Source organism: Equus asinus, chromosome 2 (genome assembly GCF_041296235.1).
Source record: "Equus asinus isolate D_3611 breed Donkey chromosome 2, EquAss-T2T_v2, whole genome shotgun sequence".
NCBI classification, from domain to species: domain Eukaryota; kingdom Metazoa; phylum Chordata; class Mammalia; order Perissodactyla; family Equidae; genus Equus; species Equus asinus.
The window spans coordinates 47,122,312-47,194,400 of record NC_091791.1 but is presented as its reverse complement, the minus strand read 5'-3'; the positions used below and the strand labels follow the sequence as shown (position 1 = coordinate 47,194,400).

Below are 72,089 nucleotides of genomic sequence, written 5' to 3'. Positions count from 1 at the left end.
CATGGACACACACATCACACACTGAACAAAGAGTTAACACAGTATTTTAATGACTGAAATGAAGCTGCTGTTTGGGCACAGAAAACTTGATCCTTTTGCAAAAAGAAATCCAAATGCCAATTTTACTCCTTCTGTATGTTATCCATGGTTCAATTTGCAATAAAGAATTTATAACTTGAGGAAGAACTCATTGGCAAAGTTGGAAAAATTTAATCTTCGAAAAGGATGATGATTAAAATTTATTGAAATCCATCAAATAGGTTTAAATGCATGAGTTCATAACAATATTTTTTTAAAAAACTAATTTGAAAGATTATTAAGAAACAATTCTTTACCTTGACAAGTGGTAAATAAAAGGAAAGAATCAAACATTTATTTTCCCTTTCTTAGATGGTATCACTGGGTAATCAACTGGTAGATTAGGAGAACTGTCTCTTTACATTCGCTAAGTGAGAAAGAGTTAGAATGTCATCACTGAGCGTGATTATTTCAATATAAGTGACTCTTCAGAAAAGCCAAAAGATTTTTTGGTGATCTAGTGACTAAGTTCTTTGTTTTTAACGATGTGTTTTGATGTCGTTTAAGAACCAGATGATACTACACTCTGGTTAAGAGAATGGTTTCAAAGAATAAACGATACCATGACTTTGCCAAGAATATTTCTATAAGGAAAGAAGATGTTAATTTTGATGAAGGGGGTGATTGCAGACATATAGATTCATTCACGCTCAGTCATTTCAAACAGACCAATCAATAATTATTTTGATTCACTGGGGAAATAATACTACTAGAAATAATTAAATGCATTTGGAACCAGAAGAGGAATTTGTATTATCACTTCCCATACCGGAAATAAGAAGACTGGAAAACATCATGAATCATGCTGTCTCTGAGCACAGAATTTACATTTTAGAGGTGACGATAAACTGCTTTGGTACTAATTGTTTCACTTTGTGTTTGCCAAAATCTCTAACATGTTTATACAATAAATTATTCTTCATTTCTTGCCTTTATGTACTTCTTTGGTCAAAAAAATACAAAATGGGGTGTCTTGTAAAAAAAACAAGATTTTTCACTTTGAACCAAAACTTGTTATTATAACATTTTAAAACCTATTTTCTATAATTTCCAATATTCTATTTTTCTCTATTGTTACTGAATCATCAATATAGCTGGCAATTCATATCATGAAGGGTCTAAAAATAAATATTTTGGTTAAAGTCCAAAGTATCAGACATTCAAAGGAAGATATGTAGTACAAAATAATTAATAAAGTTATCAGAATTAGCTTTTAGCAAGGTTTGACAAGACATTATTAGGTGTTCATCCAACTCCATTACATTTTTTTTTTCTGGGAACACAGCGAGGCTGTATTTCCAGCTTCTTTTATAGTTAAATTTTAAATTTTATCTGGGTTTTCCAGAAAGATATAGGTAGAAGTCTCCCATCTTCTTTCAAGCTTGGCCCTTCAAACATCCCACATGATTCTAAGTTCTTTCTTTAAATTTCTTATCAAAATTTAGAGAGATGTGTCCCTAATGATGGAGCTACTCTAAGATGGAGGAGCCCATTCAGGCTGGTTATGGAATGACTGTATGAAGCAATTTCCCATTTCCTCAAAACCATCAGCTATAAACTATTATCTATCATGAAGAATACATAGACTTTTTATGTGAAGCCGTAACCACTGATAACTAATTTGTTTTCAACCTGAGCCTCATGTGTGCTGACCATTACAGAAGAAATACCTTGGCAATACGCCAAATCTTAGAGACATGCCCCTGAAGATTGATTTAACTAAGTTTGTTGGTTTTACTTATTATGTTATTTCTTTTGAAATCCTGTCTATCTTTAAAAAGATCACAGTTGAGAGCCGTCACTTAGCACATGCTAACTCGGTGGATTGGATTTGCTAAGCTGAGTTCAAACTCAGTGCTTCCAGATTTCTATTCTTTATAGATTTAAGCTTCTTAACATGAGTTGATCTGAATAGGGTTTCTACACAATAAATCATCCCAAACTTAGTTGTGTAAAAACAAACATTGTATTTGTTCATGGGTTCTTTTGGTTGGAAATTTAGAAAGTGCAGAGAGGAAGCACCTTGTTTCTGCTCCAAGATTCCTCTGCTGAGAAGGCTAAGAGCCTGGAGGTGACTCAGTGTCTCTCAGTTGGAGTCATGTAAAGATTGGTTATTCTTACATCTGGCATCAGGACCATGAGAACTCAAAGACCAGGACTGCTAACCACAGAACCCACTACACATGGCCTGTTCATGGTGGATTGACTTTCTCACACTATGATGGCCTTTGGTTAGACAGACTTCTTACATGGCTGCTCAGGGCCTCAAGCACTAGTGTTCTAGCCAAGAAGATGAAAAATGTATCAACTTGTATGAGCTAGCCATGCATTGGCACTCCTGCCACATTCTCTCAGTTACAAGTGAATCACAGCAAACCCAGAATCAAAGAGAAGGAACCTTGATCCCTATCTCTAAAAGGGAGGATATCAGAAACTTGTGACCATTTATTTTAAAAGTGTCATAGTTAGGCACCCCATGTGCCTCTTGAAGCCTATGAATCACCTGAAATTATATGCAAAATGTTTTATGTATATGCATTTTCATTTTTGAGAGGGTCTAAAGTTTTCATCTAAGTTTATATCAGAATAATCAAATCTCAAGTATTTTTTTTTTTTTTAGCTGCTATGTAGTTATGACATTAGTCCATGGAGAAATTTGGCTCACAGTCACTTAGTACATGAAATATTTAAAGTAGTTCCCTGAAAAGACCTGAAATGGTACTGAGATATAAATGCCTACAAATTAAAATGCAAATCAATTTAATGATAAGGGAAAATTCTTGAGAGAATGTATTCATCAGAAAGCTAGCCAAAGATGTTAGCATGTAAACTGTATATAAAATACCTGGATTAACTTACTTTTTCTACTTTGTATCTCATGCTTTAAAGCTGTTGAACATAGAGAAAATTTTTCTTCGGAAGTCAGAAGCCATTCTTGACAAAAACACTTCCACCACACTAAAATACTGGTGCCTTCTACATTTCAACATTTGTCTCTAACATTTTTGAAGACTTGGTAGTAACTCCCTTTTTATATGATTTTTAAAAAAACTAAAACAATACTGATCCATATCTTGTGTGTCTATATATAGATTTTTAACTATGGTTGATTTGCTTTTTTAAAAATACTTTTTGAGTAAGACACAGAGAATATTGATAATGGATACTGCAGAGTTCCCTGCAGTTATCATGTTCATAATCTAGCAGTAATTGATTGGGATAAGAAATGTGACTGTTCAGATAGAAAGAGGACATGGTGTATTTAACAAAATGGCCTGAGTCTGTGCAGCCATTCACCTGCTGCTCGCCTCTCAAGGCCTGATTGGCTTCTCTTTTAAAGCGTACTAACTGACCTAATTTTAAAGTGCAGAGAGGTGCCTACATTTGGGCTTGATGATCAAAATTAGACAATAAACTTCTAATAAAACAGTGACAGCAATAATGGTGTGTCTCCATATCACATTTATAAAATTAGATACATAGATATATTTACTTCTAATTGTTAGTTAGGAGAGGCCTCTTAGAGAACAATGGCACTGAGCTTACAAAGATAGGTAGGATTGCACAGATGAATATGAGATAGGGAAAGAGTGCTTTAGGCAGAGTGCAAGGATGGGTGAAGGCAAGGAAGTAGGTGAGAGGGGCTTGTCCTGGGTATATACAGACAATTGCAAGGAAGTAGTTATAGACTCAACAGATAGGTTGGGATCATATTATTAACGTTCTTGAATGTGGAACCACAGTCTATTTTGGCTTGCCGAACTACACTACTGAAATTGTGTGTTAAGAATATTAGCCTTGAAACAGCTTGCATTAGAATGAAGTGTGGGAAGTACCTGAAGCCCAGTAATGACACTAAAGATTGTGAGAGCTGATTCTTTTCCACTAGATCTTGGTCAGATGCTCTCTGTCCAAATCACTCAAACACTAAAGTAGATTTGAGTTATTTGAGAAAATATGTACAAATAGAGATTTTCTCTCCATTCAACAAAGGAAAAAAACATATCCAGTCCTCCTTTGTTTGGTATTATCTTTTAAAAATTTGGTATCTTTATTATGTATGTATTATATACGTGTGTGTGTGTGTGTGTGTGTGTATTTCACTTCTGTTTAGCTACTCAAATTGCCAAAGGCAAGATTTAGAACTCATCTTTCTAAAGGCAAGCTGCTAGAGTGCAGTGAATTCTTACAAAATTAGAAGGGAAAAGGCAATAAAATATTAATGGAAAATAAAATAATAAAATTGGAAACAGAAAAGAGTACTGATTAAGAATGAGCAAGCCTTAAAATCCAATGTGTTAGAAAGTGAGGCATGGATTCATATGGAAATATTAGGGTTGAGTGGGGAAATATGAGAAAAATACCCTGAAAAGCTTTGAAGGAGGCAAGCAGGATTTGAGACTAAACCTATACTTTGACTTGGGGCCTAGAATCAAAGCTTACCTGAGCCACATTGGACTACTTTTTGTTGCTGATGACTAATTTGAAGACCTTGGCCTTTAACTCATAGTCATTCTTTTATAAATACAATGCTTATTTCCTCACAGTGGGGTTTTCCCACTGTACAAAAGGGATCAGATCAAACAGTGCATAACTTCAGCGTGGCCTAACATTGCATTTTAGGCTAAAAGAATGAACAGAAGAAAATCTCATTGGAGATCTAATGAGCTAGATTGATGATCACAAAAAGAGTCATCATGCAGGGATTAATTTGATCTGCTGAGTACCAATTCTAGTAAGCAAACTTGAATGAGAATTAGAAATAAAAGTGAAAATAGAACACGCATCTTCTCAAAACTTTCATCAGGCTATAGGGACCTGAGCTGTAAAAAGTTTCTAGACTTAGAAACTACCAATAAATAATAAAAATATGAATTTTTAGGAATATTCAAGACATAGGACTGAACATTTTAATTTGTCTTAATTCATCTACTCCAGAACAACCCTACAAGGTAGGTGCTATCATTAATCATTCTCAATTTATAGAAGATCTGAGGCAGATATTGGTTAAGAAACACCCCTGAGGTGTCACAGCTTGTCAGTGTTTGTGGTAGGATTGAAATCCAGACATGATAACCCTTAACTACTCTATTATCATAATTTATTGAAAATTCAAAAACTTGGAATAATAGCCCTTCAGTGTTTCATCCTGGGAGTGCATTCAAGTGTTTGAATCTAACAATTAAATAAATACATTTTAATCATTCAAAAATGCATATTTTAACAAGTCCCAAAGGAATACAGAAAAAAAAAAGAGGTGCTAATTTTATGAGAGAACTGACAGCTACGGTATGGCTGTTTGCCATTTAGTTATACCTGGAATGCAATTTGACATCATATTTGAACATTTACATATTCCATCTTCTTCATTAGACCCTCATTCTCAGAACTGTAAGCATTTTCCAAATTTGAGGCTCAGAGAGATCAAGTTACTTGCTCAAGGTCATACCGCTGATTAATGACAGAACCTGTCAGTCTGCCTACAAAGATCGTGTTCTCTAATATAGCACATTATGTCATTCATGTTAACCCATTCTTCGAGAATATTATTAATAAATGGTGACCCAGGAAACAGACAAATTTTAGTGCACCAAAAGAAAATATGTAAGTCTAAGAAGGTGAACCCGTGTATCATCTTAGTTAATTGTATCAAACCTTGCCTTGTTACTTCAGACGGAAAAACGATTTTGCTTGTGTTCCCCCAGCATTGCACACTGGAGGAGATTGTACTCCAATGCTAGGTGACATGTTCTGTGTAGTCTTAACTATTATATTATCCTTTTTAATTCTTAGATAGCAATATGCCAGATTCAATAATTATCAAATACTTTGTCAAACCAACGTTTTTATTAGAAGCATATGGACTTCTTTTACTGAATGTTTTTACTTACAGTTATCAAAGTGAAAAAAATTTGGACGATTCTTTTCTGAATCTGTAAAAATAGCTAATGATGTTTCACTTAGTTAAGTGAATAAGCACAAGGATTTCTATTACTCCATGAAAGACAGAAGTTATAGAATAATCCAGAAAATTTAGAATAACAAGTTTACAAAATTATGTTTGTTTTCAAGTTTTTATACAAACGTATCATTTATACTTTTTGGTTCTTCTTAGAAAGAGCTTCATGCACATATATAAACAATTCAATACTTAAATGCAGCCTGCCTCCTCAGCCTTCTCTCAACACAAATATCTGGGAAAAATCAATTTTTATATTTCAAATTCAATGAGAGTTCATTTTCACACATGCCCCAGAGCTTCCTCTGAATCTCATCTGAATTCTCTCTCATGGTTTGGGAGGATTAGCAAGCAGTCTTTGCCTAAGCCAAAAACTCTTTTGCAACTTAAAACTTCAAATTTAACACGGTCAGAGAGTTTTCCGAGAAAATTAATCAGTTACTTGGAAAAGAGTGAGACCATAACTGCCCAGTCATACCAAACGGAGGTGAGTGGTTGGCAAAAAAATGGCATCTTTGTGTAGTGACAAGAAATGCTGGGTAATGTGGTATACAATTCTGAGCCCTAGGCCCCACACACAGTATGCTGTATCTTTGTCTTTATAACATTTATTATTTTTCCATTATGAAGAATATCTGATCATTATATCTATATAACTATATTACATAACATTATAATTATAATATATAATGTATTCTATTATATATTTTTATATAATACATGATTATATATATTTTATATAACTACAAAGATAAAAATAAAAATTACTGTATTCTTACTGCTTCCTGGCATTATTTTCTCCAATCTTGTGCATGAATAAAGTTTTCTTAATTATCAGTTTTAAATGCACACATGACATTATATTAGGCTTTTAAAACACGTATTAGTAATTTTAATTTTTCTCATGTGTTTACGCACTCTTGAAAAACATGGTATTTAATATCATCATAATATTCTAGAAGATATTCCATTATTTCTTTATTGTCAGACATTTTTTGTATCCAAGAATTTTACTATAAGAATTGCTGTAACAAATAATCACGTATGTACATATTTGCATGAAATTCTGATTATTCTTTTTTATTTATTTTTTGTGAGGAAAATTGTCCCTGGGCTGACATCTGTGCCAATCTTCCCCTATTTTGTATGTGGGATAACATCACAGCATGGCTTGATGAGCAGTGTGTAGGTCCACACCCAGGATCCGAACCTGAGAACCCCAGGCCGCCAAAGCACAGCCCATGAACTTAACAACTACGCCACCAGGCCAGCACCACCACATGTCCTTTTTGAATCATCTGCTGAAAGAGATTCAGCCAACTAAAAGATGATTAGAAGAACTATAGATAAAGGATTGGGAATGAGCAGTAAATATGTTTGTTGATAGAACTAAGACCAAAAGAAACATGAGAATTATGTTAAAGATATAAACTCTTAATATAGGAAAGATATTGACAACTTACGTTAAAAGGTTGAGAGGGGAAGCTGGAAGATGGTGCGGCAAGGCTGATTTTCTCATCTTTAAAGACTAAGAATCAAAAGATTTCATCCATAACTAATAAACCAAGGTATAGAGTAACAAGTGCAAAGAGCTACTCTTTAAAAATAGAGTATTGAGATAAGGAATTCAAATTATAGTTGTAAACTGCTCAGGGTCTCACCAGGCTGAATCAAGGTGTGGGCTGGGGCTATAATTTTATGTGAGGCTCAAGGTCTTCGTTCAAACTCAATGGTGTTCGCAGAATTCATTTCCTTGTGAAGTATGACCAAGGGGTCCTTTTCTTTCTGGCCGTCAGCTCTCACTTTCTAGAGGCCACACAGAGTTCCTTGTTGTCTCGCGTCGATAAGCAGTTCACAGCATGGCAGTTTACTTCTTCTAGACCAGCAGGGGAGTGAGTGTCTGCTTCTACTTCTTTTCCCTTTTAAGGCTCACATAATTAGGCCAGGCCCACCCAGAATATTCTCCCTTTTAATTGGCTTAAAGTCAAGCTAATCAGGAATCTTAATTACATCTGCAAATCTTTGCCATATAACGTAAAATTATCATAAGAATGTTATTCCATCATATTCACCTGTTCTGCCCACACTCAAGGGGAGGGGAATATATGAGGGCCTGAGTCATTGGAGGTAGTTTTAAAATTCCATGTATCACAGACGTATTTTTTTTTTGAGGTTTTTTTTTTTTTTTTTTTTTAAGGAAGACTAGCCCTGAGTTAACTACTGCCAATCCTCCTCTCCTTGCTGAGGAAGCCTGGCCCTGAGCTAACATCCGTATCCATCTTCCTCTACTTTATACGTGGGACGCCTACCACAGCATGGTGTGCCAAGCGCTGTCATGTCCGCACCCGGGATCCGAACTGGCGAACCCCAGGCTGCCAAAGTGGAACGTGCGAACTTAACCAACGAGCCACCGGGCAAGCCCCTATCACAGACGTATTTTAATTGAAAAAAAATCAAACTGATTTTGTATATTTCTACGCATATACACACCTAAGACGTCTTTCAAAATAATCTAATAACTTTGAAGGAAATTTTGTCACTATACACTCTTTTCCACATGAATGTATATCCTATTAAAATTAAAGAAATGCTGTTACATTGCCTATTAAGTAAATTTGAAATAATGATTTCAATCGTTTCAGTGCTCCCAGAGAAAAATAGCCTATAATTCAAATTATAGTTTGAACAAATCATGTACTTCAGTTTTTGAACTTATTTAATATCATTGATAATCGTGAAAAATGTTCCTTGAGTTAATTCTGAATTTCCTGCCCATTCACATCCCCATCCCAAGCCCCAATTTAATGGAATGATAAACAACAGTAAATACAGCTTTAATAGAAACCATCTGATCCAAATATAAAGTTAAAGCTTTCCATGAGGTGGGAGTTAGAAACATATCAAGTTGATTTTACATATTAAAGTTGGAATACACCTTTAAAATAATTGTTTAATGAAACTATTAATAAGTAACCATTCATTTTGCTGGCTGTGTTCATGTTTCCCTGAGGTGGTTGGTAACATGATTCATCTTTTTATATACATCTTTTCTTTTCCCCATTTACCCCTATAGTTACAAACACATTATACACTCTTCAATTATTTCTACTTAATAGTTCTCTACTGAATCATAGCTAAAAGAATTGTTTCTTTATTACAAATCATGTTACAAGGTTTCTTGGCAATACATTTATAAAAAGCAAAAGGATTTCATTAGGGAGGCTACTTAACTAAATGGCAATTTTTCTATTTACACACATTGTTCAATATCTAATTGTTATTTGTTGAATTGTTTCCTGCTTTCTTCACAATGATTAGTATCAAAGAAGTTAACGCTAAGAGGGACTTCAACATCCTTTGATATAAGCTTGTTCCTAGCAGAAAATTACCCACAAAGCATCCTGATCAAGCACCATTCTGTTTCATCTAATTCCATCTTTGGTGGCTAAAACATAATATTCAGTGCAGCCATTTCTATCACTGAACTCGGACAATTATTCAAAGCTTGTTTCCCATTTTAGTTGAAATCTTTCACATTGTTTTTGGTTCAACCCTATGAAGGAAGGAGAATGAATTTATACTATACACCCAATCCCACATGTTCAAAAACAATTTTCATCCCTAAAGTTCATTTTCTCAGGGCTTAATCCTCTTCATCCTTTCAAACACTCAATTGCCTCGTTCTGCTCCCTGTCAGTGGGTTCCAGCTTGCTTTGTCCCAGCAAGAACCAAGGAAAACTATCAAGCTTTATAGGCTGCCAAGTTGGTATCATCAAAGTCGACTCACAAAAGTCATTAGGAGAATGAGTGCCATTTCGAAATAAGGGATATTTACATGTGCTGATTCCAATGCGTGGGATATGGATTCATGAGCACTTGACTTATTGACACTATTCTTAAATGAGAAACATTTCTGAGGTACCCAAGAAATTATCCACATGAAGGTCCTTCACAGTCCCTTTTATAGACACATCAGTCGTTTCCATTTTGATCCCTTCTTTTCTGCAGTGCAAAAGAGGGTCATAATCATCTCCTAGACTTTTTCCTATGTCGTTGAGTGTTGAAGTGTATTGACTCACTCATCTGTTGGTAAGAATCAGCCTTGTTCTCTGTATTTTGACAGCTTTTCTCAACACCTTTTGGATTATGACAAATATTACTTGATGTGTACATAATATTTTATATTAACTAATTTAAAATACTGCATTAATGTACATAAACATTTTCTTTACAAGATTTTTCACCAAATACAATTTTTACATTTGAAATGTAACCAAACTGTTTCCCTATTTTACTACTATAAATTACTTCTAAATCAGTATTACCCATCTAGACCTCTCGCTATTAGTTTTAGATTCAAATACTGGTTTCACCTCTACGTGCAGGATGGCCACGGAGAAATTAATTCTATACAACGTTGACTAAGAATATGTACCATTTGGGTTAATATGAACATTAAAGATAGCATGTGTAAAAATACCTAAAATAGTTCCTTGATTAAGGTAAGTGCTCAATATGTGATAGTTATTTGCACCTTCTTGTCAACCAAATATTCTCCTCTTTCTCTCTTCCTTCTCCTCCTCCTTCCCTCCTTTTCTTCTCCTTCTCTTCTTCTTTCTACGTGTTAAACCAAATTTTCAGTATCCAATTTTAAATTATTTTATTTTTCTTAAATACAAATGCAGTTCTCTGTTTTGATGTTTGATTTTTGTCTGTTCAAATTGATTTTGTGTTTGACTATTTAAGAACTATGAAGTCATTTCAAGTTCTAATTATATTTAACAAAATTTATCTTTTTCAATTTTGAGTTACTCACATATTTGATATTCATGTCGTTTATGTTTTCATCCAACTCAGTCATAAAGGCATTGACTATTCTAGTATTGTTGACAGAATACTTACCTGATGCTATTAAGATGACACAAAACTGAAGTGCCTGTGTCTTTAGAATGAGTATATTAATCAAATGCCCATAACAAAAACTTACACCCCATCAAAGATTCATGAAGTTACAGAATATTAAGATGGCACTAAATGTCCATCACATACAGTCTCTGAGTATCCTGTTACTATAGCTCTATTTTTATTGATTATTCTGCATTGTACTTCCTTATTTAATTGACTATTTTGTCACATTAGAGGGCATGTCCCTTGAGGTCAAGGAACACATCTTGTTCACAATTCTTTTCCCTTTGTCTAGCTAGTATCAAAATAATTTTTTCTTGTTCCTATTTTCCTTTTTCCAAATTGATGTTGGTCCACTGACCAATTGTCTTTTTTAAATCATAAAGTAGTTTCAGATTTCACCAAAATTATCCAAAGTTTGCACACTCCACTGTCTATATTGCTTTATGATCAACATATCAAAGTGACAAAGGTATTATTTTCCTTTTCCTTTTTGTCATTACTGGATTCCTAGGAATAATTCCACAGCTAACAATGCTGACAACGCTTGCTCCTTGCTTGTCTCATTCTTTTAAGGCAACTAGGTTATAATCCCTATATATTTGACTATCTAGTGTTGCATTCAAAATAAAGACAGAATTCATAGTCTAGAAATGACTAAGTTGAATATACTCTTTAATGAAATCCTTTTGCTTTTTATAAATATGTTGCCAAGGAACCTTGTAACATGATTTATAATAAAGAAACAATTCTTCTTTTTAGCTATGATTGATTTTTGCAATTCTCACGTTTTTATTTTGAGTTTTCCTCTTATCTCTGTTTTTTAATGAAACACACTATTATTGTATTGGACTCTGTGGATTGTTCTTTCATTCATATTGCTCGCTCTGTCTCATGATTTTCAATGGATTGTCAAAATTCTTTTTTATAACATCTAATAAAACACTTTTCAGCTATTTTTTATTTCTTGAGAATTTCTTCCATGTTTTCTGTTATTTTTTCATGACACTCAAATCTTGCTTTATAGATTGAGCGTATATTCAGATATTTCTGTGCATGTAACTTAGTTTAGAGTTTTTTCTACCATGTTTTTCTTCATTTCAAGGGGCAAAAAAAGATCCTTGACAGCTCTGAGTTCAGCATGGGGCTTTTCACTGAGTGGGCTTCACTAAGGATGAGGGAGATCAAATGCCAGAAATGGTAAGCATTTGTACTTCTTACCCACCCAAGCACACAGAAATTCCAGAGTGCAAGCATGTAAATAAATTCTTTTATGTCTTTCATATGTAATTGTTAAATTAATCCCCATACTTGCAGCCCCAAGTTTCATTTCTACTCTACTTATTCTAAACACCAAGGCACTGAGATTTTGCAACCATGACTTGCTCCTTCTTGGTTATACCCTTTTCCTCACGTACTCTAGGCCAAGCATTTCTCTGGTCTACTTTATTGGTTACCTTTATTCTTTCTGCCCATGAGAAATCTATTGTAATCTTGCTGTATTGTTGTTTCCCTTCCATTCTCTTCTTAATTGAAGATTTATACTATTTTTATGTCTTTACTCTCATTTTAGTGTAATCTTGGTAGAGAGGCATAGGTGTTTATTCAATCTTTCAGCTATACTGTGAACTTCAAAGTACTTTTCCACTGAGGATCCAAGATCCCCTGGGAAAAACCAGGAAAAGGACAGTCTCTGGTTCCTGCTTTATAAAATCTGGACAATGGAGGTTCGACAAAGTCCATGAGTTACATGATGGAATATAGGGTTGCGATGTAGAAAGTTTTGAGAAAAGTACAGAGTAGGTTTATTGTAATATCCTTGTCTCTTTCCTAGTAATCAAACTGCATCTCTTTATAGAGGCAGCTTTTTAATGGAAGTATTGACTTACTCCTAATCAACTTTTATAGTTGACATACAATGTAACTTAATAGAGAAGAATTAAGTTTGTACTGGATATATTTTACCTGAATAGTTGTGAATTCATTCTGCTAATGGAATCCATGCATGCAACAGACACTGGACAATAAAGACCTCTGAACTCTTTCAGAGCCTACATGTCCATAATTAAATGATGGCTAAAATGAGGCTGTACATTCACTGTATTATTACTTTACCACCAGAAATATATGACAGAAGGAAAGCATTATATTTTGTCAGCTTGTCACTGAGGAACAGAATAGGGCACTGAGTGTGACAGGGGAGGAACAAATTGAATTGGGCTAGTAAGGAGAGGTGGTTGTAAGAGAAGTTTACCCACTTAATTAGTATGCAGGAAGGTGTGGAATGCAAAAAGGGCTGAGATAAAATTAATGGCTTAAAAAATTCTAAGAGCAGAAAAAACCATTAACCGTTATGCTCCAAACAAAAATACGCACATGCTGCAACCTTTCTTATCTTGGTGTGAGGAAACAAATGACGCACTGGGAATAGCAAAATACAAGAAACCATTTTCTCAACTCACAGAAATGAAATATCTTGATTTACCAAATTCTCCTAGAACTTATCATAAAGAAAATAAATGTATTTTCTTCAGAAATAAGCACTCAAGACCAAATCAATATTATTTCCTATCATTGAATATTTAAACTATGAGGCTTTCCTGAAAGTTGACTTTAATTCTGAATGTATCATTGATTATTAATTCTTGCTAGAATGTGATGTGGGCAACAAAATATGTCTGAGAATATTCCCATGAAATTTCTGCAAATTCTGGTAGCAGAAAGAATACTTATTCACACATAAATACATTTTAAGAAACCAAAGAAGGAGTGACATAAAATAAATGAATACATATAAATGTTGATTTTGGAGGAAAGATAGATTACTTTTGCTGAGAGGATATTATTAGTGAGGACATTTTAGTTGCACACCATAACAAAACAAATAAAACAAAAACCCAAATGACCATAAACTAACATGGAAAGCTTTGATTCTTATAACTGAAGTACATCAAACCACACAATGACAAGAGTTACAGCACACATTCTTGAGTTAAGTTATTTACTAACTATGTGACTTTGAGTAAGTCACCTAGCTACTCTTTAGCTCAGTTTCCTTATATATAAAATTACATAATAATTATATTTATTTCATAGAGTCCATATGAGTATTATACGGAGCAGTCTCATGAAGCATATAGAAGAGTGCCAGCACATAGTATTTGATATATGAATGTTTTTTATTATTAATAGCATTATTATTAAGAATCTAAATTTAGAGCTAGTTTCAGGCTAAACTGAAGGTAGGTTGTAAGAAATTTCTCATTATAACTTTGCTCTCCTTTATATTATGTACGTTTCTTGTAGGTTTTCCCAAAGAAATGTACCCAATATTGCCCAAAGGCAAGATGGCCACCAGCAGCAGCGAGCTGAATCCTGCCAGCTTAGCTACTTCTGCAGAAAAAGAACATTTGTTTACCCAATAATTTCAACAAAATTTCTGCCTAAGTTTCTCATTAGACTAGCTTGGATCAGGAGCACATTACAAAATAAACCACTATGGTTAATGGAGTAGTGTCCTTTTTTGGACAGGCCTGAGAGATACTCTGACCACTACAGGTGGTGATTGGGTCAACCCCTCTGAGATAATGTGAACTAGAAGAGAAAGAAAAAGGTGGATCTCCAAAGGACAGTTGAAATACCACTACAGGAGAAAACAAAAAACATACTGAGTGTTCTATAATCACAGATATCTATAAGAAATCAAGGCAGATAAAAGAACGAGGGAGGGTCATGGATTTACCAATGATGATGGAATTTAGCGATATCTGTCTGCATCAAATTCATTGTGATCTTGTGATGGGGATCAGCAAGCTACATTTCCTAGACTTCGTTGAGTGGAATTCCTATTAGGTTCTGCTATTGGGAAGTACCAGAGAAACACTGGAAGGCAAGAGAAGGGAAGAAGGGACCTCTTTCTTCCTGCTTGCTTGTTTTTACCAATTACTCCATGAGCCATTGTTTGTCCTAGGAACAGTAATTGATTTCAGCTTACTGCTGTCTGCAGCAGCCCCCACATTAGCCTTATAGCCCCTTCTCAGGAGCAGCAGCAGCAGTTGGAGCATTTCCCTTCCTCAAGGTGTGAGCCTCAGCTCAGCAAGGCTACTCCTTTAAATTTATGAATTTTGCTGACCCAAACTTTTCCCTTTGTTCACTTAAGCTTCTGCGGTGGCAGACTTTGGGGTGCAGAGGGCAGATAGCTAAATCTTCCAGTTATTTTCTTTGCTGCTGTGTTACTACTTTTGTCCTCTATGGCCTATGTAATCATTTGCTTATTTTAACAAGTCATCTAATGTTAGTAGTTTATGTGAAATTAAATGTTTTATATGACATAGCCATGGCCCACCAATAACAGAACTTTTCCTATATATTTGGTAATGTATATCTTGCCTCAGTGGAATTATATCCCATTTTTGTTGCTCAAATAAGTCTTTTACCTGTGTAAAATCCAATATTGACTTTGTCCCATCATTTCTCCTGATATCCATGATGCTGCAATGCCTCCTGCGAGGTGAATTCTCTGTCTTTTCCACTTCAGACTGTGAAGTCATATAGGTCTACATAGAATTTCAGTGCCAAAATTTATTCTCTGTGTGAACCTGGGCAATGTATCAATCTGTAAAAATAAATTTCTTTAGATACATTTCAGAGATAATATTTACTTCACAGAGTTGTTTAGAGGATTAAAAGGAATACATACGAACATCTAGCATAGAGATAGTCCCTGGGTGTACATTTAACAATGTCAGTTTCTTTTCTCTCATTCAATGTGAAAACTGACTCTGTAGATAAACTAATAAAGTTGGATAACAAAACAAAAATGTACAGGGGCTGGCCCCATGGTTGAGTGGTTATGTTCTCGCGCTCCCCTTCAGCAGCCCAGGGTTTCGCCAGTTCGGATCCTGGGCATGGACATGGCACCGCTCATCAAGCCATGCTGAGGCGGCGTCCCACATGCCACAACTAGAAGGACCCACAACTAAAAATACACAACTATGTACCGGAGAGCTTTGGGGAGATAAAGGAAAGAATAAAATCTTTTTAAAAAAAAGTATGAAAGAAAGAAAATAATGTTAACAAAATCTTTATAAAATAGTACCACATATTAAAATATCAAGAGTCTTAGATGAAATTTTTTCAATAATAAGAATTATCATTTTTATTTGATTTTGTGGTTAATGCAAGAAGCATCAGTAAGGAGTCTCATGGCTAGAGAAGTGCCGTTAGTGGTGTTTGTGTTTGAATCAGTGTGAACAACTCATCAGAGCAAGTAGTGCTCATCTCTTCCCAACTCTGCATTCAATGATTTCATGCTGGCAACCTGAAATTGGTCATGGTGGAAATAGTCACCACTGAAATTAGCAAGCTGAAAATATGGCATTTTTTTCTTAGTGAACTGGATGTTAAATATTTACCAAAACACTACTAGGTGGTTTAGACTCTCACAAATTACAAAATAAAAATGAGAATGCTCAATTTCTATGTTGTCACTCTCTTAATTATTGAAGAGAAATGATCTCAAATTTGAGTAGCAGAAAAAAATATATATTTATGAGAGACTCAGACTCCCGAATTCATGAGGCAATTTTAAGGAAAGATACAGCTGTTCTAAATTTATCCTGGCCAAGAAAATACTGCTGGGTTGGCTGTGGATTAAGATCAATAATATTCTCCCATGGGATTATTGATCACTAAACCAGAGGTCAGCATTTTTCTTTTTTGTAAAGGGTCAGATTGTAAATATTTTGGTCTATGTGGGCCATTTTCTGTCTCAATTAACCAACTCTCCTGCAGAAGTATAAAAGTACTCATCAACAACACGCAAATGAATGAGCGTGATTGTGTTCTGAGAAAACTTTATTTATGGATCCAAAATTCAAATTTAATATGATTTTAATATATAATGAAAAATTTGTATTCTTTTGACATTTTTTTCAATGATCCAAAAATGTAAAATCTATACTAAATCCAGCCATACTAAAAGAAGTGGTGGGTCAGATTTGGCCTGAGGATGGTAGCTTGCCAAGTCTTAGGTAGACAATTTGTGGTATACCATTTTCCTTTGGACATAATGGGCTTGGTTACAAACATCCTAAGTTGCTAAATGAGTTGTAAGATAAGGTCTGTTAGGGAACCTCTGGGAAAAGAGATACATAACTGTTTCTCTCTCTCTCTGTCTCTTTTTCTTTCTAACTAGAGGTCATTTTGTCACCAAATGAAACTGGGAACTGCCGCAGCCATATTGCCACTATGAGTGAATAATCACTGACACAGTGACCATAGCCGAGGTGAGACAAGAACAGCTCCTGAGTCCTGTAGAACTTCCCCTTCCATGGCCTTTGTGCAAACTGAGAAAACAAATCCGTTATTATCTGAGCTACCTTTAGTCAAGTTTTCCTTTACTCTCACGTGAAAACATTCGAACAAATACAAATGGAAACATAAAAGTTCGTCCTTTTTGAGAGTGAGATCAAGTTAGCTTCCAGAAGCCCAGATGTGTGAATATAACAGTAATTCTGACCAGGTTTTTAACATAATTTAAGAAAACTGTCCAAAAAGTGCTCTGTAAATCTGTCATTAATGTTAGAATTATTTTTTTAGAATGGCTTAGTCAGATTATGGTGCTAGATGAAGAAACAATAATCACTAGTGATCAATTTAAGTTCTTTAAGGCAGACTATGTCAGGATTGTTGACCTTAAACAAATAGCCTATTATTTCTCCAACAAAAGTGCATTTGTGTGGGATTAGCAAAGAATTGCAATTCAGGGTCTGCAACAATGGTGAGCCACCTGCAAGTCCCTCACAACAAGGGGAGGGGAAACTTTTATAGAGGGGAAGAGGAAGTTGGGAGGGCTATTATAAACAAAGAGTCCATTGGAGGAGACTGGGAGTTTGAAGTGAAGGGGCTTTTCATCGGCTGAGTTGTGGCACTCTTTCATTGGCTGAACATCATGCCAGTCAAGAAGAAGAAGAAGTTCTTCTTCCTGTTGGACTCTGCTATGATGTAGGGCATGAGAGTTCCCCCTTTTGGCCTCCCTACTCCATTTTAATGAGGTTTCTGTTTATTAATTTCCACAGGATCCTCTAATAATAAATCAAGTATCTGCTGACATCACAATTTAGCATTTGGCAATGTATCTCATTATATTCTTTTGGACACAGTGGAACAATGTGCACCAGGTAACGGAATAATTCAGGAAATTATTAAATGGCTAACAGGTACACTCATAAATTACTAACAAATAAAAGAGCTTTAACTTGAAAAACCCTTTCTCTTTTTGAGGAAGATTGGCCCCGAACTAACATCTGCCACCAATCTTACTCTTTTTGCTGAGTAAGACTGACCCTGAGCTAACATCTGTGCCCATCTTCCTCTATTTTGTATGTGGGATGCCCGCCACAGCACGGCTTGATTAGTAGTGTCTAGGTCTGTGCCCAGAATCTGACCAGTGAACCCCAGGCCACCTAAGTGGAGCACATGAACTTAACTATCATGCCACTGGGCTGGCCCCCTGAAAAACTCTTTTTGGCCATGTTTTGGTAACATTTCATCTGTGACTTACACTTGTTCACCTTCCAAACACATATGAGTAATGACACAGAACTTTGATGGTTAGCTAATAGGTTGAATAATAAGATAAGATAAAAAGCTAAACAGATGTTAATGCATTACAATAATCAATCAGTTTTTAGTAAATGAAACTGAATAGGGAAGACCTTTAATGTTATGTACTCACACTAACACATACATAATGTACAATCCTAGAATGAGAGAGCTGTGTTTCAAAAGCCAGATGTTGCTATAACAAGCAGTGTTTAGCTGGCTAGGACTTAAACCAAGGGTCAGTAAACCATGATCTGCAAGCCAAATCCAGCCCTGATGCTGTAAATAAAGTTTTCTTGATGTATGGACATATCCATTTGTTTATGTATTATCTACAGGTGCTTTCTTACTACAACAGCAGAATTGAATAGTTGCAACAGAGACTGTATGATCCACAAAACCTAAAATATTTTGTCTCTGGCCATTTACAGTGAATGTTTATAATCCCTTCCTGAAACCAAGGTAGCTTAGTGATTTGGCTACAAGGAAAACGATTTTCTCCTATAAGCTTAGTTAGTGAGAACCTTGCTTTTCTCTAGTTAGACCATACCAGAAGCATAGTTTTCATTCATATTTTAACAGGAAGAGGTGTCTAAATATAAGACACTGGAATCATAAAAGAGTTCAAAGTAATATTGCCAAGTGTGGTTGAAAAAACTGGGGGTGTTTTTTTCTAAAGAACGTCAGGATAATTTTGGCAAATAAACTGCATCAAAGTTTTGTGAGTCTGTCATGTGGAGGGATGGTTTGCTCTAATCTTGGGTAATTTAAAATGTAAGCTAAGAGACTATGAAGTTTTCAGCAAGGCATATTTTGACTGAAATCAGCAGGAACATTCAAATATTGAGAACTACCTAAAAATGAAAAGGGCTGCTTCTGCAGAGAGCAAGCTTTTTCCTCCCAGATAGACCACCTGTGCACATTGTAATTAGGAGATTCATGAAAGTGATAATGTTGACATAGCCACATCCACAGTTGGGCTTTTAGTGGTTCAGATTAGAATAAATACATGCTATATTACACAAATCTCCTAGAAACTCAAAAGAATCTTGGTCTTGGGCTACAAGTAGATAAAAGTATCCCTAGTTAGATTATAGACATGTGTATACTTTGAAGCTATTAATTCTTAAATCATAACCAAAATAATTATGCTCCCTTTTTTTGATAAAGTATTTTAAAGTAAACTTTTCCCCTCATTACTTAAAGATTTATTTAAGATTTTTTTTGCAACTCCTAATTTCAGCTCCTCAAATCAACTTTTGTACATTTGATGGATAATCTGATCATTTGGTGCATAGAAAATGTAAATATGGGATTTTTAATGAATACTATTTTTAAGTAGTTCTAGGCTAAACAGCTTGACAGTTTTAATAAAAGAGAGTATATTGAATTTATGCTAAAGTTACATCCCTGAGAGTCTCTGACTACCTCTAGCTAAGCATAGAATTATGTCAAAAATAACAAGAAGTCTCATTTGACATGATTTGTTGATCACTAAGCTCAGTGAACCCACTCCAAGGTGTATGTGAGGGATGGTCAGTCTGTTTTCCCCTTATTGCTAAGGAAGAGGAAATAGTTTTCTTGCCTATGTCTCCAAGGACAGCACTGAGCCCCACAAAGCAAACACATGAGAACATCAGGTAAACTGGATGGATCTGTCGTTACGTAAAAGCACATTGGATTTAAAAATCTGTAATTCCTAGGCTGGATGTTTCTTGATAGGTATATTTTTCAGTTCAGGTATCTTTTAAAAAAAATTCTGCTATGTACTTCTATTTTCGTTTTCCTTTAATGTTTTCGTGTCTCTAGGAATGAGCAGTTTCTCTATTTCTCTCCCGGCAATTCATCTCCAATGCTGACATGGGCACAAAGACCTTATGTACTGTGTTGGGAAATATTTTGTGTCTTAAGAATAAAAATTCTCATTAGAGTTAGTCAATGCATCACAAATATTATCCTTCCTGGCAAGAGGAACACAGAGCGCAGACACTGTGTTGGGCTATGGTTCTCAACGGAAAAATAAAGCTTTTCAAAATGTTAGTCATTGCCGCGGTGGATGTTTCTTTAAGTCATTTTTACAACCTGTTTTGATGGATTCTAAGAATCTGTATTACATTACTTTTTTCTATGGGTTACTGTTAAAATCATATTCATAATATTAACTATCCGTCACAGAGTACTATGTACCAACAATACAAACCAGAAAGTAATTTATATTTAACCCTCACAACAATCTTGCAAAGTAGGAATTATTACCTCATATTGTAGATGAAAAACAGACTAAGAAAGGATATAAATTGCCCACATCACAAAATTAGCAAGTGGTGGAGCAAGATTGCAAACAACATCTGCCTGCTTACAACTTCAGTAATTTTTCCTTCACCATATGATGATGTTGTAAACCTTTTTGGTTTTAGGTTAAATGAACTCAACTTCACATTAAAAAATATACCCATAAAGTAAGTGGACATGACTGTGAGTATGACTGTAATTATAAGAGAGCCTGCCTTGAAACCTTTGAACATAAGACAATGCAAAGACTGATGGAAAATAGAATAATGTGTACAAAAGGGGCACGTGCCATCTACCTGGGCTCAGTGGGGGCTTTCAAATGGGTTCTGTGTAAATGTGCCTGTGTTACATATATTTCTATTTCTTTAGATTTTCCTTGAAAACTTCCAGATCTGCCTCTGATGGTGAAGAGTTTCCTGTAAAACCCAACCTTTGATACAGGTTCAGATTCAGGCAAATTGTGAGTTCCTAGATAACAAAAGTAGCTAGTATTCTAACTAAATGCCCTAATATTAAATTAAGTGCCAAGCATTACTTTTGGCATGTATTAATTAGTTTAATTATCACAATTCTATGTTGCAGGTATGATCATTATCCCTGTTTTTCAGTTGAAGAAACCAAGGCACAGAGAAGGTAAATATCTTACCCAAGGTCATGTGGCATGTGGAAGAGTCAGAATTCATATCTCAGTTGTCTTGGCCTACAGTCTACATGCTTAACCACTATCTTAGACTGTTGTATGTGGATGCTGTGTCATTTAGTGATGTCACCTTGCTCCCGACTTTTCAAGACTACTCCTCTTAGATACTCTTCCATATTCCATAACTAATCATCCTGTTCCCCCTTTTCTCCCTATCACACCAAAGGTGATGTGTGCACAGTAGCTGAGATAAAGGAATTCATACTAAGGTGATGACGTGCTCAATTTTTAAAATTTTCTGAAGTTAAACAGATAGGTTGAGGGCTTTAATTTCTTCTTTTATAAAAGTAATGCTGAATTTTACTTTAATGCATAATAAATACAATTTGACTCATATTTCACAATCTACATGAGTAATATCATATCCTGTCATGTTCCACATTCTCACGTACTTAAAACATTAATGGTTTCTTCACCTATCTCTAACCAGCTGCCGCCTCTGCCCCTCAGATTTGTTATATTGGGTCTGAGAACAAAAGTTTAAAAAATTGTTCTTAAGTTTTAAATATTTCTTCTTTTTTTTTTTTTTACCTGGACAGAAATGATGACTAACCTGATTGCCAGCAAATGGCTTAGGTATTAAGGAGAACAGTCCTAATGATAATAGCTAATGTAAATCGGCACAGGCAAGTTTCAGGCTCTGTTGTAAACCATGTGCCACCATTAACCTCGTTAATTCCTATGACAAGCCCAAAAAGTGGCTCCCACTTTATTCCAGTTTTACAAGGAAGAAAACTAGTGCTTAGAGAAGACAAGTAACTTGCCTCTGGATTTGAACTTCAATCTGTTTATCTCTAGAACTTGACTTATGAGCATTATACCACCTTATGTCTCAAGCTTACCTTAAAAACCAACAAGCAAACTGAAGAAACAAAACAACAAACTATAAGAAAAAGTCTTTTCATTTTCTAGTTCAATACATACTATAATAATTCAAAAACTTCCATTGAATGAAAGAAGAAAATTAGACCAACTGCCCAGAAGCCAACTCATTTATCTAAGATCAATAAATAGTAGGAGATTATACTTTAGGTGATATTAGCAAAATATGTCTTTTCTTGGTTCCAAACATACTTTTAAATGTTTGCTACATGGAGAAGCATCATAATGTGTGCTACCAATTTACTTTAAGTGGGTTATGAATAGGAGAGGAAATTAGAAATAGGAAAAATATCTTATAATAGCCTTAAATGTCCCAGCCATTGATATTAAAAATACTAAATTCCAGCACTTCAGAGAGAATCAATATAAATAACAAATAGATACAACATTAACCTTTCCTACACCCCCAAGCAATTATTGACGGCTAGCTATGAAAATGAATCAATAATCTATTGGTCACATTGTTTCATTTCTCCACAATTATAATTTTATTTGTTATAGATAAAAGCCTTATCCTTTAAAAAGATTCACTTGGAAAAACATACAAAACAAGCTTGCAATTACTTTAGTATGAACTAGTTTACCATCCTATATTGTTCCATTGAGTTAGCTGAGGTCAGAGTTTCAGGATAATGAGAACATTCATAGAGTGAAGTAGAGGCATATTTGGAAATTCTTTAAAAATGAGTTTGGCTGTGACGAGGGCTGGGGTGAAGGGGAGCATTGCAGGGCATATGCAGAGGACAGGGTGACAGACAGACTCCCGAAGAACTTGAGGGCAGCAGGTGAGTGCCAGAATTTGGAAGGCAAGGAAGTGTCACCTTTGCACTATCTAAATTCAGTAAAGCATAAAAACAAGCATTCAACTGTTTTCCAACACGATGCTTTGTTACTTAGAGTGGCAGGATTTTATGGCGGTATTGACAGGAGGGAAAAAGTAGTTAAGAAATGCCTAAAATTGCCTAATATATTCATGACAGTGGGCCAAAAGCAGTGAGAAGTACAAAGACATACATTTTCGGAGATTATGGTCAATGTGGGGAATTAATATATTAATCATGTACAGAAAACTAAAATTCACTGAGGACTTGCCATATGTGCACAGTGCCAGACAGAGTGCTAAGCATTTTTTGTATATTCTCTCACATAATACTTACCTTCTTACTCTGAGGTAAGTACTTTTATATTTGACAGATAAGGAAACTGAGTCACAGATGAGGAAATTGAGGTACAAGGAGATTAAGTGACTTGTCCAAGAACATACAACTGCAGAGCGGCACACTCGAGATTTCAGATCTAGGTCTGAGGGAGAGATCTTTCTATCATTTGCATAAGTAAATATATATATGTCTAACTCACGAATAGGTCATTTGTTTATCCTATGAGCCAATAATGCAAAAATTAATTATAGGACTAATTTTTCAGCCTATTTTTGTACAAAGTTGACTTCATGATACCATAATTATAGTGTTTAAATATTGATTATGCAACATGGATTAGTATTATCTTCCTTAAGATTCCATATTGGTAAATATTTCCCTAATAATAATAATTTATTATAAGTCAGGAAGTATTCTAAGCATGTTATATCAATTAATCCTTTCAAAGTTATTGTAGTAAGTAAACGCATATCCCTTTAACAGATGAATCAGCTAAGCCTCAGAGAATTTGAGTAACGTATCTATATTTACACAGCCAGTGAGTAGAGGGGTTGCATTTTGATCCCAGCCATCTTGCAGCACTGATCTCATCTGTGTTTATCTCCCACAGTCATTGGGGGAGAGTGCAAACACATAGTTAGACCATGAATGGGTTCCAGCAACAACTAGAATCTTATCTTGCTCTGGGATTGAAAGAAAGACGTTATGATAATTTGGTAATACTATAATTTGAAAAACACAAAGAGAATAATTCACAAGGAAATTATTATGAAGTTTTCCAAAGCAAGTTTCTCTAGTGGCTTCTAGATTAATGTGTTGCCTATTCTAAGCAGTGTCTTTCCGCAGACAGATTTTCTGTGTAAGCAGAAATGGGCTTAATTTAAAGAGGTGCAAATGGTGGTAAGCATTTTATGTTCACTGCAGAGGTCGGCTGCCATTGGTTACTGTAGTAAAACTTCGTAAAGCTGCTCTGAGTCTCTTTGAAATTCATTTATAACAACAAGACTGGATACTTTACCATCTGCTGTAAATGTTTTCTAGGAGATTTAGTTACTCAAGTTCCCTACTTTCTGTAGTTTATTTCCATTCTGTGACTGTTTATTTTTTGAAATAATTTCAACAATCCAATCTGTTTAATTTGGCTGATTCCAAGGGAGTTTAGCTAGATCTAACCATTTAATCCAGCAGGCCATGCATAGTAGATCTGAATGTGCTACTGAAGAAGTAAAGAAACTGATTCCAGATCTCCAGATTTTAGAAATGCAAAAATAATTATCTCTATGGGAAAAACAAATCTTGATTGCTACCTTGGTAACAGAGCAAAGAGAGACAGTATCATCCTGGAGCATCCTGGTCAGCACTTTAGTATATTTAAATGCAAAAGAGGTGAGAGCTGTCTACTGATCACCCACGTGGTGAGGTATGGAAAAGATCTCCTCTTGAGAATGAATGAACAAATGAGCAAATGAAGTCCTATCTGTGGACAGCCAAAGTGGAAACCCACAGTTTGCAAACTCCTTAAGAATTTGGTCATAATTTCAATATCTCACTGAGATCTTACCCTCCATATGGACTCGACATTTACTTTTTTGTTTGTTGTTGGAAGGTCCTAAGTACCCTGGTCAAAGGCTGAATTCTTAAAGAAGAATAACAACAAAACACTTAGGAGACAACAGAAACTCTGTCTCTAATCCAAATGCTAATTTTTAAAGGTTTGATTAGGATTTTTAAAATTTTATTTTAGCGCATAACATGTTTTTCTTTCACAAAACACAGACATTATAACACAGAGCTAGTTAAAATCCCCACATTTTCCTTCACAAGGGCAGAGGCTGCCAGGCAACAGTAATCTCTAGAAACAGAAGTTCCTGCAAAAGCACAATGCATGGCTTTTTCTGACTGTTTATACAGGCATTAATAGCAATTTTTTTTAATCTTAGAAATACATCAATACAAGGTACTGTGACAGTGTTTGTATAGGTTTCATAGAAATTACTTGACATAAGCAAATGCATACTTGAACAATATTTAAGGTATATGGTAGCATTGTATAACTACTTTGAGAAATATACAGACTTCAACTAAATATTATAGCCATAATTCATGTTCATAGGAAAACTGGCCAAAGGTTTTGTCAAATTTGAGGCAGGAAAGAAAATAAAGGCCATGCATTGTACTGCAAGTCACCTGTTCTAAATTTTATTTCCTACAAATCAGCTTTCAAGGTATCACAGCTTTAGCAGGCCTCTACAGGAGCCTTAGTTTTCTGTTCTGTCAATGACGTTAGAGGCATTCATTGCTTCCTCCCTCCCATTGTGTCTGATTCCCCCACACTGGGGAATATGTGCTTCTCCCCTCCTCTTCTTTCTGGCTCTCCTTTTAATACCCTGATGCAGCAGCAATGGATGGCAGAATCGTTTCATTCAAACTCTCAAGGCAGTCAGAGTTCCACTTGAGTTCATCTGGCATCTATTAGAACAAGGTTAAAGCTACAGAAAGAGCTCCAACTCTATTCCTTTTAGCTGAAGGACAACAGAGGTGGATTTTAATATTTCCTTGTAGACTGCTGCTTCAGAGAAGGCACATTTTTGTAGTCACTAATGCTGAATAAAGGGACTTGGTTCCCAGTTCTTGTTTTGTCATTAGCCAGGTGGCTTTGTTAGCTTATTTGTTTTATTTAAGCCCTTTGCCTTTCTGTTAGTCTTGATTCTGCCCACTCATTGGTGAAATAGAATGGCGTTCTGCTAACTCTAATAGTTGCAGGATAACAGGAAAAAGCAAGTACTCTTTCTTTTAAAAAAGAAAAATTGTTTGAGATAAAAACTGGGTTTGGGCAATATCTACCATGTGGCAATTAGGCATACTCAGACTTTCAGGTTAAAATGAGGGATAAGAGTATTGTACACGCCTCCGAAATTCTCAGTGATTATTTAAAAAGCAGTAAGAAAGAAAAAGATACTGGGAAATTGTTTACAATCCCAATGCACATCTATCTGGATGACCATAATAATGGTAATTGCGGCCTTTAGGATGAAGAATTATGCTTCTTCCTGGGAATATAAATTCTTTAGGAAATTGGGATACAAATCCTAAAGCTAGAATAGGTTTCCACTGATCACGCTGACTTTTTCTTTGATGGTGTTCTTCCTAAATGGATTATTATTCCAAAGAGAGGAAAGAAGCAAGACAGAAAACTAGGGAAGCTCTGTGGAGCAGGCATTTGTAATCAGGATGTTATTTAGGGAGAAAGGCTTATGACCATCCCAGGCATTTATGCATATGATAGATAATATTGTGTGTCTTTCTTTCTTCCTCCATTATTATCAAAGAGAGAGCAAGTTTAATGGTATTAACACAAGAAAAAATAGTCTTAATTGGATTAACTAGGCCTTCAAATGATACTGACAGATACACCCCTTAAACAAAAGGGCAGCCCTGCCAGCCTTTTGTGAAATGGAAAAGATGTAGAAGACACAAAGTTTTAACAGAGATTAACGTATCCTTCCAGCATTGCTTTGCATGGCAACATTTTCCCCTCCAACCCCTCAACTTCCCTATCCTCAAGTCCTCAGGTAACAAACACAGGGCTGGACATTGCAATGGCAAGAATTCTGACAAAGGGTGTTTTATCAGAGAGAATGAGTTATATGCTGAGTGACAAATCATTTCTTGCTTGTTTCTTACTTTTCCATGCTGGCAAACTTTCCTACTGTTTTAGAATTGAGAAGAAGTAGAAAGCTTCTTTTCTGTGAAACTATAGGTAGATTTAACTCAATTCATTAAATATTTATTGAATGTATATAAAGGATAAAGAAAATTGATATAATATGGGTCCCAGACTCAAGGATGTTAATCTCCTCCCAAGAAGAATTCTAAGGGACCACAATCTCTCTCTCTACAACAGATTATGATGTTCTTTTTTCCTAAATCCAATGTAATAACTGTACATCTAGAAGCTGATGTAAAGGTGTGGAATAAAATTTAGACCTTTATTTGATGTAAAACTTCACTTGGAAAATGTATTTGTAGCAGATATTACACAGAATTTAAATGCACCTACCACAACTGGAAGGCAGTAAGAATTCATTATTATCACATACTCATGCAATCCAGTGCATTTATATGGAAATTATACAAAGGACCACAGCTAAATTAAGTAGCTTACAAAAACCAAGCAGACAATACGACAAATCTATACAAACCAAGGATATATATATGACACACCATCACTTCTGGCATATGCCATTGGTCATACAGACCAGCCCTGGCGCATTTTGGGAGGGGACTACACAAGTGCCTGAAAACCAGAAAGTAATGATCATTGGGAGCCATTTTACCGGCTGGCTACCATTGACTGCTCTCTGGACACCAATAATTCACACCCTGCTAACTATATCACAAGTCCCTAAAAACCTCACGCCATTACAGCATTAGCTTGAAGGCCAGAATCTTGTCATTTAAATTGGGTGTAGCTGCATAAATGGCTCATTGAGCATAGTTCCTTAAGTACAGCTCCTTGAGTACAGTTTCCTTCAATCTGAAAACCTGTGAAACTAAAGAGGTAAGTTATCTGCCTCTCCCACACCCATCATAAATGGTGAGATAGGCATAGCATAATCTCCATAGACACTCTTATTCAGTAAGGGAGAATGGGAGGCTTGCAAAAGTCACTGGTCCGTGATAGTTCTGAAATCCAGCCTGGAAAATGTTGGAATTTCCTTGATTAGGATTTAATTCCATGCCTGCCCAGAGATGACTCTCTGCAGTTCTCGGTTCCACTCTCTGGGCTCTTTCTATTCTTTGAGCCATCCATCTTTTTTCATGAAGGTTAGCACATGCTTGAGTCTGAGTAGTCTACTAGCCTATTATCTGCTTGAAGAAATTTTAGATCCATTTTGAAATATCTCGGTCTCTTTCAGTTCAAACTGTCAATGTTTGTACAGATGTAACTTTCCTTAAAACTTTAAGGGGTTACTGTGAATCTTATTGGGATTTGCTCTATTAAACAAAAGCTAACCCATTAATCTCTCCAGAATAAGTTTTTCTTTACCTTGGGCTTCTGTTGAAAAGGCTGTATGACAATATCCTAAGGCTCCAATGGGCTCTACTGTTTGATTGAGTGGATCTGAGAATTACACACTTTATATTTTAGAGGACCTTTTGTCTAACTGAATAGCATTCTGAAGCACCACCTTCGATCTTTCTGAAATCTAATCAAAGAATTTTACAGTTACATCTTTGGCTTCATCTTTAGGCCATAATTTCCTGGCAATGCCTTGTATTTGACCCGTGTTCAAAAGCCATTTTTCAATCTTAGCAACTTTTGCCATCTGTAGAGGCTGAGGATTTTCAAAGCCATCAAGTCCATTATTTTTCCCTTTATTTTTTTTACAGGGTAGACAGCCACAAGCCAGCACAAATGAAAAATCTTTTTGAGTCTGCAGAATAGTTTAACCAAAACTTTTTCAATGAATAATTATTGAGCATCAGCTTTGTGTTATACTGTTTATTTTCTGTTGTAAAAAGAGAGATAAAGTATTTACCCTCATCATGATTACATTAGATTAGATGTAGACAGATAATAAAGAGATTTTTTTTTTTATTATTTTAGCAAATACAAAGAAGAAATTGAATCAGAGCAACGAGCTAGTACTGTGTGGTATTCTCTATTTGAGGTAGGATAGTGAGGGAATGGATGTGATGACTTAAACAGAGTAATTAGAAAAGGCCTATCTTTGAAGAGGTGTCATTTGAGTTAAGTAATGAAGAGAAAGCAGCCATGCAATGGTCTTATAGTATTCCAGATAAGTAACAGTACATGCAAAGATGCTGAAGTGGGAAGCAGATTGGCATATTTAGAAAAAGAAAAAGGTTCAGATATAGTTTTCCTGCTTAGATATGGCTTAGATATGGGGCTAAAATACAGAAAAAATCTCAGCCTTTACCTAGAAGACAAATTCAGCTGACAATTTAATAAAATTTGCGATTTTAATTTAATAGCAATTTTGATTTCCCAAGAATTCTTAGGAAATTATTTGCTTAAGTTTATCTTAATATATTTTTCCTTTATTTAACTGAATCTCAAAAACATATTAATTTTTTATGGTATTACTATAACTGGCATCATAAAGATCTTATTCAACTGTATAAGTTATATCATATTCTTTCCTAGTTTTGTCATTTTCCACAAAATTTATATATTCTCTGTTCAGATTTGACAAGGCAAGGACTGAAAAATAGAAGGTAAGATTATCACAATGATAATTTCTAGAATGGTTAACTTTTCTTTTGTGATGACTTGTAAATATATGTCTGTATAAACTAGAAGTATTTTCCCCAAAGAGAAGACTGACCTTTTACAGTTCAGACTTTAAATACGCTTGTATATCTCTTTCCTGATCTTGAATTTTACTACCCTCCTCTCTCTATTAAATACACCACAAATGCTCATACTCACAAACATAGACTTAAACCATACATAGTATTGTTTACTATTTGAAAGAGAACACAGAGAACCATTCAGCTGTGATGGGAAGATTTTCACAGGAGTCTAAAATGACATAATAGAATGAATTCACATCTTTCTCATTACTTCTTTTCAAATATTTGCTTCTCTTTGGTCAGGGTTGGCTTTCTCTAATTTCTGCATACACATGCAAACACATACACACACGAATATTTTTAAGAAATCACATTAAATGTGTGAGTCATTATGGATAAGCAGACGGTTGTTCATGACTTTTATAATGTTTAAATTGTATTTTGATTCATTCTTGTAACTATAAATTTCTATATTAAAACATGGACCAAAAAAGAAAAGCCATTACTTGCACTTACTGAGCACACAAAAATTAACATGTAAACGTAGAAAACATAATTGCCAAATTATTTATGGAACTCTCCTTAGCATAAATATTTTCAAGGCTTCTTATGTATTTCTAGGTAAATCTAGCAGCAGATGAAATTAATCAATCCAATTAGAAAATATAAAAACTGTTTACCTAGCCCCAGGTCATTCACCAATAATGAACTAGGATGGGTACAGGACGACGGTCACTAGTGTAGATTTGAACTTATTGGGCATTGAGGTAGACGAAGAGCTTGTGGATATTGGAATTTAGAAACAAGAAAAAGCTTAGAAATACTTATCTATGATCAAGGTTGAGGTTTATTCAGTTATCACTTCCTGGAATAAAACTTAAAAATCCGGAAGATCAAGAAAAAAAGCACAGAAGTTATTAGATTTTTAAAATATTTTAACACTCTGCGAGGGGAATGCCATTTATGGTCTACTGCAGAAGTAGAACCAGAAGTTCAGGAAAGAACGGAAATTCTAACTAGCAAGTTCCTTTTCGATACTTTGTGCAAGGGTTGTAACTGGAGTCAGAGTACAGAAATCTGAAAGTGTGAATGATGAGGTGAAAGTCATTTCTGCTAGTTGGGGGGCTGGAAGACTTAAAAGGAAGGACTAATTATGAGTAGAGAAAATTTTAGGAGCGAAGACGTCTACCTAGAAGTCTAGCGAACCCTCACTTTTAGCAAAGAGCATCTGTATCCTGTTTTCTTTTTCCCAGGACCAGAGGAATAACTGACAATTTTTCTATTTTGAGTTGACCAAGGAAAAGGTCTTTGAAATGCATTTTAGTTATCCTTCATTCTCTGTCTTGAAAAGTATAGATGCATGCTGCTCTCCAATTGTAACTTACAAAGGATTCTTCTTGATTTGGGAGTAATATTCAACAAAGTCTTTCATAATGGGAAAGAAAAACTAATTTTGGCGCCCATATTTAGGAGTATTCAAAGTCAGAGCATGTGTGAATCAGAAGTCAAAAAGAGCCAAATACTTTTTAAAAATAATTACCTTTCACCTTAGCTATCAAATTTTAGGGTTAAAAAAATACAAGTTATTGGTGTAAAACTAAAGTTATCGGGTTTTTTTTTTTTAACATTATTATACACAACCAGGGTGACAGTATAAGTTCTTGTCCAAACTTGTCTTTAAAAGTAAAAGGGGGAGGAACAGATGCTTAGCCAGTCAGGACATCAAGACAACTAGATAAATGAAAACCGCCCATGGCAAAGCAAACATAAGGGTACCCTATACAGAGGCAATTGCCTCCTCTTTGTACATTGATTCTGCTGTCCTAATGCTGTGGCATGTTGAGAACCATTCTAAGTGGCATGTCAATCTGAAATCTATTTGTAACTCAGTAGCTTCTCTCCGTCTTATTATTATCTGTGTTTTTCCCCTCAGGTAAGCATATCACAGACTCATAAAAACCATACACAGGTGGCATCCGTCAGCACTTTCAACTTTCTCTCTGTATTTGATTAGAAAGCAGATGCATTTTCTACCAGACTAAGCTTGTTTCTTTTCATTTGTTGAAAAACAAATACATTGGATACAGAAATCTGAGAAATAAGTGGTTGCATAATTTCTTTATTTACAAAGGGCTGGAAATGGAACACTATTAGAATGTCTATAAGAAGACAAAAGCAAATATTTACATTTCCGTATGTCTGAAACTCTGCCAACATCCTCCTAGAAGCAAATTTCAAGAATGCTCTTCTTTTCCTTTAAAAGTTAATAATGTGAAAATTTTGATCTCAGCTTCTCTGGAGACACAGCAAGAAACTAGTCATTCAAAAATTTACATTGATCTCTCATCCAAATACGTTTCGACTGATATAACTGATTTCCCTTTTCTCAATAAACATATTATCAGTCAAGAGACATTTCCTGACATATTAATAGGGAATTCCTGCAGTCTGCTTGAATATTATTGTTCAAATATCAGTTTGTTAATTATAAACATATTTATTTGTGTATTTCTTTTTGATGAATACTCCACTGTTTGCTGCAGCGTTTTTTTGTTTTTTGTTTTTGTTTTTTTTTTTTTGAGGAATATTAGCCCTGAGCTAACTACTGCCAATCCTCCTCTTTGTGCTGAGGAAGAGTGGCCCCGAGCTAACATCCGTGCCCATCTTCCTCTACTTTATATGTGGGACACCTACCACAGCATGGCGTGCCAAGCAGTGCCATGTCTGCACCCGGGATCTGAACCAGCGAACCCCAGGCTGGCAAGAAGCGGAATGTGCGAACTTAACCGCTGTGCCACCGGGCCGGTCCCTGTTTGCTGCAGTTTTAAAGGAGGAAATAAATGGGACTTCTCCGTGGAGAGAGAAGAGGAATTATACTCACCAACAGTAGTGTATTCCAGAGTTCACTCCATCAGAGCTGTAAGTAGATGCTATGATATTTTAACCTCTTTCCAAATTGAAGCAGTAAAATATCTGGGAAAACCAGAGGCCAAGCAATGCATACATTTATTTGGTTGCTGTCAATAACTATACATAGAACAACTGTCTGAAATACGAATTTAAGCTGGAAATTAATTCCCAAAGTATCCATTTTATTTAGAATTAATAGTTTATGTTGATTAGAAGGATTCTATTAACAGACATGAATGTAATGAAAATTCCTCATATAATTCTGTTGATGAAGTGGGTGAGATCAAACGGATGGCTAGAAATAAGAAAGGCTTTGGGGAAGAGACCTGGTGGACAACAGGTGGGTTTGGACAGGCTTCCCTCTGAAAAAAGATTAAAGTAAAATCTGTTTTCACCCAAGTTGGAAGTGGGAAGAAACATTTTAGGGAGATGTAGCCATGACACAGACTATTGTTTCTTGTACATGTGTGATATGAAAAGGAAATATGAAGAGTCTGGGTACGTGACACAGGGATGAGGAATCAGAATTTCCATCTGGCTTACGCCCTAGAGGATATACCAAACCTCTTCTGAGTCAGAAAAAGTTATCTACAGGGACAGCGCATCTAGATGTTCCCTTCCTCCTACTATTTCATTGTGTAATTCAGGGTGAGAGTGACACTTGCTACCATTGAGTCCAGCCCATCTGATGACCATGTCTTCTCAGTTGTATCATCTAAGGGTCTTCCTCACACCCTCTTCTGCACCTTCTCTCTACCAACCAATCCATTTTTCACATTGCAGATCAGAATTATGTTCTAAAATATATATCCGATCATGTCACTTTCCTGCTTAAAATCATTTAGCGGATCTTCACCACCTGTAAGTTCTGAACTCATTAGGATGAACTGTCAGCATCTACAAGCTTGTCATGCCAAACTTTCTGCAGCTCCCCTAATGCTCAGTGCCTTTTCCATCTCTGATTTGCTAATGTTAGGTGTATCCTAAACCACTAAGTACACTCCAGAAATCTACATATGTGTCATTTTATTTATTCGTTCATTCACTGAATATTATTTAGTTACCTTCAGTGTGCACAGAGAAATGCTGGGACAGAGTAGAACAATGAATAAAACAGTCACAATCTCTATCTTCAAGGAACTAGGTAAGCAACCAGGCATTTTTTTTCCCCCTGCCTGGGTTAAATGTTTCTCTTCTAGCTTCCCACAGCATCCTATGCATATCTCTATCTTAACTCTTATCAAAATATAGAGAAATATCCTGTTTACTTTTCTGTAATCCTCATATACCATGAGCTCCTTGAAAGTAGGACAAAAATTATTTGCATTTTCATCCCTGGCACGTGACTTGGTTTTATAAAGTTTGTTGAATTTAGGAGTGCCTGTATGGTGTTTTGAAGATACATAATAATTGCCATCTGCATAAACAATGTGAATTATAAAACAACAGGTTATACTTAGGATTTCACATAAAAAGTCAGAATTAATGTAAAATTTGAAAAATTATTCTTAGAGAAGAATAAAAGTATAAATTATACCTGAGAAGACAAAACTGTACTAAGGATCTGTCTGACACATACACACACACAATAAGATTAGAGGGAAATAATGTGAAATGTACATAATATTAAGCAGATGGAGATGAAATAACTGGGATGTAAACTACACTAAGAATCTAGTTATTACATGGACTAACGCAAAGTATGGAGATGAAGAATTATAGGATGGACAAATGCTGATAATAAATGGTGAGGTATCATCAGACAGTGAGGAAAAATGATAATTTAGTACAGAAACTTAAGGATAAGAAATGCTTAAATGAAAACATGGACACGAGTTTGGTTAAAGAACATAAAAGACAAAGTTGTTGAAAAGAAAGGGGACTTTTCATTTACGTGTTTAAGTACATTCTGGACTAAAGCTAGTCAAGAGGACCTGTATTAAAAAAACAAAATGGCTGTTAACTACGTACCATTTGAGTTCTGAGGGGGTAGAGAGTTATTCGGAGTCAAGCTGGAGGAGAGGAGCATACAAGTCAGCGTGAAAAAGGAGTGGATTTTATGCAGGCAGCAGTGTTGGAGCATCTTGTGGATCAAAGCTATTCCAGCAGTATAGCAGCAGGGAAGAGTAGCATTAAGATATCAGATAGGTAGAAAGAGCCTGAAGCCAGTGAGAGAGAGAGAAGACAGAAGGTGTGCTCACAGGAGGCCATCAGTTCAAGGTCAAGGAGAGATGTGGAGAAATAGCAGCTGAGTCAAGTGACTTGGAGAGTTGAGGTAGGTACCGGCTTCTTGGAGGGGTCAATCAGGAGCAAACGGCTACAGGGAGAATAAAAAACTGTATCCTCTGCTCACGCTTTGTTGATGGTTGGCTTTTGAGTTTTATAATCACTACTGAACAAAAGCGAGAAAGGGCTTCTACCGATGATGGAATATTTGCTAATTCTCAGGCCAAATACATCTGCACAGATAAGAAGGAGATTAAAAGAAAAACCAGCAATGAAATGAGAAGAAACCACCCATAAAAATAACAGCAGGGCACACAAAGAGCAAGGGCAGAACTTCTACTTATGTCAAATGATGATTACACAGGGTTAGAACTAGTGTGAAGATGCAACCCCTACCCACCATCAAAATCTTTAAAAACAATTATGCAGAAGAAAGGATAATAGATATTACTCAAAAAGCAATACCACAAGTGTTTCAAATACATCATCATCAACAATAAAAATGTACTTAAGGGTTTAAAAACCAAAAACCTCTCACTCATAAGTGAGGATATCGGTTAATTTTAATTGATTAAAAGCTGTCAAACAATAGAAAATGGCTTTTGTCTATTTTCCATCCGTTTGGAAATCTATGAGGAAAAGCCTAGGAGCGGTATCAATGCTCAGCATGTAACCTGTAGTAGAGAGATAAAGGCTGCAGATGAGAAGGTGAAAACAACTAATACTAACACTTCAATGGGCAGATAAACGATGCCAAATAGAAATAACCATGACAAAAAATAAGAGCCATGAATCCATGTGACTACAAATAATGTATATAACAAAACTTCCAGAAAAAGTGATAACCGTGATAAAGAATGAACATACTTACCAAGGAGAATTAAACATTTTTCTCAAGTGTCTAAACTTAAAAAATAATTTAATTTATGTATTAACATTTTATATTTACTAACTATTCTTGAAATATTCCTGGGAACAACTATGTTTGACATGTGTAGACATTTACAAAAATACACGATATATGATATCTTTTTTGTACACAATTTGGGACCATTCTCCTTTGAAAAACAACTTCTGTCTGACAATCTGCTTTTAGATTTTTGTTCAAGGGAAGCCACATTATTGCATTAAAACCCAAAGGTCAGACATCTGTGAAACATTGTGTTAAAAGCCAAGAAGCTGAGGCAGAAAAATTCTTTCTGCTTCATCTCACTATAAATTGCAGATCAAACAGTGATCTGGATTGACAATGGCTATACCATCTGAAATGAACTGCGTTCCATTTAACATCTAAAATGTCATACTGGCATTGTGTGTGACTTTAATTTCCAACTGCCCAGGCTTGTACATGGTATTTGTACCCTTCAAATATGCTTTTTGACCTTCAAATGATAGGATTTTATACCTAGAACGAACAAGCAAAAGTTTGTTACATTCACTGTAGCCAGTGATTGCGTATTTGCTTATTCATTTATTTTTTTAAATATATTTACTTTGTGAATAAACACAAGAAATATAGTTTTGACCACTTTTAGCAGATGGTAACTTACAAAGAAGAATACTTTTAGCATTCCATGAAATGGGCAATCTTTGAAAACAGGAACTTGAAACCCATTTTCTCAGCAGAATCAAGAATAAACAGGTATAACTCTAATAATTATCATATATTCGGTGTCTACTCTATGCCACATACTTTATATTGATGGTTGTTAAACCTCACAATACAGTTGTTTAAAATGTCCTCAACTTTTTTATTCTCTGAAAAGAGCAGATTACTATGAAGATAAGATAAAACCACCATTACAGAAATTCATTTTGAAAAAGCAAATTAAAAAAGGAGAATGTTTTACGTCTTGACTTTCACATAATATTTTCCCAGATTCCTTTCCAATACACGTCCATCTAAAAGTAATGTTAAAGAGGAAAAAAATCTTTATTGGGAGCTCCTATTAGTGTAAATGAAAATTAACCAAACGATAAAAACTTCTTTATGTAGAAGTGATAAGGATGGAAGAGAAAGCACAGGTGACTGAACAGAGGCAATGTTCATAAAGCTAAAGGATGGGCTTTGGAGTCACGCTAGTCTTTGAGAATCAGGCCCACCAATTATTAGTTTTGTTAACCTGGAAAAATTCACTTCTCTGAGCTTCAATTTCCTCATCTAAAGATGGGATTGATGATGCTTACCTCAGAGAACTGGTCTAAGAAAAATATTAGGTAATGCCTGAAAGCAGACAAATCAATGTAAAATCAACAATGTACATTCTTTTCGTACTAAAATCATTTTTAAAAAATGAGCTGTACTTGTTGTCATGCAATCCGCAAAATAAGTATCTCTCTCCCTGTTGTATCAGGCCATCCCACAGTTTTTCTAGCCATTTTTCTGGCCTGAGTTATATTCAAATGTTTAACAACACATTCAACGTGGGCACTGACCAATCGGAACCAACAGGAGCTGTGATTCTAGAGAACTCCTGCTATGCCAGGCACTAAAACAGTTTCTCAGTGGTGGTTGGGAGTAAGGGTGTCTGGAGTATCTCGGGGAAGTTCCTGACGTGGCGAGGGCAGTAAAGCCCTCTTCAGCCAGTGCTACTGAAGAATTCAGTTTTTTAACAACCAATACAGCTATACTAGTGCAAACCAGATGAATATCAAGCCTATTTATTTTCTTGGCATTTTAAAAAACCTAGTTTGGTATACTAACAAAGTTTCAATACCTCTTTCGATTTAATGTTCAAGATTGAATGTAGCTCATAAAACCTGACATGGAAAAGATGAAGATGGCGGAGCTGCTCAGCTGCGTGATATTTCTACCTACACTTCTACTCCTTCTCTATCGCTCCCTGTCTTCCCTCTGGCTCCTACCAGAGCGAGAGACGAGGGGTGAGCTACAAAAAAGGCTTCTCTGACCATGACTCAGTATTCTGGCATTGGTGCTCTCCATGTGTTCTTCAGATCCCCCCTCCGCACTGTTCCCTGAGACAGGCAATGCCATCTCATGCTGATCTCTTTAGATTTCCTCTCAGTCACTCTCAAGGAGAGCTCTTCCTGTTGGAGACACAGTGCCCTGGAAGGTTGCCTCTTTGGGTGGAGTCACTCTGAATCTCATTTAAGTCTCACAAGTTCCTTCTGTCTCATCAGACTCTGCCCTTTTGCCCCTCTTCTTTATAAGTACAGAGCTCACCCATTGCCCTTTTCTTCTCAGTCTCGCATCAGAGGCAGCTCTGGCCAGCCTGGCACCTTTTAACTTTTCAAGGTAAGAGTCTGGCACCAGCCGGTAGGTTCTATAAATGGCAGAGGACACAAGTCATGTTTTCCAGATAGTTCTTTGAACTGTTCTCTCAGAACTCCCGCTCAAAACTGAAACCCAAGGGAAAAACGTCCTATTTATTATGCTATATTTTTGAATAAGAAAAAGGAATACTGTTTTCTCTGACTTTGTCCTTTGGCTAAGAGGAAATCACCCTCCTCAGAACTCCTCCTCAAATTTCTAGTCACATTTTATTCTATCTTATATAGATGAACTTTCTCCCAACTCCAAAAAAGTTAGGTCCCAACAGTCTCAACTAGGGTTTGCCCTTTTCGGTGATTTGAGACAAAATAGTAGGCTGTGGCCTTTGGCCTTGAGAAGCCCACGCCCCAGGAAGCCTCTCATTTGTTTTTGCTACAACATCAAGAATGTAACCAGTTAACAGAGGTTCTGCTGCAATTTCAAATTTTTATTGTACCTCCTGTGCTCTTTGTCTTCCTTTCAGCTGATTTGTACTCTCTCCTGTTATAGCCATTCAATTCTACGCATCCTTGTTCTCTGCATGGCTTACCTGATCTTTCATCTTTTTCTTTGGCTTCATCTCTTATATGACCATGCCACCCAAAATGGTCAAAAGCAATAGTGTGTTCAAGATTGGGCATCTCCCTTGAACTTTATTTCAGCTAGCTTCTTTTCCTTATTTTATTATAAATTCATATTCAAGCAACTAGTTATTCTATGCTTTATTCACAATGGTAAAAATTTGGAGAAAATTTCAATACACAATAATAAAGACCCATGAAATTCTAAATAATATAATACAAGTAACAAATAAATGTAAATATACAAAATTGATACATAAATTGCAATGGGTTACAAAATAGTATGTTCAGGATGAAAAGAAGTTAAATTTGATTGATAATTAAAAATACATCTTCTACCAATTCTCAGTTTAAAAAAATTGGGAAACAGTAACATTTAGCTTTAAAATAGAAAGGAAAAAAGAAATGAAAGATTCAGAAAACAAGTTCCACAAATCAATGTCCTGAAAAATTAGAGATGATTTTATTTTTTAACCTTTGTTTCCAATATTTATCTTTTCACAAAGCAATAAACAATCACTAAAGAAGACAAAAGCGAACTCATAACATAAAAACAAATTAAACGTACATAAAGGATAGCCATAATTAGACAAACCCAGAGAGAACCACTGTATCCCCTGAGTACACACCTTTTTCAAACACATTTTCAAGTGTAGGTAGCTAAAATTCCTATATGTGTGAAAATGAATTTATAAACCACCTGCGCCACTTACACAAATAGATAGAAGGAGTAGATAGAAGGAAGGCCAAAATTTGAAAGTTCTTGATAGTCCTCCTAACTTCCAACAGAAATAAAACAAGTATAGATGCGTAAGTCTTTCCTTTAGCACAGGCATATATGAGACTTTGGATGTGTTGATACGAGTCCTGAGCTTAGCAGAGTGGAGAATAAACTTTCTCTGCAGGGAAAAATAAGGGAATTAAGCTTTGGAGAAGATCAAGGGATTAATAAAGTCAGAAAAAATAACTATGTTGGTAGATATTAAGGGGTGGGTGGGTAAGTGTCTAACTATGTCGTGAGTACGTCCCCTGCTTTACTGTAATTCTTTATTAAAATTTGCAGCTACACAGAAATACTTCTGGCACTTTCAGAGTTTAACTAGAGCTAGGGTGGAGAGGTGAGGGGTAAAAAGGACTTACATGACTGGTAAATGGTCTGGTTCTGTTTTGATTATGTAGAGGGAGAAATCAAAGAAATAGATTGAGTTCCACATACAAAGAAAGTCTCAGCAGAAGATAGTGGATAACCATAACAATTATAAGAAGAAGAGTCCTGGCTTCCAGAACTCATGAACACAAATAACCATAAGAAGGAAGCCCATAAAGAAATTCACAGAAAAATTTTAAAGGTTATTAGACTTCCCTCAAATAATAAAAGAGATGGATTTAGTATCTTATTAACACTAAGGATTTTATGTGTTTAATCTAGCTGAAATATATACATCTCATCATAAAAATAAAATTATAACATGAATGCTATATTGTCTCTTACCATAATTTATTTATTTAAAACCCCTCATTCTCTACATTTCTATAATCTTAATTCTCTGAATATTAAAATATCACAGAACAAAAATAAGCTGCCAGTGAGTTAATTGTAAAAAACTTCAGGAAAATAGCTTAAAATCTGAAAGATATGCAAATATGCTTAGGGGAAACATTTTCTTTAATAAAGTATTGTTTTACTTCAATTTTCTTCTAAATTATTTTCAGAAACAGTATTTGTGTTGGATTTGATTTTGTTCATAGTGTCATGAATCCTCTTTCTAGATTGCTAAGGACAAAAAGAATAGCATGAAAGTCTTAGGCTATTTTAGTAAATGTGTGGGCGGTGTTATGCTGAGATGATTGTGTACATATTGTACTACAAAGCAAATAAGTAATATTGCTATTTTGGGAAAGTGGGAGTTCACCCATGAGAGAAAAGTAATATAGTTTCAAAGTTGAAGAGATTAAGCAAAAACCTTGGAGTCCTAAATTTGAATTGCAATTATTACTGTGAACTCATGATGTATTTTACCATTAACAAAAATGCGTTGGTTACCATTAACAAAATAAAATCCTAGATATATGTGTGGTAGACTGAATAATGGTACCTCAAAGATGTCAACTCCCTAATCCTCAGACCCGCAAATGTTAACTTATAAAGCAAAGGGGTCTATAGGGCAGATGTAATTAAGTTAAGGATTTGGGTGTAGGAAGATTATCCTGGATTATCCAAGTGGGCCCAATACAATCAAAAGGGTCCTTATAACAAGGATGCAGAGTTAAGAGTCAGACAGAAGGCGATATGACCACGGAAGCTGAAGAACTGAGGGCGATTGGAAATCCTCTGCAGCTAGCTTTGAACATGGCAGATGGGATCAGTAGCCAAAGAATGCACGCGGCCTCTAGAAGCTAGAGAAGACTAATAGATTCTCACAGCTTCCAGAAGGAATACAGCCCTTTAGATCCATTTTAGGCTTCTGACCTCAAGAGCTGTAAGAGAACAAATTTATTCTTTTAAGCCACTGTTTGTAGTAATTTGTTAGTGTAACAACAGAAAACAAATACAGCATCTCCTGAAAAAGATCTAGAAATAATGACAATAATTTCAAATGAGTCCACTAACCACTTAGATTGCATCTGAATAGATTGTATCTGAATAGAATTTTCTACCAAAAGGAATCAGTCAGGTGTCCTTAAGAAATGGCTGATTGAAGCGTGGGTCAGAACAGGTACAAGATATTCCTAAGAACATCTTGTAAAACCAGACAACAAACATGATATTGAAGGTTACTAGGATCATGTCAAAAAGTCCCAGAAACCAATTTGAAAAGCTTCTCCCTCGTAAAATTGAGGCAATTTGACCATCAATAAGAATGATAACTGCAGTAAATTAAAATTCATCACACATATTTAAACCTATGCATGCATAATGATATCAAAACAAAGCCAAGAAGTTAAAAGAAAAAAACGAAATAAAACAAAAAAGCTCATTGGTCACTATTAGAGAATGAGAGGTAACTAACTCATTGTATTTAAAACTGAGTAGGGGGTGGTCCAGTGGCATAGTGGTTACGTTTGTGCACGCTCTGCTTCCGTGGCCTAGGGTTCACAGGTTTGAATCCTGGGCGTGGACCTAGCACCACTTGTCAAACCATGCTGAGGTGGCATCCCACATAAAAAAAAGAGAGGAAGATTAGCACAGATGTTAGCCTAGGGCCAATCTTCCTCACCAAAACCCCCCAAAAACAAAAAAAAAAACACAACTGAATAATAAAGGGAAGCAATCAAGAGTTTAACTCTTCTTACTATACAAAGTGTACTTCAGTGCAAATAAATAATTGATAGGAAAGTTACTTTTTATAAAATTATGCCAATTTGTTTTTAATGAAAGAATGATAGAAATAGAATATCACTATTATCCAACTCCTAATAATGTAGCGGCTTATAGAAAAGATCATCAATGGCTGTTAGCACTTAATAAAGAGAGACAATCAGATATCATGTATCTTCTGATAGAAATGCCTATGACCTAAGAAATGCTCCTGCCAAAAAAAATGGACCTGATTCCATAAATCTAATTTCATTTTTTTCCCCAGAAATATAGGAGACAATCTAACATGTTACACGAATCTGTGAGATTATATTTAATAGCCAGATTCTGAGAGCTCTATAGACAATTTACCTGAAATTAGTAACTTTTTATTCAGGTATGATAAGGGTGTTGTAGCTATGTGTATTTAAACTATTCTTATCTTTTAGAGATATATGCTTATATGATTATAATTTAAATTATGTGATCTCTGAGATTTGCTTTAAAATAATCCAGGAGAGAGGTATAGATGAAATGAGTTTGGCTTAGAGTTGATAATTGTTGAAGATACGTGGAAAGACTTTTTCATATGTTTGAAGTTTATCCTTATGAAAAGTTAAAAAAAATTGTGTTTCCATAATTTCTGTGAGAAATTTGGGAGAATCAAATAAGACAAATAGAGAAAAGTGTATCTCCTTTTGTTTTAAATTTTGTGTGTGTGTGTGAGGAAGATTCACCCTGAGCTAACATCATTGTCCATCTTCCTCTCTTTTTTGCTTGAAGAAGATTAGCTCTGAGCTAATATCTGTGCCCATATTCCTCTACTTTGTACGTGGGATGCCCCCACAGCATGGCTGATGAGTGGAGTAGGTCCATACCTGAGATCTGAACCTGTGAACCCGGTGCATCAAAGTGGAGTGCATGGAATTTTAAAGATTCGGCATGAGGTCGGCCCCGAAAAGTGTATCTTTTAACTGATCACACGTACCATTTTTAAATTAGGCACTATTGCAAACAGCATATGAATAATTCTAGAGACATCTTGAGGAGATATATTCTAAAAGCACACACTTATACAGAAATGACCATCACTGAAGATTTTGAAACTGTGTTTATTTAAAAAGTTGGAAGGATCTTGATGTAATCTGTATGAGATAGATAATTTCACCATTTGCCAGTGATTCGAGCTAGTAGTTTACTAAGTTACCTGTATATTTTGGTATAACTTGTCCCAAAGTTAAAGGGAAACTTCACCAATGCACACACTCATATAATAAAGGGGAAAATTATAAATCACAGCCAATCCTCAGAATAATTTTATTTCCGTGAGAAGAAGTGGAGCAGATTCATTTCTTCCTGGAATAGAGAATAAGGTTCAGCTGTTATGAAAACCCTAGAAGGTTTGTTATTGGAACTGCAGATACTTCTAAAGGTAGCCACTTCTGACCCTTACGACACATTCCACCTTGTGGAAAGCATGAGTCTAATTCCATCTCTCTCCCGGGCTGTGTTGTGCTCAAAGACCCATAATGAATGACATTCTCCAGCCCTTTCTCTGGAACAAGGCCTGTGGTTTGGGTTTAATATTGTTTACCTTTAAATTTATTTCTAGCACCTAAGATGCCTGGAATTTAGTTTTTGCTCAATATTTATTGAACACTTATAAATAAGAGAATAGTTTATTCTCACTCTATTCTCACTTTCTAGTAAAGAGGCATCAGTTTCTTTACTACATATTTTGATGGGAAGTGCTTGGATAAAATAAAGAAAAGTAAAGTATTAATAGGTTATATTTCAGGTATCACGGCTTTCAGGGTAAATCTTTGTCTTAGATTCCTGTTGCTGCTGCAACAAATTGCCACAACAGTGGCTGACAACAACACAAATTTATTATTTTATAGTTCTAGAGGTCAAAAGCCTGAAATGGGTTTCAATGAATCAAAGTCAAGGTGGCAGGAAGGTTGCACTCCTTCTGAGGCTGTGGGGGAGGATCTCTTCCCTTTCCTTTCCAGCTTGTAGAGCCAGGAGGCATTCCTTGGCTCATGCCCCATTTTCCATGTTCAAAGCCAGCACAGTAGTATCTTCAAATCTCTGACCTTTGCTTCCACTCTCACATCTTCTCTCTCACTGTGATTCCCCTGTGTCCCTCTTATAAAAACGCTAGCGATTAATCAGTTCCACTTGGATAATCTAGAATTATCTCCCTTTTCAAGATTAATGTAACCACATCTGAAAAATCCCTTTTATCACATAAGGTAATATATTCATAGGTTCTGCGCATTTGGGAATGAACATCTTTGGGAGGCCATTATTCTATCTACCACACATTTATCCTGAAACAAATAATAAATTACTTATAATTTTAATTTCTGTTGGGAGGAGAGTTGGGGAGGAACTGTGTCAGGACTGTTTCCAAAAACGTCTTGCTAAGAGTATTGTGGTGATGAGCCAAGAGGCTAATTTATGGTTATGATCACTATTGATCAAAGATTGATCAACCACCTCTGGATTACCTTGAAAACAAAACAGAGGCAGAGAACTCCATATAAAGCTAATTTGATCATATGCATAGGGAATTATAGATATATAATTTTTTATTATATATATAAAGATACATCTTATATATCTTTATATATAAATATATATTATTATATATAAATATATATTACTTGTGACTGTGAGAGAGATATATGAAGCCACATGCCTTTACTCTCTCTCTCTACTCCAACCATGCATTTATTTAAGGGTAAGAAAAGTTGGCTAGAAGGTATAATTATCTTTAAATGCATTTTTCCTCTCAATATGCTAAAGCATCAAGTTATTTAAAAATAAAATGTTATACTTGCACAACAATGGGAATACAGTTCACCTGTGAATTATGTTGAACATGAATCCAGAAAGATAATCAAGTTGTACTCACAGATTAATTGCTTCAGAGACATGTTGGCAGCACAAAATAATGTAGGAATGAGAAATCTATCAAATAATAGCTAGGAAAAGAACTACAGAATTGCAGTTCAGGCAGATAATATTTTACCGAAATGCCTTAATTCCTACAGTTGAAAACCACCATCTGAAATCACACTGCAGTCCTCTCTACAAATGAGTTATTGTCCAATTGATAGAGTTCAAAAGAATATTAGAGAAATGGAGCATCTACTTTGATTTACAATTCTAGCATATATAATTATTAATACAAAATAATCTTTGGCCCTAGGTTTTCTACTATTAAATAGGTAGACAAAGAATCATTTCAATCAAATTGTTGTAATCATTCTTTTCTACCTCCAGAGAATATGACTAAGCCTCCGGCTTGCTATGTCTTCCACGTATGATTTAACAGGAGTTGGAGTCATGGCATGTGGCATGAGATTCTGCCTGTCATTTGTTAAAAACAGGAAATTTTGCACAGGTTTCAACTTATTCAACCCTTAGTTTCCTCTAAGAAAACAACTGAACTCTTGGCCATCCCCTGTATTATGAAACAATAGGAAAATTAGAGGAGAAAAGTATGAGTAGAGAGAGAAATTCTAAGTCAGACAAAATCACTGGACATACTGAAAATTAAAGAGAAAGTAACGTTCAGACATTAAAACTGCACTGCTTAGAGTTTAAGATTTAATAACCTGGTAGATGTAACCAGATATGAAAAAATCCTCAATATTTCTATGGAGTTTAGAGGTTTAAAAACACTTTCTCATTTATTTCCCCAGTTGATTATCGCATAAGCCAGTTAAATACCAAGAAAAAGTTACAAGTTTCCTCTTTTTACAGATGAGCAAACTGACGCTCAAAATGTTAAGTAAATAGCCCAACACTCACAAAACTATATTTCCTATTTTTTAATTTAATTCATTTACATATCCACTTATTTAATTAGTACAAATTGTTTAGTATTTTTTATGCTCCAGGCAGTACACTAGATGTTAGGCATATAGTGGTGAGCAAAAAAGGCAAAGCATCTGCCTTCATTGGGTTTATTTCAGATTCTAGAGGGAGACACATGTAAATTGACAAAGATATATATAATTATAATCTGAAATAAGTGCTCCCTTTTTATGAAGTCTTTTCTGAAGGTCTTCTGTTGAGACTAGAGAGATAAAAAGGAGGCAGCCAAGTGACAGATGAGAAGAGGGTTCCAGGCAAGAGGAACATCACTGTTTCAAGGGCTCTCCTATTTACTAGTCTAGCCCAGAATCATTAGCAACATTGTATGTGTATGTTTGTTTGTGTGTGGGGGTGGGGTATGTGGGAGGAGTCCTTCCTCTCTCTATCATAGGTCTCACTTCCTCAGACCATGGCCTTCTAGCTAAGTTTACTGTGAAGCTTTACATAAGACTATAAAGTATGAGAGACCAAAAGGGAGAAAGAGAAAGTGGTCATGTCTGATACTTTTGAGTACATGGTAAGAAAATCTTGGCTCCAGGAAACTTCCACTTGCACATGGATTTGCTGAACCAAAGTGTCTAGAGTAAAGTGGTAGGGGTCTGTGGGCACAAATAATCATAACCAATCTATAAATCAAAATTGAGGTGAGTTTATTATGAGCTAGATCTGAGGACTAGCCTGGGGTCTTCTTTCCCCTAGGAAGGAAGAGCACCAAAGAAGTAGCATTGTGCAAAGTGCTTATATACCATCAAAGAGCATGTATCACATATGATTGGAACGTCCCTTTTACAATAGTCGCAAGATTACCTAGCTGGCACAGTGATTCACACAGCAATTGATGAACACAGCAGGTAGCAGGTCTGTGGTCTTGAGCTGGGTGGTCACAGTAGGTCAGCAATCAATCTCTAGTCTAGGGAGAGATGCTTATCCTTAAGGAAATGCTGATGTGTGGAAAGTTATAGTTTTCTTTATCTTAAAGGGCAATGTTCTTGTCTTTGGGACATAGTAAATACTTAAAGCAGATATACAATGCATGTTCAGTGGCTACGTCAGGCCCTTTTGGAAAAACAAGGTCAGGCCAAATGATTTTTATACTAAATGGCTTCCTCATATACTCCAACATATCCTATTGTTTGCCATTTATCAGGCCACATCAGTAAAATTTCCCATATATGATGGCTCAATTCCATCTTGCAAAATGTGGCACTCAGTAAATTCTTTTACATCTCGGCAACAAGGGGATACCTCTCTGGGGTTTCCTGGTATGCAGAATTTTCCCTCTCTCCTTTTCTTTTTTTTCTTAAAAGGCGTATTCTGTGCTAAAGAAACTTAATAGACTTTTTGTAAAATTACTGAAAACAGGTATAAGTGCTTTGAAGTTGGGAAGCATGTCTCTTTCACTATATAACTGTCTGCCCCCCACCACCACCGCAGGAAAGATATTAAAGTATTTTGTGTGAAAATTGGAGAAATGGAAATACGAAAAGAATTGCTCAAAAGAACCCCTCCTTCTCATGGCATTCAAATAATAAACATTTCCACAAGTGTTTCATTTCAAAGGAAGTTATATCTAAGAAAGCAAAGAGAGATTTAGTAAAATGATTATGTGCTTCCAGTAGGCCTCATCTCCAACTGCAGCTAAATGTAACTTGTTGAAATTATGAGCACAGCAGCATTTTATATATTACCAGCATTGATTTGGGGATTTGAAACTCCAGTGTGGCAAAACTGGGGAGGTGATTCTATGGTATTAAAAAATAGTGCAAATGCCTCTAACTCATCACATACAAACAGTCAGTTTTGCATAAAAACCCTCAAATCTGGTGACAGAAAAATGAATTTGGCAAATTCCAGAATAAGAGCCTAGCCTCACAACAATTATGTTGAACACTCCTAGAACAGAAAAATATTAAATAGGAAAGCATTATAGTCATTAACAAGCAGTTTATAACCTAAACCTAGATGTTGTTAGAATCCATGCTTGTCCCTCTGTCTAGAGATTTCTGCCCTAGTCTAGGCACTCTCTTGCTACTTATCTTGTCTAACAAATAATTCACTCATTTTTCAGAATCAGGTTTAGCATCACCGATATTTTGGCACTAAAAACACTTCTTGCAAATATTTGTACAAAGACCCTATGATGGTTAATTTTATGTTTTAATTCAGAGGGTGTTTTTGGATGAGATTAACATTTAAGTCAATGATCTTTGAGTAAGCAGATTGCCCTCCATAATTTGGGTGGGCCTCATCCAATCAGTAGAAGGAGTGAATAGAACAAAAAGACTGACCTGCTAGACTGCCTTTGACTTAATCCTCACCATTGGCTATCCTGTGTGTTCACTTGCTGGCCTTTGAACTACACCTGTACCTTTGGCTCTCCTGAGTCTTGAGCTTACCAGCCCTCACTACTGATTTTAGACTTCCCTGTCTTCATAATTTTGTGACATGGAAACACGTTGACAAAATAATACTAATCATGCTCTTTGTAAACATGGGGAAAACAAATGAGATGGATTGAGGTATCATCTTTCTTTTACTCTTATATTATTATCAGTACTATTGGTATAGTAATATATTAGAACTTATCATTTTATGATTATGTTAGGATATTTTCATATACAATCTTTTATGTTTCGTATCATTTTGTTCTATGTCTGTGAAATTTTCAAATAACTGTGAGTTTGTGTTAATTTACATCTGTAATTAAATAAACCTTGTAAAATGCTAACTGACAATTATTACTATAGGAACTACTTCCCATATACGACAGGAAATCATAGATATCTATAGATACAAACATACATACACTACTTGGATACATTTATAACCCACAAAATGAGGGAAATTATTCAATACACACTTATTAACATTCTTAACAAATGTGTACCTAACACTTTACAAGATTCTACCGGGTTAGGATTAATTTTGATTTTGAGTAGCAAAGGTTTGAAAAGTAGTATCTCAGCTAAAATAGATGTTAATTCTTCTATTAAAGAAAAGGAACTAGGAATTTGACAGTTCAGAGTGGGTATTGTCAGGATTATTCTCTATTCTTCCCTGGGCAAAATCTCCACATAATCCAGGATGGCTGTTAAAGCTTTAGCCATCACATCAACATTGTAAGCAATAGGTAAAAGGGATGGTTTTTCTTCCCTTTTATGGAAGTTCATGGTATTATAAAGAATTTTTATTTACAACTTATTTATTTATGTTTTCCTCTTCTTCTTGCCAAAGCCCCCCACTACATAGTTGTATATTCTACTTGTAGGTCCTTCTGGTTGTGCAAGAATTTTTATTTACATCTTAATGGCCAGAACACTGCAAGAGATGCTATGAAATATATCCTTTTAGTGTGGTGGCAATGTATCTAGTATTTTTTTTTGCCCGAGGAAGACTGACTCCAAGCTAACATCTGTGCCAATCTTCCTCTATTTTTTTGTATGTGGGACACTCCCACAGCAAGGCTTGATGGGCGGTGTGTAGGTCCATGCCTTGGATCCGGACATGCAAACTTCAGGCCATGGAAGCAGAGCATTAGAACATAACGACTATGCCACCTGGCTGGCCCCATCCAGTTGTTTTTTTAATTGAGTAAAAAGCAGAGGCAGGATATGAAGAAGCATCTAGTAGTTTCTGCCACCTAGGTGGTTGGGAGAATTCAAAGAAATAAATTTCTTATAATTATGGAGGAACTCAAACCTAGTCAAGAAGTCAAAACTATAAGGTATGAACCTACTTTAAAAGTTAAAGTATAAATCTTGTAATATGGATCCTGAGAGATATGGAATTCAAGAAATAGAGGGCAGCCTGGTATGAAATAGAAACAGCAGAAGTTAGACCCTGAATAAATATTTGTGGAATGACTGAATTAGCAATAGAAGGGATATTCTCAATATCACTGCTGAAAGTCAGTGCAGCTCAGTGTGATACAAATCTGTAAAAAACCCGATAGGCAATTCATCTTGATACCTTGACTCACCCTAGCATGAGAATCCTGAGGCTTCAAAAGAACATTTAGTATACTCCCCTGCCTTTAGTCTGATAAAGGATTATGATCCCCATTTTAGAGGTAAGAGCCAGAGATATCAGAGATATGGGAATACAGCTAACAAATCACCACTTGGGATCTAGAATACCTGGGGTTTCTTCACTTTATCATTTATTCAGTGAGTTAGTTTTTCTACTTCATTGTATATTCAGATGCGTCATCCCTATTTGGGAGCTTTGGGGAATAGTTATGTTTGGAAGGGAATAAAGGTGGCAAATTTTCACCATATCTAAGAAATATAGTCAGCTATTAATTAGCAGGAAATTTCCTGAATGTACAAATCCTTCTTTTCCCCACATACAATATTTTTCTACTTGACAAAGCTTATAGTTATAGCATCTCTAGAGACAAGTCCTACCACTCAACATGTGGGAAAACAATAATTAAAGATGACTTTAAAAACGCACCTCATTAATCTTTATTATATATCTGTGAGGGAGGTAACTATTGGCATAAATCGCATGTAGGGTAAAAGCTTGAAAAAAAATTAGAGGTGAAGTTAGGACTCAAAGGCCTTTTTTCTTTCTGCCTCTCTTCTTCCTTTAAGGAAGAGTAGGAGACAACAGGATGGGAAAGCAAAACAAAAAATAACAAAATGATATCCTGTATCAGTGCTCATAGTTTTGGAAATGTCCAAAGTTTACTTATGACGCTCCAGCATGGTTAACTCATTATCCACGTTCTCTTGTGCTGATGGTTTTATTTTGTACAGATGATTGATGATTACAGTGTTAATTGAAGAGCCAATCACTGGTTTTTCTCTGAGCTTTGCATTGAAATAATGGGAATGATTTCTTTTGGGCATAAATAATAAAATTGCTTTTGTACAAAGGTGAAAATTACAGGCACTAAGAAATTTGTTGGATGTTGTTTTGCTAGAGGACAAACTTTTCAGCAGACAATTTTGCACTGTCTGGTTCAAGTTCTAGAGCAACTCCCCTAGAGTTTCAGACTGTTTGTCATTGTACTCACTAGGGGCCACTCTGAAATTTTAAAGAGAACACACCATCACAATAGAATAAATGAAGAGTAATAACATCATCAGTTGTTATAGTCTAAGATTCTTTAAAGGTCATTGAGCCTGCTTCCTTCCTTTTACACTTGAAGACATTTCAGCCTGTAGAGGTACAGCTCATTCAAAATCATGCCCTGGGTGAAGCTGGATCCAAGACTGGGCACCAGTCTCTTAGTTAGGGATCCAGTTCTTTTTCTATAGCATGGTCCACTTGTTAAGGAAACATTTATTTAGTTTAATAAAGCACTAAGAAGATCATCAAAGACATCAGTAGGAGCACTGCACTCCCACTTCTTATTTCTCACAAGCAAAGTCTGATTTGTCCAGAAGCAGATGACTCTCTCCTCCTCTGTTCGAACTTCAGAATATTTTGCCCTTGTTTTTCCTTCACTCTGCTTATATGTTCATTTTGTTTCCATTAACCTAGGAACCTATAATTATGACAGGTTAGAATGTGACCCGCTCTCAAAAAATACAAGATAGATACGGCAGGAATATAATTTCGTTAGTGGAAAGTGAATAATTACACATGGAACTTCAGTTTGAAATATTTTCAGTGAGAGAAATATCCACACGCATTCCTCATTCTACTTTTTCATTCATTTTGGGATAATTACATTCATTTTGCAAACCTAGATATATTTTTCAGGAGAAACAGTAAAGTTTCATAAGTATTAAATGTGCCATTGCATACACTTTTAAATTTAAAATTAAAACTCATTCTGCTTTCTTTTATTTTTTTTCTATTTAAGTAAATTCCCCACGTGCAGAAACACATCCAATTGCCCTTCTTTCTTCTCTATTGAGTAATTGAATGTGTGTGTGTTTGTTTAATAAAAAGAAGTAGTGATTAATTAGAAGGAAGTTGTTAATTCAAGTTAAAACCTTTAGTCTTAAAACATAAATTATTTTTTGTCTATATTATTGTTTACATTTAGTGTCCTTCCATGATCCACTTTTCTGGACAAGGCAATGAGATAAAGCATTCTAATTGGCTATAATAGGAAATACAATTTCATTCCCAAGAACAAATGAGGCATAATACTAAAAGGTTGTAGGAAGAATAAAACTGATCTGACCAAATATTAAACAGTTAAACCTACCAGACCTTCAGGGCTATGATTAGATAGTCATGGATGGTTCAAAGCTATGGAATCACATTCTGTTTCAAGTTGATAAGGTATGCTTATTGGTCAACTTGGTCTGCCATAATAAAATACCACAGACTTCAAAGACTTAAACAACAAATTTCTGGAGCCTGGAAATCCAAGATCAAAGTTCCAGCAGGGTTGGTGTTTTGTGAGGCTTCTCTTCTTGGCTTGCAGACAGCTACCTTATTGCTGCATCCTCATTTAGCCTTTTCTTTGTATATATGACACTCCTGGTGTCACTTCCTCAAAAAGGACAGCAGTCCTATTGGATTAGGGCCTACCCTTATGACCTCGTTTAACCTTAATTACCTTCTTAAATGCCCTATCTTCAGAAACAGTCCTACTGGGGGGGGGGAGGGTAGGGCTCCAACATATAAATTTTGAGGGGACACAATTCAGTCATAACAGTATGGACTTAGAAATCATTATAAAGTATTGTATACCATGCATCAATTGCAGGGATTACATTTTGCATTTGGAGCCAATACTCTGGACTATCCATATATATGTTATTTTACTATCCAACCTCCTATCTATTTTAATGAATCTGCCTCTGCTCAGAATCGTCATGGCATTCTGGGTATATGAACATATAATGTGAAGGAATGTGAACTATTCATCTTATAGTATAATTGATATGCAGACAATAACATTAATATCTAATATTAATAAGTCACTGTGTGTCAGTCACTTTGCTAATTTATTTATATTATCTTATAACAAGTCTGAATTCCATGAAGTAGAATTATTTTCAGTAATTTATATAAGAAAAAGTAAAGCTGGGGCTGGCCCCGTGGCCGAGTGGTTAAGTTTGCGCGCTCCGCTGCAGGTGGCCCAGTGTTTCGTTAGTTCGAATCCTGGGCGCCGACATGGCACTGCTCATCAGACCAGGCTGAGGCAGCGTCCCACATGCCACAACTAGAAGAACCCACAACGAAGAATACACAACTATGTACCGGGGGGCTTTGGGGATAAAAAGGAAAAAATAAAATCTTTAAAAAAAAAAAAAAAAAAGAAAAAGTAAAGCTTAGAGAAGTTAAATCTCTTATCAAAAGGACCATTTCCACTTACCTATGGTCTGTGTACTTGTTAGAGCTTTCCCAGACCCTAAAACTTTGCTGAAGCCCTTGACCTCTATTTACTTGATCAAGACCCAATAGTACAGCTCAGTTTCTATAGGATCAGCCACTTTCTTGTTGTCAAAGCCATCATAAGTCAAAGTATTGCAGTTTAAATTCTCCTGCCCAGACTCAGCAGTTAAAAGTCAAATACACATATTGTGACATAGTCCTCTAAAAGCATTCACAGTGCCCTGTCCACCAACTAAAATCCAAGATCCAAGCCACAGACCCTGGACAAATGGACTCCCCAAGCACTACATGTGTTCTGCTTCCCCAAAGGTGACTTTTATCTCCCAAAACTACAGACCTCCCGTATTTTGCCAGGGCAGAGCCTGGAGCCATAAACCAGAGGCCATGGAGGTCACTCTATGAGCAAGTTTATTCTTAATGGAGAAGAAGTGAGAGGAAGGGGCGGGGCCAAATATTCTCCGCTTTTCCTTCCAAACTCACCAAGTAGATCACTATAGCTACCTCCCCTAGAATCAAATATGTGAGGAGGCAGAAAGAAACCAGTAGTGCTCACGTGAAAGGGAGCATCAAGTGTAGATGACAGGCATTTCTATTCAAAATCCTGCCTCAAGAGTGATCATCATTTACAGAGATTTATTTGTACAACACTGAAATTAGATTTAACCAAAATTATGATGTAATTATAATATATGATGAGGAAAGGGAAATGGCACATGTGCATGTGTGTGCATATGTGCATGTGTGTTTGTGTGTGTATTCAGGTCAGGTCACACAAAAAGAGAGTTGGAACCACATCTGTCATAAACGGGTATAAGATAATATGTAAAACTGAAAAATCAAGTTTAAGCATATTTTATGTATATATGAAAGGAAATAGAAGAAATAGTTGTAAGAATTCAAAGTAGTTGCTTCAAAGGAGCAAAACTCAGAGGTGGGGCAAAGTTGTGGCTAGGAAAATATCTCATTTATTTTTTAAACTTTTTGGTATTATTTGATTTTAATAAATATACAGTTTTGCTTTGATATAAATTTTTAAATGCTATGGAATAATAACCATAGAAAGGTGAAAGCTTTGCCTGTTTTTCTGATGCTTATACATAGCCAAGAAAACAAAAGAGAAAAAGGAGAAGGAAGGAAACAAAACAAAGCAAAACAAAAACAACTGGATGTAGTAGCAGGTAGAAACTTATGGTCAAGATCGAGACAATGGCACTGCATCTCTGAAGGATCGTTTTGAGAAGGGAAAAAGAACAAATGTAGCATAAATATTTTCAAATTGCAGTTTTAGAGACCCATGCCAGCTTTCAAGTCCCCTGGAGCTGCACGGTGCAGTATGGTAACCATTAGGCACACGTGGCTATTTAAAATAATTAAATTTATATAAAATTTTAAATTTTATCCTCACATTAGCCACATTTCATGGCTCAAAAGCCATGAATGGGTTCTGGCAACCTTCTCAGAGAGCAGAAATAAACATTTTCATCATTGCAGAAATTCTGTTGGAAAGCACTGCTCTAGGTTTTGCTGTTTTTAAGTTGAATTTGCACTGAGACTGTGCCCTGAAGTCCCCTATCTTGAAGAGAAATGAACAAACCTGCCAAAGCATCGATGTCTTCATAAAACCAAATACGTTCATCTCATCTAGAAACAAGCTGGGTAGTCTAAACCTGAACTGGGACTACTTCATTCAGATTCTACAGATATTTGTTGAATACCAACTGTGTGCTGGGCAGTGTACTGGCTACTAAGAAAACAATGTTCTTCAAGATACTCAAAATCCGGAAGAGCAATGTCAGCAAAATGATGGTTTAGGAAACTCCAGACCTCGGTTCACTACAGAAACATCAACTTAACAACAAAATAGAGTCCAAAAAGTCTTTATGAGCTCTTGAGAAATCAGGTAGGAAGATACAGCACCCCAGGCAAGCTCAAATCCAAGAACAGCCACAGTGAAACAGGTATGAAAAGCTGTTTCATTTTAACCATGTCCGCTGCTCCCCTAAGCTGGCACAGCTTGTGATTGGGAAGAAAAGCCCAAATTGTGGCTTCTCCTTTGGGAAGGAAAATGAAGAGCAGAATGTACACTTAATGTTCTAGATTTTGGGGGAGAGGGGATGCTAAGGGACTGCTTTGTCTCTCACCTGATTCGGGGCACTGACAAGGAACTGGCATACTTTGGGTGCCTGGGGGCTGCAGAGAACAAAAGAGAACTCAGCAGACTGTGGTTGAACCTGTAATACTATGATAGAAACCACCACAGTCTGCGACGATCAGAAGTAAGCACCCAGCTCGAGTCTTGCCCCTGGGGAGAGAAAGAAGAGAGTAGAGCATGAGTCCAATGTTCTTGCTTTGCAAGTGCTGCTTGAGGGACTGGCCTGTGTCTCATCTGATGTAAAGCACCGACAGGTTTATCTTGGATACCTGTGGGATGCAGAGAGCTAAGTGGCTTGAGACAGAGCCAAAAAACCCCATCAAACCTCTCTAATTGGGAAATTACATGCACAAACCTAGAGAAGATGGATTCTCAAAAAAGATTTGAAAGGTTCCCAAAATCTCTAGCTGGGATGATTGGGAAAGGTCTTTCTCTGTATGAAACCAGTCCATCAGACTTAGAGAGGTGGCTGGTTTTTTTCAAATGTGTGGATCCCAACAGAAAGTTACAAGACACGTGAAGAAATAGGGAAACATGGCCCAGTCAAAGGAACAAAAGAAAACTCCAGAAACTGATCCTAAAGAAAGTAGTACGGTACAGTATTGTTAACTATATGCACATTGTTTTAAAGCAGATCTCTAGAACGTGTTCATCTTCCTTAACTGAAACTTTATATCCATTGAACAACACTGTCCAATTTCCCCCTCCCCACCAGCCCCGGGACACCGCAATTCTACTTTTTTGCTTCTAAGGGACTAACTACTTTAGATATATCTATCATATAAGATATTTAAAGGTAGATTTCATGTTACATGTGTTTTACCACAATAAAAAAAAAAGGGAATTAAAAACAAGATACTCAAAATCCATCTGGGCTTTGGACAATTAAATAAGACTATATGATATTGTTAGAAACAATGTGATTAGAGCTATTATAGGACACTACAGCGTGATCCAGGAGAATAGAGGAGCATGTAGCTAACGTCCAATGGCTGTCAGGATCATCAGGAAAGGCCTTCCAGAAGAACTGATATCAAAGCTAGGAATGAAATACTAGTGGTACTTTCCACATAAGCATGCAGGTTTAGAAAATGAGATAGTATTTCAGACAAAAGAAAGAGCATGTGAGGGCAACAGAAATGGCAACAGAAAGCAGGTTTTACTCTGGAGTGGAAAGGTATAGGATGGGGGAATGGGGAATCAAGGAGGAGAGAATAAAGAGAAAAACTCTGCAAGAAGTTGTAATCAGAGTCCATACCATGAAGGGACTAGTAAAATATTTAAAGAGTATGGTCTCCCAAGCTTTCACCTAATAGACTGTAACTTTCATATTTGTTTTAGTCACACCTTGAACAATATTCTCCATGTCATATACAGTGTGTATTAGATATTCAATAAATACGCATTTAAAGACAACAAAATAATGTAAATACATTATCAGATTTGCAATTTAGAAAGTTCTACCTACATTTAGGAAAAGGGATTGTAAAAGGCTATCATAATGTTAACTTTGAACAGTCTTTGCACTTGCATCTGAAAAGAGTGACCATAATGCCATGTATAACACAAGGCATACTATACACCTGGTAAGGCTAGTGTACATATCTCTAACTACAGCTAAATGTGTGCATGCATGTGTGTGTATAAAATATGATTATGATATTAGCATAACAGTATTTTCATGATGTATTTGTATATTTCTCCTCTGTTGACAACTTTATTATCAATTCCTTGCAAGATTTCTATAACACACTTTATATTATATAAGGTAATTAGCGAGTTGGGGCCAAGAGAGTAAAGATATGCACCCTCAGCACATTCTTAGTGACTTCTTACATAAAAAGTTTAGGGCCTGATGGTACATCAACAAGGGAGAGTTATCAGTTAAACGAAATATCCATTAGACTGGGAACAGAAGTTCCAACAAAGGCACAGACTGCATTAACAGTTGGATGGGCATTAGCTGTGACATGTTTGTCCTTGATATTCAAAGATAATAGCCAGTGGGTTATGATAGTCTCTCCACATGTGAACATATTTGGAAAAACCAAAAGTGTATGACCAGCTGCTCACAGGTGAAAGCTCTATGGAGCCTTTCATTTTTGGCAGCTCAACCTCTTTGACTCATGCCCTACATATGCCATTGATTGGGAAGATGTACAGAATCCCTTATTGTTTTACACCAGTCCAATCGACTTGCTGCTGTTTCCCACTACTGCATGGCTGTGTCAAAGGGTTTGCATGCTGCCTCAGGGGTTACAACTGTAAGCTCAATAGAAGATTACTTTTAAGTACAGCATCAATTGTGACTTTCAGAAAAACTGTTTGAGAGCCACAGCATATGACTGGAAGAGATGACAAATTTTAAACAAAGTTTTTTATTTTTTATTTATTTATTTTTTTGAGGAAGATTAGCCCTGAGCTAACATCTGCCGCCAATCCTCCTCTTTTTGGCTGAGGAAGACTGGCCCTGAGCTAACATCAGTGCCCATCTTCCTGTACTTTATATGCAGGACGCCTACCACAGCATGGTGTGCCAAGTGGTGCCATGTCCACACCCGGGATCTGAACTGGCGAACGCTGGTCCGCCGAAGCGAAACGTGCGAACTTAACCGCTGCACCACCGTGCCGGCCCAGTTTTTTATTTTGTAGATGAGAAAACATAAGGTTATAGAATTTAAATTGATACATAGTAATTCTACATTGGTTAGTAACACATGTGAGGCTGGTATTCTTTCCAATATACAAGATCGTTATTAGAATAGTCCAGTGGCAACAGCATTCTTTCTTTTCCTTTTCTTTTTCTTCCTTTATCCTGTCTTTCCTTCTTTCATTTTATGTAAGCAACAACTCACTTGTTAATTCATTTATTTAGAATTTTTTCCAAGTATTAGCATGTTCCAGGATCACTTCTAATTTCTAAGTATATAGAAATATAAGTTATAACCACAGCTTTAAAAATGATAGCTAAGGTTTTAGAACAAGATGGTATAGATTCACTTTTCCTGGTTCCTTCTCTCTAAATATAATTGTACCTTGGAAATTACTTAACAGAGAACAGTAAGAGGAATCTGAAAGCTGAAAAGAAGAATGTGTACAGTCTAGAGAGTGCAGGATTTGGGGAATGAAAACATGGTGAGTTCCCTGGATTTTCTTTTCATCTCTCATATACCCTGGACTGGGCAATGGAGAAGCCTACAACAAAGAATAACCAACAGGCATAGAAGAAAAGAAGGGGAAAAAAGAGAAAACCTGCTCTTTGTGACCAAAGGACTGGGAAAGTAGAAGCCCAACATAGACCTAGTGGGGAACCTTAAGTACTTCTCCACAAATGGGACCTCTGCTGATGATCCAATTCACCAATAGCAGTGGCAGCAGCAAAACCTCAGCCATCCCAGTCCCTGCTCCACAACTCAGGCCAAGTGAGTGGTGTCATTTCCCAGCAGCTGCAGAAGCAAAGTTCTACCTATCCTATACCCCAGTTCAGAACCAGGGCCCAGAGAGTGGTCCTTTCTCTTGGCTACTACAATAGCAAACCCTGTGACTCCCTGTCTTCCACCCAGTGGAATAAGGGTACTAGGTTCACTGGCTTCTTGCCTCACCCCAGAAGACTGCCCAGTGACCCCAGAGATGGCACCAGTAGGGCTTGAGCAGGAGTCCCAGCAGTACCAGAAAACAAAGCAGACAAGAATAACATTGCAAGGGTTCAGAAACTAAACTTTCATGGGAGTTAAGCTTAGAGAAACATACTATAACTTACACACTAATACAGGGCAACTGCCTGCTAAGATAGAATACTTAGATAGGAACAAGAGTCTCCTAACAAAATAAACAAAATGTCCATGATAAGATAAAATATCACTCATGATAACAAGAAAGAGGAGAAGCACAATTTAATGAGAAAAGACAATCAACAAATGCCAATATGGAGATGGATCTGATAGTGGAATTATCTGACAAGAATTCTAAAAGCAATTGTCTTAAAAATGCTTTAGAAATCAATTACAAATTCTCCTGAAACACATGAAGAGAAAATCTCAGCAAAGAAATAGAAGTTCTATAAAAGAACTAAAAGGAAATTATAGAATTGAAAACTACAATAACTGAAGTTAAAACCAAAAATCTCATTGGACATACTTAAGACAGTGTCAATGACAAGTATAAAATGACTGAACTTGAACACAGATCAACAGAACGGATTCAACCTAACTAACAAAAAAAATATTAACAGAGGGGGCCGGCTCCGTGGCCAAGTGGTTAAAGTTCTGCATGCTCTGCTTCGGTGGCCTGGGTTCATTGGTTTGAATCCCAGATGCGGACCTGCTCTACTCATCAGCCATGCTGTGGAGGCATTCCATGTACAAAATAGAGGAGGATTGACAGGACTGTTAGCTCAGGGCTAGTCTTCCTCAAGCAAAAAAAAATAAAAAAAGAGAAGGATTGGCAATGGATGTTAGCTCAGGGTGATTCTTCCTCACCAAAACAAAACAATTTAATACAAGAAATAAGTATCTTTGTACACCTTAATAAGAAATATTGATATCTGGATATCTAAAACTGCCAAAATAACTGACAAAAATTGCAGTAAATCAGTACTTGTAAAATGACACAGTGCATTGTGACACTGAAATAATGGAAACCTATATTGTAATCACCATGATTTTTCAAAATTTTTACTTACTTGGAAACTAAAATAACTGTCCAAATTCTATTGTTTTTTGGACATGGTGTATCTATGTGATATAAAGAGACTCGTAAAGGGGAGACTGCCAGGAGTGACTTGCGTTTTAACTTTATTTTATTTTTTGCTGAGGAAGATTTGCTGAGTTAACATCCATGCCAATCTTCCTCTATTTTTTAATATGTGGGCCACCAGCACAGCATGGCCACTAACAGAGCAGTGTAGGTCCATGCCTGGGAAATGAACCCAGGCCCCAGAAGGAGAGCATGCCTAACTTAATTAACCACTAGACCACTGGGGCTAGCCTGAGTTTTATTTTTTAATACATTTTATTTAATGGAAATATAAAGTTACTTGAAGATTTATGACTTTTTTCTCATAATCATGTTTTTTCATGCAAATTTTTCAAAAAGATTAGTAATTTCTGTAACAATACTGTAATATTGAGGAGTAAATGGATATGAATAAAATGGGGAGGAACCCCAAACTATGTCTTTGTTCTTTCTCTTGCTTTTCCAAGCTGCCCACTTCCTGCACCTATGAGACACTAGCTGTCCCTGGGTGAATCTTGATGGCTGCTGAGTAGTAAAAACCAAATCAATTTAGCGCTTAGCTTAATCAATGAAGGGAAACAGATAACTCATCTTGAACTGAAAGGGAAAGATTTATATAGATAAGGTGAAATTATCTCCCATGAAAATTAGAGGAAAGCAATGGGAACAATCTAAACATGATTATAAGTGCAACAGATACATAAAACTGAGTTTGAGAATTAAAAACAATCTCTTTAGCTTTCAAGCTTTCATCATGGTGTTTTGCTTCATTACTGTCAGAAAACAAAAAGTAAGAAGCTGGAGCGTTGGATCATGATTAGAAAAGATTTAAAAGGCTTTCATGGGCATTTACTCCTAGTGAGATATCCTTTCTCACGAGGGTCTTGCAATTTAGTTCTGATGGTCCGTGTCCAAATTGCATGGATGCTGAGCATTGTTACAGGAATGACAGACTGAAATAGGGAATTGAACATGGTGTAAGTCAGAATCTATCCATCTGGAACCAGCAAATCAAGGCAAGAATTGCTGTATGATCTGCAATTTAAATGCTAAACATGAAGATTCTTCCTAAAACAAGATATAGTATGTTGAGCTGAAAATTCCAGCAAAGCACAGCTGTAGCTAACAACAGACTATCAGTGACTTTTGGAATCATAATTTGTAGAAAAGTAGTAATAGCTTTATGAGCTAAATGCTAAGTCTCTGAAAAAATGTTTCTTAATTCTTGTTTTAATGAAACACAAAATTAGAGTTTTAAGTTTACTGATCAAGTTGACATTGAAAAATGAATGATAGGAAACTGTGAAAGTTAAAGACTGTAAATCATGTTAAACTTTAATGCAACTGGAAGAGATATAGTTTATTGGAAAACAAGACTAATCCATGTTGTATACATTTACGCATTTATTGAGTAATTACATGACAGACTCTTCAAAATAATTTCTGAAGTTATTCATATTCTGGCTTTATTTAAATATGACTCCCAAAAGGGGCTGGTGGGAATGGAAACTAAAATGTTAATAATATCCACTATGTGCCAAACACAGGTCAAGATATTTTCCAAAAATTATTTTATTTGGTTTTTCACAAGAAACCTGCTCATCATTATCCCAATTTAATAAATGAGAAAATTGAATTCTTGATTTTACTTAATTGTCCCAAGGTCACATATGTACTGGGCAGTTGAACTGAGATTGAACTTGAATCTCTTATTACAAACACCATGTTCTTTGTATTTTGCCATGAATTATGCAATAAGAAACCTGATTTTCAGCATCTTCAGGGGACAACTAATTTTGTCTGATGCAATATGCCTTTCTCAGCTAAGGTCAGGCTCTGAAGTACATTCCCTATTCTACTCACTTTTTCTACAAAACATTTAGAGAAAATATAGTTGAAGATATAAAATGTTGAAAATGCTGGTCATTGGAGTTCTGTAATCGAAGGATGTTCATAAATCTATTTGTACTAAGATATGCCCTCTCCCAACTGTTTTAGGGTCTGAATTTTTTAATAAAGTTTTAAAAGTTTCAGAAAGCATAAATATAAGGTATATATACACTGCAGCATATAGGCAGAACAGGACAAAAGAAAACAACTTCAAATCAATTTTAAAAACATTTACCGAGAAAAAGCTAGAGAGTAAGATGCTGATGGCATGAGGAAAAACAGACCTTCCCCAAAGGCTGAATTTTATTGCCCAAAACCTCTCAGGTCTAATTCCAATTAGTGCATGCAATAGAAAGAGCTGACTTCGGTATTAGATAGATTTGTTTTAGGTTTAGCTCTGCAATTTACTAGCTCCGTGGGCTTCGTTAAGTTACTTTGGTTAAGCTTTTCTGAGCACCTGTTTTCTTTCTATTAATTTGAAATAATAAAAGTTAGTTCAAACTTTCAGCTATAAAATAAATAAGTAGCGGGGATATAATATACAGCATAGGGAATATAGGCAATAGTAGTGTTACAACTTTGTACGGTGATGGATGGTTACCAGACTTATAGTGATCATTTTGTAATGTATATAAAGGTCAAATCATTATGTTGTACACCTGAAACTAACATAATATTTTATGTCAACTATATATCAATAACAAAAAGTGCAGAGAGTTTCTGTGTGGCAACTAAATGATAGAATATTTATTCTTTTAAAAATTTAATATAGTGTCTTTGGATTAGTAAATATGAATTTCATCCATCCAGTACAAAATTTCCACAGATGCCACATTTAAGGATGAATTGATCATTTCATTTTCTAAATTTCAAAATATGCACCTCAGTCTAGAATTTGTTGTTGCTTCTTTCAAAATGCTAAGATTAGCTCCTGAAACTTTCAGAGAGGGTAGGTTTTCTTACATTTTTATGAAGGAAAAAAATAACTAAGTGTGTCAGAGCAAATTATCTAGCTTTGTCAATATATTACTGTGTCCTATTAATGAAGTATTTCATCTTTGTGTCTACTTTCTTTGAAAAAAAGTACGGTTATTGTGTCAAATTCTTTGATTTGAATATAAAATTTGTTCTGGAAGTCTAACTGGCCCACCTCTATGTTTGTGTTTAACATATTTATCTGGAGAAAGAAGAGTTTATGGGCCTAGAGTTCGGTCTCAATAGTTCTAGAGAATTCCCGAGGAAACTTGGTGATGTCTGGTTCAGTGTCTCATGGAGTAAGGGTACTAAGTCTTCTCTGAAAATTATTGGCAGCCAACCTTTGAAATATATAGTGGTAAAAATAAAAATAAATTTTAAAAAACAGAGACAAACAAAAACCATAATCCATACTTTCCAACCTAATTCAATGCAATCCATAAAAAATATCCCAGAAAGGTCTTTTGGCAGAAAAAGACAAGTCATTCCTAAAACGTATATGGAAATGCAAAAGACCCAAAATAGCCTAGTCATTTTTGTAAGAAAGACTAGATAGATAAAGTTAGAAGACTCACACTTCACAATTTCTAATGTACTATAAAGGTGCAATGATCAAAACAATGTGAATAAAAATGTTGATCAATGAAACAGAATGGAAAGTCCAGGAAATACAATGCATTTATGGTCAACTGATTTTTAACAAAAGGTGCTAAGACAATTAAATGAGGAAAGAACAGTTTTTTTGTGGTGTTTTTGTTTTTTTGAGGAAGATTAGCCCTGAGCTAACATCTGCTGCCAATCCTCCTCCTTTTGCTGAGGAAGACTGGCCCTGAGCTAACATCCGTGCCCATCTCCCTCTATTTTATATGTGGGACACCCACCACAGCATGGCCCACCAAGCAGTGTCGTGTCCACACCCGGTATCCAAACCAGTGAACCCTAGGCCACCGAAGTGGAACATGTGAACCTAAATGCTGTGCCACTGGGCTGGCCCCAGGAAAGAACAGTTTTTTGACACGTGTTGTAATAATTGGGTGTCCACACACAGAAAGATGAATTTAACCTCTTACCTCACGCTGTACACAAAAATTAACTAAAAATTAATCATAAATGTAAATAGAAGAATTAAAACTAAAATCTTTGAGAAGACAACATAGAAAAAACATTTCATAGCTTCAGTTAGGCAAAGTGTTCTTAAACAGTTTAAAAGACACTGTTAAGAAAATGAAAGACAAGCCACAGGTTGGGAAAAAATATTTCCAAAACATATATCTGATAAACAGACTTCTATGTAGAATAGAAATAACTCTTACAACTCACTATTAAGGAAATAACTATTGGGGCTGGTCTGGTGGTGCAGAGGTTAAGTTTGAACGTTTCACTTCAGCGGCTCAGGGTTCGCAGGTTGGAATCCGGAGTGCGGACACGCCAACACTTGGCAAGCCATGCTGTGGTAGGCGTCCCACATATAAAGTAGAGAAAGATGGGCCTGGATGTTAGCTCAGGGCTAGTCTTCCTCAGCAAAAAGAGGAGGATTGGCAGCAGTTAGCTCAGAGCTAATCTTTCTCAAAAAAAAAAAACCCAAATTTTTGTTTTAAATGAGCAGAATATTTGAATAGATATTTCATCCAAGAAGATACACAAATGGATAATAAAGATATGAAAACATAGCTATCATAATTAGTCATCAGGGGAAAATACGTGTTAAAACTACAATGAGATACCACTTTACACCCACTGGAATGGTTCTAATCAAAACTACTGAGCATACCATGTGAAGACATGGAGAAATTGAAACTCTCTTATACTGTAAGTGAGAATGTAAAATGGTAGCACCACTTTAGAAAATACCAAAACATAAACTTACCATGTGACTCAGCAATTCATTACTAGGTATCTACTCAAGAGAAATGTAAACATATGTTCAAAGAAAAACTTTTAAGGGAATCTCACAGCAACATAATCGTACAAGTCAATAACTAGAAACAATCTAATTTCCATCAACTGGGGAAAAGGTAAACTGTATGTGGTATATCTACACATTGGAATATATTCCTCAATAAAAAAGAACAAATTACTGATATGTGCTACAGCATGGATGATCCTCAAAACATCGTGCTAAGACAAAGAAGCCAGATGCAAAAGAACTACATACAGTATGTTTCTCGAGTGTCCAAAAAAGGCTAGACTACAGAGACAGAAAAAATATATCCCCTTGGTCTGGACCTGGGGTAGGAACAGGGATTTACAGCAAACAACAAAATGGATCTCTTAGGGGTGAAGAAAATGTCTTAAAATTGATTGTACAACTTTATAACAAAATCATTGCATTTACATTTAAAATTGATAATTATAATTCACATGAAATTCATACTTCAATAAAGCTGTTTTAAAAAGTAAGCAAACCAGTGGGAATTTGTTATTCCCAGAGCAAGACTGAAAACACACACACCACACACACACACACAGAGTAAAACCAGAGGATAAATTCATTTGTTGATAAAAGCAAAAATATTTTCTTCATCAAGAGTTTGAGTCCCTATGAACACTTTTTGATCAACTATTTGTATTGTCTGCCATATGATTAATTTACTGCATAGATGTTCCAATCAAATATACAATTTGCTTTCACGCATTAAAACACCTACACAACAGGAATAATTATTTATTGTTTTAAATAAAATTTTCATCATATATTTTGTGATGCTAACTAATGAAAAACATCCTAAAAAGTTACCATTACCAAATGTAATTTTTTTTAATTTATCAGGTTAAATTATGTAAATTCTAAGGTCTTGCCTCAAGAATATTTGAAACATAGAAAAGAATATCCATTAGTTAATGGTCTAAAGTGATATAAACATAGAAATAGTTCTATGTTTAGGAAGGTAGAAAAGAGGAGATATTTTTGAAGGTTATATCACAATAATGAACAAAATTTAATACATGCTTAAGCATCCTTTGATGATGTCCTGGCACATGTGCTTTATTTACCTGAACCATTATTGCTTTAGCCTCTGAATTAATAAATATCACAATGGAATTACATTTTAGTAATCTGTCAGTGACTGTGACATGGGAAGTAAAAAAATCAGTGAACTCTATAGAGAAAAACAGCTGGTGTTAAAATTCTAGGAGAAAATTAAATAGATTTTAAAATATTACTTTTTAGTTAATATTTATGGTGTAAGACATACAAAGACACATATGAAGACATACGTCAAGATGGATTGATATAGACAGAAAAAAAGATGTAAATATATATATGAATATACATACCTATTTATATATAATGTTTTATTCATTGAATTTCCCACAACTCATTTAGATGACCTTGCCACGGGGTAGAGAAGATCTGGAAATACAACATCAAACCTGAAAATAACGCTGGGAGAGCTGGACAAGCCAAACGGAAGTTTCTATGCAACTGGAAATCAGTCCCAAAAGAATGATATGTTGTTTTTAATGTTTTATAAAGCACTGGAAGTGCTTTTTCTACAGACAATTGCAAAGATATGTCTTATCTCATCACTTATATTTACTTAATGCTCTATGAATCTCAGATGAATCTGCCCCCATAATCCCCTCATGCATCCCAGTAAAACAGTTGATGCTCCATTTGAGTGCTAATGTAAGTACTATTTTCAGAACCATTTCACATGTGCTACAATATAAATGCTTCAAAATGAGTGAGGACATTTTCTACTTCCAGGAACACATGCTTTACTTTTTTTACTTTCCACTTGTTCAATGACTGAATAGATGTTTCCATCTTAATAATGAAAATATACTGCCCATATCAATTACATGCTTAAGCGAATTGGTTTTACTTCCTTGCTGGCTGTGTTATTATTCTTTGCAACAGAAGAAAATGGGTTGAACAACACAAAATTTCTATATGTAATTTATGGAGGGCATTAGAGTTTGATGAGCTGAAAATAAGCACTCTTTAAATTCATAAACACATACATATTACACATTTGCAACTTCTTTCCTGCAAATGTGACATTTTTTAAACTCTGGACTTTTTTTTACCCTGTTGGTTATGTTGAAATTAATGTAAATGTCAACTTTGTTTACATAAAGTACAGGATATAGATGTTTAATATACCTAAAAGTTTATTTGAATCATCACTGTCCAATTGAACTTTCTTTCGATGGAAATGTTCTAAAATTTGCACTGTCCCATATGGTAGCCATTAGGCATACATTGCTATTCAGCATTGAAATGCAGCAAATAAGACTTAGAAACTAAACTTTTAATTTTATTTAAATGTAATTAATTTAAATTTAAATTTAAATAGTTACAAGTGGCTTGTGGCTCCTGTATTGGACAACATAGAAAGAGAGAAAACTTAGAATCATACATTTTTATTGATCTATAGTAATTTTCATTGGAATTTTAGGTCAGATCTCTCCAAATCAGAGCCAAGTGGAGGGTTAAATAAAGTTTGCAACTTCATGCAGTGTGCTGTCTAAAATCATAGCATTCAAGTTAACTTGTAGCATGTTATTTTGATTTGCTATTTATTGTTTGATCCTTTAATGATCTGATCTTCAGTTTACCCTAACTATATTTAAATTTGGAAGTAAAGTTAGGTCATTTAATATATTTGGACTAGCTTTTATTCAAAAGCAATAGTTCCATGGGAATTTTTGATCAATAGATCAAAGTTACCTAAATCCTCAAACATAAACACATTGATAGTCACTCCTCATCACTCTAATCAAATGTGCCTTTTAGAAAATGTCATTTATTTTCCCCACTGTATCAGATGTGTAGAATATTTAGAAGGTGTTAAAAAATAGATCCATCAAGCAGAAAGGACTCTTAATAGTCAAGCAAGAAGATCATTTAGGGGAAACGTTTCTCATTAGATGAGAAGTACGGGCATAATAGAAAATTGCAACAGAGCTTATTAAAACTTTAATTAGTGAAAACTACTGATTTGAGAGTTAGCGTGAATGTACTCTAGTGTATTCTGCCAAAATTTTCCTAAGAATTTTCTGTATTATATATCTCCATTTCTTTGCTTTAATGCTTCTATATAATCTGCTTTATATTTGCTCTATATATTCTGGCTTCTAAAGTTCTAACCACTTTATCTAACATCTTTTACAACAAATACTAATAATCACCATGTTGCTAAATCCAATCAATAATTTCCATCCTATCTTACTTGACCTCTCAGCATGATTTGTCATGATGATCTCTCTCTTTTTGGAAATCTTCTTGTCCTTTGTCTATAGCTTATCACTTGATTGTTATTTCCCTTACCACTGTAGACTTTTCTCTTATTAAAAATCCATCCTTTCTCCATAAATCCATAACATGTCAGACATACTCAACTATATTGGTTCCACCAGTGTTTTCTTTTTCACTCTAGGAATTAACACTTTCCTATTCTAGGAAGTGGCATGCATCTCCATGGTTTCAATCGTCTATATATCTATAAGCATCAAATGTATATTTCCAGTTCTGATCTTCTTTCAAGCTCCAAATCTACTTGTCCATGTGTCTTTTTAAAATGTACACTTCGATAGCTAAAACATCTCTAACTAGTAGGTCAACAGAAACAAGTTAAGGATCTTTCTCTGTTATTCCTCAAACAGGATTCTATTCCAACAATCACTGAATAAATTGCAACACAATTCATCCAGTTGCACAGTCAGAAAACTAAGTATCTTCTTTAAGACACAGTTTGCAACTCCAACATATCCAGATCTGCTCAATCATAAAATCAATGGATTATTCCGCCTAAATACATCAAGTTATAATAAATCTCCATTGCCACTTCACCAAACAGAATCATACAAACCAAAAATGGTCTCATCTTTCACTAAGACTACTAGCATAATATCATTTCCCAGTCCTTTTTTTCACTCAGAATTCAGGTTTAATTTTACTATACTGAAATCTTATTTGCTATCTAATTACTGAGAAAACTTCAATAGTTTTCTGTTACTCTTACGATAAAACCAGCATCCTTGAAATGGCCTATTAATGGGGCCGGGCCCATGGTCGAGTGGTTAAGTTCCCACACTCCATTGCAGTGGCCCAGGGTTTCACTGGTTCGGATCCTGGGTGCAGACATGGCACTGCTCGTCAGGCCACATTGTGGCAGTGTCTCATATGCCAAACTAGAAGGACCTGAAACTAAGATATACAACTATGTACCAGGGGAATTTGGGAAGATAAAGCAGAAAAAAAAAGTGGCCTATTAAGACCTTCCAAAAACTGCCCCTTATATAATATGCATATAACAAATTATTATTAATTGCTTACTATTAGTTATAAGCAAAAATATACCCAACTCTTGCCCTCAATAAGCTTGTTGATTAGAAAGGGAGAAAGCTATCAACCAAACAATTTTACAATCAAATGTAAAATGCAACTGTGACCAGTATTATAAAGTCCATAGAGCTTTGTGAACCTATGATAATGGGGTTGATCTAGGCAAATAGGTGAAAGAATGCTTGATCAATGTCTGAAAATTTTGAGCAGAAATCTAAAGAAGGATTGAGTTAACTAAATGAAAAAAAATTTAAAGGACTTCTCCACTAGAGTACATCATCAAAGTTCAAAGTATATAGAGGAGATTATTTAGATTCTTTACAGACAGAAAACATACTTTGTACGTTTCTATTAATTTAGATTTATTAAGATTCATTTTATGAATCATAACATGGGCTTATTTGTTTAGTGTGCACTGGAAAAGAATGAATATTCTGCTGTTAGGTGCAGTGTTCTAACAAATATTGTAAAGGGCTTACTGAAATCTCCACTATGACTATAGATTTATTTCTCCTTGCAAGTCAGCCAGTTTTTGATTCATGTATTTTGATGGCCTCTTATTAGGTGTGCATAAACACTTATGATGATTAAGTTCACCTGATGAATTGACCTCTTTATCAGTATGAAATCACCTTTTTTATTTCTGGTAATATTTTTTCCTCTGAATATACAAGCATACCTCAGAGATATTGTGGGTTTGGTTCCAGACCACTGCAATAAAGCCAATATCGCAATAAAGCGAGGCACATAAATTTTTCATTTCCCAGTGCATATAAAAGTTATGTTTACATTATACTGTATTCTATTAAGTGTGCAATAGCATTATGTGCAAAAAGACAATGTCTATAACAATTAAAAAATACTTTGTTACTAAAAAATGCCAACCATCATCTGAGGCTTCAGTAAGTTGTAATCTTTTCGCTGGTGGAGGGTCTTGTCCTCCATGAAATATCTTTGAAGCATAATAAAGCAAAATGCAACAAAACGAGGTATGCCTATATACTCAAATAACCACTCCCATTTGCTTTAAATTAGCATTAGCATGGTTATTTTTTCCATCCTTTTACTTTTGTCTTTATATTTAGTACATTTCTTATTATAAGTGTTTTGCTTCTGTATCCAATCTCATAATATTTGCCTTTTGTCTATTTAAAGTACTTACACTTAATGTAATTATTCATATAACTATCATTTTTCTATTTTTTATTTCTTTCGTCTCCTCTGTTTCCCTTCTTCCCTTTTCTTTGCCTTCTTTTGAATTAGTTGAGTACTATTTAGAGTCTGTTTTATCTCTTTTATTGGCTTATTAGCTATAATTCTTTACTTTCTTATTTTAGAAGTTGTTTGTATTCGTTTCCTATTGTTACACTACAAATTACCATAATTTAGCATCTTAAAATAGCACACGTTTGTTCTCCCAGTTTCCATAGGTCAGGATTTCAGGCAGTTTCCATGGGACAGGATTTTACACTCCTCTCAGGGTGTTACAAGGTTGCAATCAAGATATTAACCAGGGGGTATTCTTTTCGGGAGGCTCAATTAGGGAAGAATCTGCTTCCAAGCTTATTCAAATTGCTAGCAGAACTCAACCCCTTGTGGTTGGTTTAACTGAGGGCTTCATCTTCTTACTAGCAATCAGCTAGAGTCTATTCTCAGGTCCTAGGAGTCACCCACAGTTCTCTGCCACGTGATCCTCACCTTGGGTAGTTCACAACATGCCCGTTTGCTTCCTCAAGGCCAGGAGAATCTCTCTCTCTCCAGTTTGCTATGGAGTATCATATAATGAAATGGTGTCATAGGAGTAACATGCCATCACCTATGCCTAATAAGTAGCCTAACCAACAGAATGACATCTCATCACCATTACTGTATTTCATCATTTAGAAACAAGACATAGGTTCCACCTGCACTCAAAAGGAAAAGATTTTACAAGGGAGCGACTCACTGGTGGCCAAAAAGGGTGAGTTGACATCATTGTTTAAGAGATTATAGTACACAGCTTTAATATCATAGTCTACTTTCACCTGATATACTTTACATCAACTATAAAGATATATAATTTACTTCCATTTCCTCTCTCTCACACTTTGTGTTACATTTTACTGTTGCATATGTTATAAATCTCACATCACATTTTTATTGATACAGTTCATTCATTAGTTTTTTAAAAAAGATTTAAATATTAAGTGAAATATATATATCTACTCATGTAGTTACCATTTCTGGTGACTTTCATTCCTTTGAATACATTCAGATTTCAACCTAATGTCATTGTTCTTCTGCCTGATAAACTTCTTTCACATTTCTTGTAGTGCAGATGTGCTAATGATAAATTCCTTCAGCTTTTGTATAACTAAATGTATCTTTAGTCAACTTTCATTTTTGGAAGATATGTTTCCTGTGTATAAAAATCAAAGGTGACTTTTTGTTTTTATTTTAATAGTACTTTAAAGATGTTGCTCCCCTGTCCTGTCCCTTGCATTGTTTCAGACAAGAAATTTACTGTAATCTTTACCTTATTTTTGTTTTTCTGTACGTAACATGTCCCTGCCCTGCATCAGCTGCTGTTAGGTTTTTCCTTATCAATGGTTTTAAGCTATGTAATTATGACACGTATGCCTTGGTATGGTTTTCTTCATGTTTCTTGTGCTTGGGGTTTGTT

General features: G+C 35.5%; 1 long non-coding RNA gene across 1 annotated transcript; it reads left to right on the top strand.

Annotated features, from left to right (window-relative positions):
* The first annotated feature begins 17,985 nt into the window (after window positions 1–17,985).
* On the top strand, window positions 17,986–67,256 carry LOC139040801 (uncharacterized). The gene is made up of 5 exons (XR_011495133.1): window positions 17,986–18,123; window positions 21,209–21,299; window positions 21,422–21,472; window positions 32,485–32,821; window positions 66,461–67,256. It is a non-coding gene; the product is annotated as an uncharacterized lncRNA (long non-coding RNA).
* Window positions 67,257–72,089: the final 4,833 nt, after the last annotated feature.